The sequence below is a fragment of the Cherax quadricarinatus genome, chromosome 21, assembly GCF_038502225.1.
Source record: "Cherax quadricarinatus isolate ZL_2023a chromosome 21, ASM3850222v1, whole genome shotgun sequence".
Taxonomy (NCBI): Eukaryota; Metazoa; Arthropoda; class Malacostraca; order Decapoda; family Parastacidae; genus Cherax; species Cherax quadricarinatus.
Window position 1 is genome coordinate 20,893,591 of NC_091312.1, and position 71,630 is coordinate 20,965,220.

The 71,630-nt window shown below is 42.0% G+C and overlaps 1 protein-coding gene across 1 annotated transcript; it reads right to left on the reverse strand.

Moving 5' to 3' along the window:
- Nucleotides 1-1,413: 1,413 nt before the first annotated feature.
- On the reverse strand, nt 1,414-58,681 carry LOC128688997 (uncharacterized). Its single transcript, XM_070087287.1, has 32 exons — nt 58,552-58,681; nt 57,175-57,287; nt 50,116-50,344; nt 47,452-47,552; nt 47,234-47,347; nt 45,599-45,713; nt 45,381-45,502; nt 44,771-44,967; nt 44,567-44,678; nt 27,197-27,421; nt 26,823-26,918; nt 26,610-26,693; nt 13,713-13,832; nt 13,493-13,639; nt 13,226-13,394; nt 12,932-13,100; nt 10,197-10,447; nt 8,488-10,119; nt 8,136-8,375; nt 7,713-8,044; nt 7,548-7,631; nt 7,076-7,282; nt 6,837-6,990; nt 4,893-5,053; nt 4,385-4,492; nt 4,173-4,310; nt 3,927-4,091; nt 3,753-3,842; nt 3,511-3,667; nt 2,566-2,777; nt 1,839-2,004; nt 1,414-1,737 (listed from the first exon to the last, which is right to left on the reverse strand). The coding sequence occupies exons 2-32, from the start codon at nt 57,280-57,282 to the stop codon at nt 1,490-1,492; spliced, it is 6,453 nt and encodes a 2,150-aa protein (XP_069943388.1). The 5' UTR covers nt 57,283-57,287; nt 58,552-58,681; the 3' UTR covers nt 1,414-1,489.
- Nucleotides 58,682-71,630: the final 12,949 nt, after the last annotated feature.

Consider the following 71,630-nt stretch of genomic DNA (forward strand, 5'->3'; position numbering starts at 1 on the left):
CTTAAATGAAGCTCTAGCTATTTGCATTTCTATTTCTAACTTTACTTGTATATTGGACAGCTTACCGTGTACGTCCCCGATTTATATTTATTGTTTGTGTTTGATAAGGGCGCCTACAACCCCATCCGTTTATAGTCTGCTTTATTGTCCAACGAATCCGTTCGAAACCAGTCGAGGGTTCGGACCAGTCGATCTGATCTGATCAGTGGGTCACTTATTTAAAACGTACTGGTCGGTGATTTGGGCTAACACATGAAGGATCTACTTGAAATTATCTACCCGAGTAATATGTGATTTGATTGATACAAAAGTATAACTTGTGTGTTGAAGAACCGGTGATTTCTGGCAGCTCCTACAATGACGAACGGTCGAGCCTCAACCCTTTTTTATCAATCGCTATATCTAGCTTTTCTATTTTTTTTTTTCGTCTCCACCACAATAAATGGTATATTATCACTATAGTTGACTGGTGGAAATTTTGGAGGAAGGACGCTTTTTCTGTAGTAATAATTGCTTCTCGTTGTGTATATTGCGACCGCTGGTAACTACAGGTTATATGAAAATCACAGTATATGTCTGGTATTTCAAGAAAAAAGAAACTAATGAAAGTCACTCCACTAAGTACCATTATAATACTGGTTAGTTGCTATTCACTGGTATCACTAGATTATATGCGAGTACACTAGCAGGCCAGGAAGATTATTAAAACAGCTGACCACTAAAGTACTGAACCCACAATGGTCATTCGGTGGCGAGCTATAAAGAGAGTTGTCAGGTGAACTAATCAGATCTAGAAGAATATTCCTTTGTGAGGTAATGAATTTGAGGTATGAAAAATTACACAGGGAAAGAAAGCACACGAAAGCTTTGCTTGGATGAACTTTTTAAATTTATAGCCAAGAAGTGTCATAGCAGTAGGCATTCATCTGAAAATGCACGTCTGCTATAGTATATATAAAGCATATATATTTGGTAGTTTATATGCTTTATTGGTTGTGTGGGCAGTTAACGATCCTTGCCTGTTGCAGCTCTGATGCATCTTATTTAGCAGTCAGTACCAAACTACTCAGAGCATGCAATTTAGTGTTGCCAAAGTCAGTTTTCTTTAAAATATCTAGTTTAAATTTTGCAGGAAGGTTCCAACGTTCAAGTCCGTTCTTCCCAAGTTAAGGCTCCTCTTTCTAGTCGAGATTATAGTGTTAGCTGTTCAGGCTTTATTTATCCAATAGTCTGAGCAGCCTTTGCAGTTTCTTCTCCCTCCCTTAGCTGTACAGTAATTTATGTACAGCAGACATTTGGTGAATTTTTTTTATCCAATTCAAAGCTTTTAAATTCCCTTAATTAAAAACAAATTATAGCATCTGCTAATTATATCCACTTCCATAAAAAACAGGAATTCTTTAAAAGTATAAACTGAAAGCAATTTTATTTAAAGACTTACAAATTCTGTTTTCTTTTTCAATTTGAACATTAGTTTAAAACATGTAATCTATGGGCTATCCATGTGGATTTGGGGTGTTAGGAAGGGGTCGCAGAAGGCGTCGGCATCACAGTAGAGTTTTCTGGAAGGCAAAACAGAGCCTCTCATAATCAACTTTGTGAGAAGTGTCTGGTCTTTCCTTCCCAGTAGCACATAATGGTCCAAGAGTTGTGGAAACTTTTGGCCTGGGGTGCTCATGTACTGTGCCCACAACACTCTTGGTATACAATCTACATTGAATACGTTCAACTTCTCTCCTGGAAAGAAAAGAAACATTTAGGCCTAGAAAGCTTAAGAATCACCAACAAACTTGCTTGTCAAAAGAATGAAAGAAAAAAAAATATATATATATAATTACCTCTTAATTTGTATACTAGTGGGAATGCACTCTGTTGAATAGCCATTACTATTGTTGAGCCACTGGCATAACTTCCAGTGAAGAAAGATAGAAGATTTGCTTGGGCACTCAGTCTGTGTGTGTCTACACCAGCAACAGTTTTGGTACCCAAATCTACTGTGTAAAGCTGAAAGTTAAGGATGACAGTTTAAAACCAAAATACTTGCAAAGTTTAAGAAAAATTTAAACCACTAACTTTAGAAATTTAATTTTAATATTAAGGTACATTTAAGAGGGTGTAGGGTCTGAAAGCTAATGCATTTAGATATGATTCTGGCTTAAAAATATTGGGAAAAGGCTGAAGGCTATCTGAAACACTAGAATTCAGAGGGATTGATGTGCTACACATTTTATTAAACTCCTCACTTAGTAATTCATTGCTATCTTTGGAGCATAATCAATGGACCCATTAGACCCCATTATGTGCCTCTTATTATCATGCATTACACGAGTTTTTTGCATGACAACTACCTAACAAATCCCCCTCAACAGAAAACAATGACCAACCCCCCTGAAGAACTATCACCCCAACCATTATTTGCACTGTTAAAATTAAGGGAGGAAAGGTAAATTTGTTAGAAATACCTGGCCAAAAATCTGAATTCTTACTTTTAGATTTATTGATAAATGAAATTTAATCTCATCTTTTTGGTTTAATGACAATGAAGAAAATTTAAAATTTACAAACCTCCAGGTTCATCTGAGCCTCTATGCACATTTCTTTATGTACAGCCAGAACAATAAAAAACTTTCCCGCCTGGTAGATCACAAGAGCATCCATGATACGTGCTGGAAACTCCAACTCTTCACCAAACACTCCATCTACCATCACCTTCCCAGAGTATCGGGAAGCCCAGAACATAACAGCTTGGTTGTCTGATTCTGCAGTTGCGGTGACACCTGAGAAGATCTTGCATTATCCCAGTGTTTGAAGTTTTACAATTGCATAAATTATAATAACGGGGGAAAACTCTACCTGTAGGATTATACAGCACATGGGGGGGGGGGAGAATGGATGGTATTCAGGCTCTATTCAGGGAACTGGAGCACAGATCCGATTCCCTAGATCAAGAGACCCCTCACCAGCATCAAGGAACCTCCCTTGAGGGAAAAGTAATCAATGGATAGCGTTGATGTGCCAAGGATACGAGTGCTGCAAGTTATGTGTTATGCCAAAAACGCCTTTGTGTTGCACTTATGGCGACCTGAAGGCCTTCTTTGTTAAATGGACCCATTTCATTAATGCTTGTGGGACATTCCATAATGTTACCACTGAAGCAAACTACAAAAAGTATTTAGTAAATTTTGAATTTGGCATGTATTTTTAACTTATTTAAATTTTTTGCCTGTTTAAATAATCCTCCATTTTACAGATTTGGTTATTACTGCACAGTCACCTACGAGACACCAACTCGCTGGTTGCGAGCGTCAAGTTTATGCCCTGGGTCACTCCTAGGCAGGTGTTTACGACCAATGTAAGTGCTAGCACGCACTAATTTTCCCATAACCATAATGTTCACAAGGTAATGGTATCAATTAAAAAAAAAAAGCGACAGACTTTATACTTGACCCGAATTTTGTTTCAGCAGCCTTTAACTGCGCGAGTTTGAGGTTCAGGCAAATTTCAACTTACCCACATGACCATGCAAAACTTCTAACTGGGTAAAGTATCCTGTGGTAGAGTCCAGCCTGTAAGTGAAAGTGTCCACTTCTGTGTGTATGTACAGCATTACTTCTCCAGCCACCAAAGCTTTAGACACGCGCTCCCCGGCAATCAACTCTTGATGCACCTGCCACACACGAATAGTTTTAGAAGAAAACCATGTATTTAGAAATTATCACAAAGCATGATTTTTTTTTTTGTACAACTCATACCTGAACTGTCAATTTGTTAATCCTCCAGATGATGCTGTTACTTCTGGTACAGTTATTTCCTTTTGCTGACCCAGCCATGGCCAATAATACCTGCAAAACTCAATAAGTTACTTACATCTTTACTCAGCTTCCATAACATTAGGTTTGTTAGGAAGGGAAGAAAAAGTTACATACACTTTCATCATCAAAGACATCCAAGAAGAGCCACTGGTGAGCATATCCAGAGTTTGATATAGTCGTGGCTTGCACCAGGTCCAAAGAGATAGGATCGAACATGTACAATACAGAATCGCAAAGTCCACCCTCCCAGGTCATCACCACGCAGGTTGTATTAAAAGCCTGAGGAACAGATCTTAAATTAGTTTATCACAATACATTTAAAGATAACTATTGCAATAAATCCACGTCATTTTACTAAACCTGGAAAGATGTAGAAGAATGCCGGTTGTGTGGAATCTGCAGCTCACGAAGTATAGAGAAGTAGTCTCCTTCGTAGACTGAGGTCTGTAGCTGTTCGTGTAGAGCAGTGATAGGACCACATACACCCTCATACTCTTCCTGGAAGAGTTATTACGTTTATTATTATTCTCTTAATGCATGAAATAAAATGAATTTCACATTAAAATACTGACCCTCAGATCTTCGGTTGTATTGCTGTAGTGCGAAAGAACTTCTGTAGTTTCTTTGTACAGGTCCTTGACCATCAGGTTGTCAACAACACCAGCAACTACCAACCCTTCCTGTGTAAATTTATATAAATTTAGCATTTTGATTATTTTGTAGTGAAACCTCAGGTTTTCAGTACAGTGGAACCTCAAATATTGAACTTTCTTCGGTCCAGAAGGCTGTTCGAGTGCTTCTACCGAATGAATTTATTCCCATCAGGAATAATGGGAATTAGATTAGTCCATTTCAGACCCTCAAAAATGCACTTATAAAAGCACTAACAAAAATACACTATTTTAAAACTGATTGTATTAATGCCGGTAGAATTGCCGACATTCGGTAAAAGGACAAGTGCAACTAATGTGACGTTTTATTGTGGCAATGTTTCACTCCTTGAGAGCGAGACGTTGCCAGAGTAAAATGTCACATTAGCTGGACTTGTGTCCTTTACCTAATATTTTAAAACCACCTCACCTTCATGATGACACTGGCATTGAACATTATTCTGGCGGTAAAGTCTGCATCCTGGTCAACAAACCAGGCGTTGTTGTACAAGTCTGACAAGTTTACACCATTTATTATTCCTGACGTTTCTAGTCTCTCCACCGTTAATGGGCCATTAAAGATTAGCACGCCTGTGGGGGAAAAAAAAAAAAGGTAACAAGTACCCCACATTAATTAAACCTACCAAATGTACATCAGTTTGAAAAGGGTTAAGCTTCTCCCCTTACCCCAAATAAGCTTAATTATAAAAAACTATAGCCAGTTGTCTTGCTTTACCCTTTGCAACTGGCATACTACCACAAATGAAAATTCTAAAGAATACAGGTCTCCCTCAACATTCGCGAGGGTTAGGAGATCAAGAGCCTCGTGAATGTTGAAAAACCGTGAATGTTTGGTTCCCCAATATATTGTAGGGAAATATATTACAATATTGCTTCCTTAACTTGTTGAACCATGAATAATCATAAAATACATGAAAACGTCGTAAATTGTACTAAACATATACATGTTATGCTTTAATAACTTATGATATTTAATAACATGTTAATAACATGTATGTTATTAAATACCACAGACTCCACCACTGCGAGTCCCTACTACCCTCCCTCCGACCCCCGCAACTGGCAGCCAGCCCTCCCACCACTCAGTGTGGCGAGTGTTTTGTTTGTTCATTATTTGCTATTAAACTACAGAATAAATAATGTAAATCCATTCATGACTGCATATTGGAATGGCTATTAGGAAAGGTATTAGATGGTGACATGTGTTTACTCTTGAACACAGCAAAGAATTGGAACATTTCTGCTATTGAAAAAAAAAAAAAAACACTAATAACCATATAATTGAAGAAAGAAATTGTACAAAAATACGAGGGAGTGGTTGACATCGTTGGTGTGACTGTTTATGCTGGAGTGAACATTAGTCTCCCTGCTCTTTCCAAACATTTCACAATAATTCAGCGGTTGAGGCAGTGGTATTTAATAACTGTTATAAATAATAATAGTATATATTATTAATAACATGTATTATTATTAACATGCATGTTATTAAATACCATTGCCTCAATCACTGCCTCTACCACTCCAGTCACACTCAATCTACAAGCACCAAACAATGAATTATTGTGAAATGTTTGGAAGAGCAGGGAGACTAATGTTCACTCCAGTATAAACAGTCACACTGACGATGTGTCAACCACTCCCTCGTATTTTTGTACAATTTCCTTCAATTATATTATTTTATTATTATTATTATTATTATTATTATTATTATTATTATTAGCTGTAGCAGAAATATTTAATTCTTTGCAGTGTTAAAGAGTAAACACATGATGCCACCGTCTAATACCTGTCCGAATAGCCATTCCAATATGCAGTCATGAATGAGTTTATATTATTTATGCTGTAGTTTAATAGCAAATAATGAACAAACAAAACACTCGCCACACTGAGTGGTGGGAGGGCTGGCTGCCAGTTGCAGGGGTCGGAGGGAGGGTAGTAGGGACTCGCAGGTGGCGGGAAACTTAAATATGATTTGGCGGCTGGGAATTTGGTGGCTGGGAATTTGGCGGTTGGGAATTCGCGAATGTGTGAAGCCCGTGAAAGTTGAAAACGTGAATGTTGAGGGAGACCTGTAATTTTTATCTTTGAAAGTTCGGTAATGTTCAGATTTGAATTACTGAACATTTAACATTAGTTACAATGGGGTATGAGGAATTAGGTTTGATATAACAAGTACCAACCCACTTCCAAGGGCCATCAGATTAGAACTTCCTATACACAGGGTCAAGGTATTTAATTTTGAATTTAGTACCCGACTCCTGTTACTACTAGCATGGATAATTTAAACGTTACCTAGGGATTGTAATGGTAACTAGTCATTCAACGAATAATGAAAATTTAAAGTTTTGCCCACCTTCAATTTGAGAGTTGTCACCCAGCGAGACAGCTTGTTGGGAGAGCTTTACTCTGATACTGGCACCTGTTTTCTCTGTCACTCTTACCCGTCCCAACACTTCTACAGTGCCACCAAAGGTTATCAGCCCAGGCAAAGTTTGACCACCGACTGCCTAAGAAGATATTTTTTTATTTAGTGCTAGTAATATCTCAATTGTCAAAATTAATCAAGAAGGCTTCACACCTATGATAACTCACTTTCATAGTCTCCATAACTTCTTGGTAGAAGAACCAGGCGTTTACTTGCCCGCCCACAAAGATATCTGATGTAGTTGCATTTTTTAATGTCGTTTGATAAGGTATAGTTTGGTTTGTTGTGGTAGTTAAGTAGTCAGTATCTAGCTTCAAGTTGTTCAAAGTTTTTATTTTAATATTGCCATCCACAGACAGATCCTCCAGAAACACCTGTAAATGAGAAAATTTGCAGAATAACCTTCAAACATTACAAGTGCATGGATCAGAGCTCTACGCTAAGACTATGAATCGGAAAATTATACCAATGAAAGTTGTTCATAAGGCACGGGAGAAAATGAAGAGGGATATCTGTACTTTCAAACTCAGACATTGAAATTACAGCATTATTTAGATATTATCTATGAGTTATGGGGGAAATTAACAGGAAGAGATTATACACTGCATACAGCAGTGATGCCATTTTTGTAATACATACCAGGGAAGACACTATGGTCTGGTCTCCTGTCAAGTGTACCGCATTTTTAAGGAGTAAATGGTAGTCTACTCCTTCAATTGTGCCCTAAAGAAGAAGAAAAAGTGTTAAAAATCACAAGTTTATAAATATTTCATTACATTCTCAACATCTGAGAGTATCTTTTACCTCTATCATCAGTGTAGTAGCAGAGATAGTTGGGGCAGAGATACTTCCCGCCACTGACAGGCTCTTTAATGCAAAACTAGGAGAATTCCTCCGGACCACATGTGCCAAATAATGATCAAAATTCACAGAATTCAGGTACCAGACTTTAATGTTCTTGAAAGTGGTAAAGGATTCTGCCATGCTGCTCTTGAAGGTCTTAATGCCAGTCACTGTGAGAGGTATGTCCAGCTTTCTTATAGCATCCCTCAAGAGTTCATTCACATTCCTCAGATTCAGAGAATCTTCCAGCCTAAGGTGACTTATGTTGACCACGTTTGTGAAGAATAAATCCCCTGAAATAAAATGGAAAGTTTACAGGCTAGGAAATGTTAGCTATTACCAGAAGATGGCCCTTTCAGTTTGCATGTAGTTTAAAAGTCTTACCATTTAAAATGTAATTCCCACGTTGGAGTGTATTAGCCATCAACCTCTTGAGGTTTACATTGCAATAGAGTCCAACAAGGTTAACGTACTGCTCAGCTCGTATACTTGCGAAGTGGTATATACCAGTGATGACCTGATTCGTGTGCAAGGTGAAGAGCCTTGTGGCCAGGTCAAGCCCATTAGTGGTTTCAGCGTATATGTCGCCTTTAACAGTGAACCCATCATGGAAGGTCTTCCTGCCTGTATTTATAAGCATGTAGTGGCAATTTACTTAAATTTCAAGTTATTCACACGTATACCCAACTTTACAGCCATTCTGCAAATGTAAATTTTTACGGCTACATTTACTGACCTGTTATGATCTGCACAGTTGGAATGTTCTTGTACACAGCATCGGCAGCTATCCTCCTCAAATCAGCACCATTGACTAAGCCACCTACAGTCACGTTACCAAGCAGTACTAAGTTACTCCAGGCGATTGAACCACTCAGGAAGTTGTCAGAGTATAGACGAGCAGCATTTGCATTGATGATATTTATGTTCAACCCATTAGCACCCACTTTACCAGTTGTTGTAACAGACTGGTCGACATTAAGTGTCGAGAAAATAACATTCCCAGATACTGTACATGATACTTTATCTGTGACTATGTTGTCTTTCAACTGCTGAATGTCAAAACCATTCATGTAGACTGCAGATAGTGCACCAAGTATAGTCACTCTTCCCTCTATATTCAAAGTACCATTGAAACTGTCAGCAGAGTTCAGTTTTATTCTATTCTTTGCAAGCTCCGATAAATCTATAGTGTTAACCGTGGCTCCTTCCGACATTTCTATAGCATACGTTCTTACATAATCAAAAGTTGCAGACTTGAGCACCTGGACAGCACTGAAGTTTTGCATTCCAGTCTTCCTTAAGACTTTCAAAAAATCAACATCATTTATCTTTCCAGAAGCTTCTAGACCAGCAGCAGAGGTCCTCTTTGTAAATACTAGTTTTCCCTGAACCACCTGCCCCTCCTTGTCAAGGTAAACTGCAGCAGATGCCAGGTTGGCCAAGTCTACACCATCTACATTGCCAGTCACTGTCAAAGAATCGAAGTGAACGTCATTTTTGAATGCTAAATTTCCACCGAAAGTATTGTTGCCAGAAAGATTCACCAGGTCGTCAAACTTTTCGTTATTGAAGGAATTTTCGAAAGCCGAATCAGAAATAGTCAACGGATATGCAAATTTTTTCCTTCCCGAGATCACTGCCGAGCTTGCATCAGTATAGATTATATCTTCAGCAATATTAGCAAAGTCTATTCCATTCACCTTTCCACGGCAGTGTAGGGAGCTAATGTGCACTGGTTTCTTGAACTCTAAGTTAAACTTCCAATTTGTTAATTCAGAGAGAGAAATTCCCCGTGTTAATAAGTTTAAGTTAACTCCATCTATTATGGCAGTAGAGATGTCCAAGTTGCCCTTTATGTTTACACCTTTCATAAAGGTCTTCTTGCCAGTTATTTGTTGCTGCGAATTTAGAGTGACGAGTTGTGACACATCCAGGCCATCCACAGTAGCCCCATCATTCAATGTCACGGATCCGAATTGTAGACTAGAGAAACTCTTAGCACCGAAACTATGAGTGGAGTCTGTTCGCAAAGGAAAATGAGAAGGAAAACTAGCACCATTTATGTTACCATTCACAGTTAAAGCAGTTTTTGTCACTAAGGAAGGTACTGCAAGCAAACCAGTAATAGATGCAAAACTATTTTTGAATACAGTCTCAGACATGAATTCATCTACATTTATTCCCATCATCTCCTTGGCTTTCAGGCTTCCTACAGTTACTTCCCTAAGGAAGTATACGGATCCAAGCAGTGTTCCACCACTGATCTTCAAAGTCTTGTTAAACAGACGATCCAGGTCCATGCCACTTTCAGTCTTAATTACATTCACGTTATCTTTCACAGTCAAGCCCTTTGAGAACGTAGAATGACCTGAGAAAGGAAATTAGTATTAGAACAAGATTTTTAATTAGATTTGCATTGCATTAAACACTAGAACAGCATCTAACCTAGCACAGCTCTGCCAGAGAGACTTATCACATCTCTTGAGAAGTGCAGCCCATCTACGGTGCTTCCCTCTTGTACTGCGATGTTATTCACCACTAAAGTCGAGAAAGTAGCTCCTGCGATGGTTTGGTGGCCACTGGTCGTGACCAAGTCGATCACAGGTACATCATCCAAATGAGAAGTGTACAGTGTTCTCGTGTGTAGACCATTTGTGAAAACCTTCTTTCCAGTTATTTTCCTCGTGTCATTATGCCTGTAGAAAATGAATCTTTAAAGTTGGTAATATCTCTCCCTCCCTCCACTGCTCCGACTGTTAAACATAAGAAAGGAGGAACACTGCAGCAGGCCTGTTGGCTCATACTAGGCAGGTCTTTTACAATCCTTCCCCCCTAACAAAATATTTGCCCAACCCAATTTTCAATGCTACCCAAGAAATAAGTTTTGATGACTATTTACTCGTTACGCAAGTCTCACTCAAATCCAACCCCTCTCGGTGTATAACCTAAATTTGAAACTACCCAATGTTTTAGCTTTAATAACCCTACTAGGCAGACTTCCACTCATCAACTACCCATTTCCAAACCAATACTTTTCTATATTCTTTTGAAATCTAAACTTATCTAATTTGAATCCATTATTGCAGGTTCTTTAAGTGATATCCTCAAAACCTTATTTATACCCCCTTTGTTAATACCCAATCTTCCACTTATACACTTCAATCATGTCTCCCCCTCATTCTTCATCTTAAAAGTGAATGTAGTTTAAGTGTCTTCAATCGTTCTTCATACGGAAGATTTCTAATGCTATGTACGTGTATTTGGTCATTGTACACTGGATATTTTCTTTTCTTGCGAATTTATATCCATTCTGTAATAGGGAGACCAGAACTGAGCTGCGTAATCTAGGCGAGGCCTTACTAATTATGTATCAAGTAAAATAACCACTGGACTTGTTGCTTACACTTCTAGATATAAATCCTAGTAATCTGTGCTTTGTTACGTACACTTAGGCACTGCTGTCTTGGTCTAAGGTTGCTGCTTACCATAACCCCCCCCCCCCAAATCCTTTTTGCAATCTGTATGGCTAAGTTCTACATCATTTAACTAAGTATACTAGGGTTATGGACACTCCTGAGCTTCAGAACCTTGCATTTATCTACACTGAACTGCATCTGCCACTTTTCTGACCAGGAATTGAGTGTCTAAATCCCCCTGAAGTTCCCTGACATCAAAGTTTAAAATTATCCTACCTGTCTGTCATCAGCGAATTTGCTCATATCGCTAGTAATTTCCTCAAGGTCATCGATATATTATAAACGGGCCCAAGACTGATGCCTGTGGAATACCACTTGTTACAGATCCCCACTCAGATTTAACCCTGTTTAATTAAGCATACTCTGTCTCCTATTGGCGAGTCATGACTCGATCCATGACAGCACTTTTCCCCCAATGCCATGAGCTGTCACTTTCTTTAACAGTCTCTGGTGCAGTACTATCAAATGCCTTACCAAAATCTAAAACAATATCGAATTCTTTATCATGATCAATGGCCTCGAAAGCTTTACTGAAGAAGGTTAATAAATTAGGAAGGAACGGCCCCTTGTGAATCCATGCTGAGTATCATTAATCAAGCTATGCTTATCCAGATGGCATCTTAACTATAATTGACTAGTAATTTGCCTACAATTGAGGTTAGGCTTATTGAGCGGTAATTTGACGGTAACTACTTTCCCCCCCCCCCTGCTTTAACCCGTAAACGGTCCAAGCAGATGTACGTTCACATGTGTAGTGCTACGAAAGTAGATCTACGTTTTTTTTTACATATTTTCAAATGTTGAAAAAACGTATACTATATACGTTTGGACCGTTTACGGGTTAAAAATAGGAATTACATTAGCTATCTTCCACAGACACCACCTGTTTGAAGAGAAACATTAAAAATATTAGTCAATGGTTCACAAAGTTCCATTTTACACCAAGAACCCTCGAAAAAAGTTCATCAGGGCCCGGGGATTTATTTTGCTTTAACCGGTCTATCTGTGATAACCATTTCACTAGTGACTGATATGGCATAATTTATCTTCAGGCCCACTGTAAGAATTACTGGGATATTGTTAGTGTCTTCCCGAGTGAAAACAAGAGGGAAAATAATAGAGCATATTTCATTCTCCTTGTCAGCAAGATGCCCAGAGTTATTTTTAAGGGGACCTATCTTATCTCTAACTTTTGTTCTATATACCTGGAAAAAACTTTTTGGGTTAGTTTTCGAATCCCTAGCAACTTCAATTTCATAGTCCTGTTTAGGTTTCCTTATCCCCTTTTTAACGTCCCTCTTAATGTCAATATACGGATTCATAAGATGACTCGCCTCTTGATACGCTTATAAATTACTTTTCTCTGCCCTAAAAGATATTTGAGCCTATTATTCATCCATTTGGGGTCATTTCTATTCGATCTAATTTCCTTATATGGGATAATGTCCTTTGGGCAGCATGTATTGTGTTAAGAAAGCTGTCATACTGATAGCTCTCTTCGTTACCCCAGTCCACAGATAAGTGTTCTCTAAGCCCATTGTAATTTGCTAAACGAAAATCCGAGACCATTACTGAATTATCCCTTCTATCATACTTCCATTCAATGCTATAGGTAATTGATTTGTGATCGCTGTAATTTCTAAATTAACAAGGGTTTCCTTGTTTGCCAAAACCAAGTCAAGCAGGTTAACCAATTTAACTTACCTTATAATGCTTCCAAACTTGTTTTCTAGTGAAACAAGGGTGCCAGAGCCATCAAAAGCTTCTTTTATTTGAAGGTTATAAAGTGCCAGCGTGTCCAGATTCATGTCTCCGCCCTTCATAGTTTTCACTCCACTCACCATTCTAGACGAGCCAGAGGATGGAACCGCATCTGTTAAAGAAAACCAAAATTTTACTAGCCAATGTCCAGTTACGTTCTTTAGTAACTTTCAGCTATTTCAATTTCATTAGCCACAAGTAAATTGTTTCACAAGTTACAAAATTATAGTGGCTTGCCTTCTAATTTGGAACCTATAGTTGCGAGTTGTACAGACAGTTGGTCCATCATCTTGCTGTACTGAGTCAGAGACACTAGTTGGTCCCTGTAATAGTAGTAACTGATACCATCCACCTGTGTGCCATGCAGACCCATTGTCTGGGCCTCGAGCTGCGACGTGTTAAATGCCTGAAGAGTAATCTAATGTACAAAACTAGTTTTACGTAGAGACTAATTAACAAGCTAAATCAATTCCAAAAAACTGATTTAGGTCAAACTACACTAACCCCTATGACATCTATGCCGTTGATGAGAGTAACAGGTCCAGAGATTACTATGGGTCCAGTGCCGTTAGTAGCATTTCCACAGTCCACGTTATTCTCTATTGTTGCCTTTGCTGCAGCTATCACAGAAGTTTGTTGCTGGTGTTTTATCTGAAGAGAATATGATATTTCAAACATTGTGTAGCAAAGAAAGTAAACAAAAGTTACCCAAAATTAAACTCACCTCTAGATCTTTCATTGCGTTGTAGACCACTTCGTTTTGAAGGATTACAGGATCCAGCAGAGGAGATAATAGTGCCTCCACTTCCAGGATGATAACGCCATCACGTCCGTGCACTACTACCTGTAGTAAAGGAAAGCTATTTGGGGAATTTGTTAAAGCAGGTTTAGTCCTATTTATTTTTTAAAAACACTATTTAAGGATTTTTATGCTAATTTAGCAGCAATTTTCATTCTTGCCTGATTTAAAAATTAAAAATCATTAACTTAGTGAAATTTAACACTAAAGTTCTTAGAAGCTTTAAATTTTAACATTTACAGAGCAGCGACTACTGTATACAAGTTATTTATCAATAAAAACTTAAAAATTTACTAACACGTTAAGAGGCTATAGTATCAATGCTAAAATAACCGACGTTAGAAACCGTACAGGCACCTCGCCCATTACAAAAGTTATGCTGAAGGTGAAAACTCGGGTAATATTCTATCGAGTTTCACAGTCTGCAGCACCTCAAGGTGCTGCAGGCGATGGGTTCTCATCCATCAGTGTCTGAATGTTGGATGAGAACCAATATTTTTTGCTGAACACTACCGTGGTGCTAGCCTGCAGGGCCTACCACAAGAACGTGAATATTTCAAGTCACTGGAGCAAAAACCTATCTTAGCGTGGGTTCACTACAACAACCTTGCATCTGCATCTGCGTGGGACGGCAACAGGCCCGGGACATCTTTATGCTTTACTTAGCCAGTGAAGAGCATAATTGGAATTAGAGCAGAGCAAATAAAAAAACTATGCTGTGCTAGTTATCACATTATAATCATGGGGGAGTGCTAAACCCGTAGGCTTATACGGTGCCTGTAGGAGCAGGGCCGGATTAAGAAGTCTCCGGGCCCTAGGCTATTCAGATTGGCGGGGCCCCTTTGAGTTACGGGTAAGCGAAGCGACCCCTTCCAGCTTGGGGGTGGGGGGGGGGGTCGGTGTGAGCCTGTTTAAGGTCTAATTAAATACATTCTGGCTATTTAAATTAAATTTAATAGGGAAAGTACATCAAGACGACCAAAACCATTTACCAACAGCCATTTTAACTATCTTGTTAAATCATGCATTTTAAAGAGAATAAACTCAAGACAGCATTGTATTACTAGATTAGGCTATTAAAGTAGTGACATGTACCTATTATATTCAGCATAACCACTATTATTCCCTTTATAAATCACTGACCATTATTGTTATTGCATCATGCATAAGACTATCAAGAAAGTAAAGAATTTTTTATATTCACAGGCACTTCTTAAATAAACTTATTTCTGGATTTCGTATTGGCAAAATCATCAATTATATTCTGAAAATCAATATTTCTTGTTAGATCAGACTCAATGGTCAACAAGGCTAGGTTACACAATTTATCTTGGCTCATTGTTGAACGGAGCTGGTTTTTCACTCTTTTCAAAACAGAAAATGAACTTTCTCCTTCACAGTTAGTAGCTGGAAGTGTTAGGTAAAGGCGATACACTGTCAACATTAGGGAAGGTTTCTGAGATGCCTGCATTTCTTAAATGTTTCAAAGCAGCTGAGGGCGCACATTTTTCAGGTGGAGCTTTAATCTGATTCATATACCCAGAAAAATGAACTATTTCTTCAACAAATGTGTCCTGAACATCTGCTGAAAGTTGTTGTTGCAACTTTAATGCAGCTTCTCTCAATTCTGCATCTGGCATAGTAGTAATTTTGAACAGAAATCCAAACTTGTCATTGAGATTCTGCTAGATTTCTTTTTTCACCAATTTTGTAATCAGTGAATCCAGAATGACGAAGTATGTAGTTGTCTTACATTTCTGCCTTGGTAGCAACAATTTCATTGTCTGGCTCTTCAAAATTGAGTTTCCTCTTCCTTGACCGCTGATGATCAGCCCGGTAACTGTAGTCTTTCACCAGCAGTTTAGCTTTCTCTTCAAACATTTCAAAAGCATCATTGTGAAGTGAGCTTACAAATTCCACTAAGCCTGCATAGAGGTTAGCACAAGTAGCTATTTCAATTTCAATTTTCTGAAGTGTCTTGTTCGTGGCATTTAACCGTTCCAGTATACAGTCCCAAAGCACACAGTAAGGCCAATTCAAAATCTTCCAATTTTGATGCTAAGCTGGCTGCTTCGCTTCTTGTAGTTGCTGTCTGGTCTTCATCCTCTGCTATTTGGATCAAAGCAGAACGTATTTCAGCAAAGCTGTCTTTCAAAGCATGTGTTGCATCATGCTGCGCTGACCACCTTGTTGTTGATAATGATTTGATGACATCTCCATGAATGGTTGACTTGAGTATACTCCACCGATGCGTTGAAGCAGAGAAAAAATTAAAGATTGCTTGTAAAAGTCCAAAAAATGAAACTGCAGCGACAACACTCCGCAGCACATGACCCAACAAGATTAAGTCTGTGCTGAGCAGGGCACATTCAGCAAGTGGGTTGATTTGCTTGATACGGGCTTGCAATCCATTATATTTACCCGACGTGTTACTTGCATTGTCGTAGCTCTGGCCACGGCAACCCATAATAGAGAGAGATGTTCAAGCAGAGTATCCAGTACTACATTCATCATTCTCCATCATGGCCTGAAAGAAATGAATTTTATAAAGCGCTCTACAGGCTTACCACTGGAGTCGACAAAGCGAACAATGAATGTCAATTGATCTGTATGCGAAATATCTGGTGTTGAATCTACACTTATTGCAAAGTATTTTGAAGTTTTCACAGCTGCTATGATGTTATTGAGGACCTTCTTAGTCATCAGTTCAATAAATTCATTGCATATAGTAGATGGCATGTAAGATACAGTGCCTCTTCCTGCATTCCCAAGGCGTGACACATGATTTGCTAAGAATGGATCGAATTGTGCTAACAGTTCTATGATCCCTAGGAAATTGCCATAGTTTTCCGAACCAAAAACCTCATTTTCTCCACGGAAAGCAAGTCCTCTTAGAGCTAAGAATTTTACAAGAGCAACAACTCTTTCTAGAAATTTTCTCCAATAAGTGCGCTCTTTTTCAGTTTGATTTTCCAAATGAGAATCCAGTAAGCCTTTTCTATGTGCACGATATACACTGGCTAAAATAAAGCTCCTGTGAGTGGTGCTGTTTTCATGTTTCTCGAAACGCTTGGAATTTTTCCAGTCATTGAACCCTGTGTGAAGGTATTTTCTTTGGTAGAAAATAGCTTGTTAGGTAAGACACATATGCAACAGTTAGGTATCTTTATTATGAAACGTTTCGCCTACACAGTAGGCTTCTTCAGTCAAGTACAGAAAAGTTGATAGAAGCAGAAGATACTTGAAGACGATGTAATCAGTCCATCACCCTTAAAGTTTTGAGGTGGTCAGTCCCTCAGTCTGGAGAAGAGCATTGTTCCATAGTATGAAACAATATTGTTTCATACTATGGAACAATGCTCTTCTCCAGACTGAGGGACTGACCACCTCAAAACTTTAAGGGTGATGGACTGATTACATCGTCTTCAAGTATCTTCTGCTTCTATCAACTTTTCTGTACTTGACTGAAGAAGCCTACTGTGTAGGCGAAACGTTTCATAATAAAGATACCTAACTGTTGCATATGTGTCTTACCTAACAACCTGTCGGTATTTTATACCATTTTAATGTTCAGAAAATAGCTTGCATGCTGAACAGTACACTTTTCCTGAGCTTTCAGAGTATACCATCCATGATCTTTTCACAGTTTCTGAATTTGCAAGCTTCCTATAAAACAGATGACTTTAAACAACGACGACTTCCATCATCATAAATCCTTGCTGATTTCCTAAAGTCAATGTTCAGAGTTGGAAGTTTTCTGCAATGAAAGCATTATGTAGAGAATCTGGGATTACATTTGGCCATGAGGCGGGATCTTTTAAGACAAATCCTGTGGATGAAATGTCCGTTGAGACATTGAGAGGAGACAAAAGAAGGAGATGCTGGCTGAGAAATAATGGAGGGAGGGCTTCCTGTATGATCCGACGTATTTGCAGATTCAACTGTACTGGTAACGTCAGAAACTTTTTGTGAGCATATCTGATCTTTCTGCAGCTTCCTACATCTTTCTTTTTCTGTTCTTGAATTTTTTCTTTTCTGTGACCCCACTCGCATAAGAATGTCCAATATCACGTTCACGAGATGCCATAATGAGGATGTATCACTGTCTAATCGTGCAAATACAAATTTTTCATTATCAATTATTTTTTTAATTAAATTTTGTCAATTGGGGGGGGGATATGGCCCTTGTAGCCCCCTTTCCTCTGGCTGTGCATCTAAAAATTCAAAGCATTACCAGAAAGGAGTCATATACAGAACTTTTACCATAGATGAGGTTAGTGATTTGGGCTACGAATATTTTACTAATTCATCCTCCTTTATCTCCAATTTACTTAAACAGAAATCATACAGAGTACAAGAACAATGTACAATGGTATTTATATTACCATTTTCATAACTAAACTAATCATTATGTTTTGCATGATATATGGCCTACCACCATAGATAAGGACATGAGAATTAAAGAATGCAGGGACAATTTTCAGTTTCACCCAACCAACGATTTTCTGATGTGGCTTATGTGTTTCTGGGGAAATATGTAGTAAATTGATGTTCTACATCACTTCCGTCGCAACTTGAAAACTAAGCATTTGCGACGGAAGTGATGCAGAACATCAATCAATTGAGATCTGTTATTGAAATGATAAAGACTTAAAGACAGGACAAAGTGCTTTTAAAACCTACAAACTGAAGTCAGTTTGAGTTTTTAGGTTTTTCTTTATAGTATTTTTACCAAAAATGCGTCTTTACTGGTCCATGCATCTTTACTGGTCAAGTAACCCTATCAGGTACCTCCCTTAACATTTAGATGCGAAAACAAACATTTATCCATACACATCAATGTCTGTCAACAACACTTCAGTTAATTTGTCACAGTAAAAGTCTAGATAACGTGTAATTACTACAGAAAATTGGAGAGGAATCTCCCATACTCGCCCATTAGCGGGAAAACACAACTGTTCTGATGTAAACAAAGGCGTGATGATTATTATTATTATAATCAAAAAGAAGCGCTAAGCCACAAGGGCTATACAGCGCTGCAGGGTAGGGAAGGAAGCAAGGGAATTGGATGGCAGAAGGGAGGGGGGATGATCAGCAGGTTACAGAAAACAGCGGGGCAGGGGATAGTACGGGGGTAGAGGGTAGCAAGAGATTCAAGTAGAAAGGGCTGAAAGTATCAGAATTTGTGAAGTCAGTCAGTCGTTGTCAAAAAGTCAATGAGAGTGTCCGGATGAAAGGTGGGTCCATCAGCGAGAAGGGAAGGTAAAGAGAGAGCAGAGGGGCGAAGACGACGACAGAGGTAAATTCTGCGTGCTCGTTGATAAAGTGGTCAGTCCAACAGAATGTGGCTGACTGATAATGGAGCTTGGCAATTCTCAGAGAGGAGCAAGACGCCTCTCCATGAGATATCCATGAGTAAGACGAGTATGGCCAATGCGAAGACGGGAGAGAGTAGTCTCCCAACCTCGACACTGGTGATAAGAAGACGGCCAGTAACCTATACTCGGTTTAATAGACTGAAGTTTGTTGCCGAGCATAGTAGACCAACGTTGTTGCCAACGGGTGTGAAGGTGGGAAGATATTACAGCAAAATAGTCCGTACATGGAATACCTCTATAAGAAACTGGTAGGTCATGTACTGCTGACCGCGCAGCAGTGTCTGCCTGTTCATTGCCCTGTACGTCAACATGACCAGGGACCCAACAAAAAACAATATCTTTATGCTTGGTAAAGATGCGGCGTAGCCAAAGTTGGATACGGAGGACTAAGGGGTGAGGTGTATCAAATTTTTGTATAGCCTGTAAAGCACTAAGGGAGTCTGAGACAACCACAAATGATGACACAGGCATAGATGCAATACGGATAAGTGCTGTAAGGATGGCATATAATTCAGCAGTAAAAATACTAGCCGAAGATAGTAAATGCCCTTGTACGACGCTGTCCGGAAACACTGCTGCGAATCCTACGCCGTCAGAAGACTTAGAGCCATCTGTGTACACAGCAATGGCATGAGAATGAGAGTGAAAGTGGTCAAGAAAAAGAGAGCGGGAAGCGACCGTAGACAGTTGGGCTTTCGAGTAAGGGAGGGAGAAAGAACAGACTCGAACAGCTGGAACTTCCCAGGGGGGTAGGGAAAAGTGAGATGCTACATGTACATAGAAAGGTGGTAGTTGAAGAGAAGACAAGAGCGAATGAAGGCGAAGAGAGAAGGGACGGAGTAAGCAGGGGCGGCGAACAAATAAAGAATGTCTACTAATATCAGTGACCATTCTATAAATGGAAGGATTGCGGAGATCATGAGAGCGTACATAGTAGCGCAGGCAATGGGCATCACGGCGATCGGATAAGGATGGAACGTTCGCTTCTGCATAGAGGCTTTCGACAGGGGAAGAGCGAAAAGCACCAAGGCATAAACGTAATCCTTGGTGATGAATGGGGTTAAGGCTAGAGAGAGTAGCAGGAGATGCCGCTGAATAGATCTGGTCACCATAATCAAGTTTCGATAAAATAAGGGTGGAATGTAGGTGAAGGAGGGTTCGACGATCAGCTCCCCACGAAAGATGAGCAAGGGTTTTAAGAAGGTTCAGCCGGCTGTGACAAGTTGCCTTCAGAGAGGTAATGTGAGGTTTCCAGGATAACCTACGATCAAAGAGGAGGCCCAGAAACTTGACTATCACGTTCAGGGATACGGGAGCCATAGAGGTACAAAGGATGATCGGAGATGACAGAGCGTCTAGTGAAAGTGATTTGGTGGGTTTTAGTGCTGGAAAATTTAAACCCATGCGTGGTGGCCCAATTGGAAACACGGTCGACTGCATGCTGGAGAGAAACTGTAAGGAGGTGACAGTCAGCGCCTGCACAGGCAATAGCGAAGTCATCAACATAGAGTGATGACCAAATATTTGATGGAAGACTAGAGGCCAAATCATTAATAGCAAGGAGAAAAAGTGTTGTGCTCAAAACACATCCCTGGGGGACACCTTCAGCTTGGATAAAGTCCATGGAGAGCACATTATTAACCCGAACACGGAAATGCCTGTCAGTTAAAAAGTTCTTAAGGAAGGATGGTAGATTGCCTCCAAGGCCTAAGGAGTGGGCTTGGGCTAAAATATTATACCTCCAAGTTGTGTCATATGCCTTCTCAAGGTCAAAAAATATGGCAATAACTGAGTGGTTATTCGCAAAGGCATTACGAACATACGTATCCAAGCGCAGTAAGGGGTCTATGGTAGAACGTCCCTTACGAAAGCCATATTGACGAGTGGAGAGACTGTTGTGTGTCTCTAAATACCACACTAAACGTCTATTTACTAGACGTTCCATTACTTTGCAAACTGCACTGGTAAGAGCGATGGGACGATAGTGGGAGGTTTCATGTCCCGTAGTGCCTGGTTTGCGGAAAGGGAGAACAATGGCGGATTTCCACATCTGTGGAAGAACTCCTTGTGACCAAATAAGATTGTAAAGGCGTAATAGGACTGAAAGGGCTGACTGATGTAAATGTTGTAGCATACGAATATGAATGTCGTCGGGCCCAGCTGCCGATGATCGACAAGCTGAGAGTGTTGCCTCCAGTTCTTGAAGTGTAAAAGGCACATTATACTGTTCTTCTCTGAGAGAAGAAAAGTCCAAGGGTGCTAACTCTCTGGCAGACTTTGAGGAAAGAAATGAGGGGCATAGATGGAGTCCCTGAGAAATACGGACCAGATGATTGCCAATTTCATTGGCAACATCTAGTGGGTTTGCTATATCAACACCGGCAACCCGCAGAACAGGAGCCGGGTCAGGAGAATATTTACCACTCAGTTTTCGTACTTTTTTCCAGACTGCACTCATAGAGGAAGCAGAGGTGATGGTGGAGACAATCTCGCCAGCAAGTGCGTTTAGCGTCACGGATGACACGGCGAGCGATCGCACGCTTCTGTTTAAAATCAAGGAGTCGCTCTGTGGTTCTATTGTACCGGTACCTGCCCCATGCAGCGCGTTTCAAACGTACTGCACGAGCACAAGCAGGAGACCACCAAGGCACGCATTTCTGAGAATGCCTGCCCAAAGTTTGGGGTATAGAATGAGAAGCTGCGGTGAAAACGGAGGACGAGAAGAGGTGTAAAAGCTCATCGATGGAGGACGAAGAAGGAACCTCTTTAAAAACAGTCAGGTGTGAGTAAAGGTTCCAATTTGCCCGATTAAATTGCCAGCGTGGGGTGCGAAGAGGTGGCGAATATGAAGGGGAAGTAAGAATGATTGGGAAATGATCACTGTCATGTAAGTCCGGGAGAACAGACCAAGTGAAGTCTAATGCGGCGGAGGAAGAGCAAACTGAGAGATCGATGCAAGAGAGAGTACGAGTCCGAGGATCAAAATGGGTGCGAGTACCTGTATTTAAAACATGGAGGGGGTGGGTGGCAAGAAAAGCCTCTAACTGAATTCCACGGGAATCACAGTGAGACCCCCCCCAGAGGAAATGGTGGGCATTAAAATCACCAAGTAACAGAATCGGTGGGGGTAATGACGAAACAAGGAAGGCAAAATCCGGAATAGATAATGCCCGAGAAGGAGAGAGATATAAAGAACAGAGCGTATACCACCTATGTAAGTGGATACGGGCTGCTGTGTAATGCAGCGAAGTATGAACAAATAGCTGATGGTACGGAATATCAGTGCGGAGAAGAAGGGCACTTTCATTAAAGGTCCCATCAGGAAAAGGATCTGAAGAATACAATAAATTATAGCCTGAGATGTGAGAAATAACAGCAGAGTGTAATTTTGGTTCCTGTAAGCAAACACCAACAGGGGCAAACTGGGAGAGTAACATCTGAAGCTCACCCCGATTACCCGAGGCCGCGTATATTCCACTGTAAAAAGGCCATGATTGGCAATGATAAAGATACTTGAAATCCGCAGGTAAGGGTTCCTACGGACTAGAAGGGTTAGAAAAGTCCACATGCGGAGGCAGTGGAAAATGTTCAAGCAGCGAAGGAACGGTGCGCTGTGAAGAAAGGAGTTGCGCAGATGGAGCAGAGGAGAGAGAAAGAGCGGAAGGTGGATCAGTGTCCATTGATGGTTTGGTCTCTGCAATATATTCAGAGATTGCTTCAAGTGTTTCGGAATTCAGAGATGTCGTATGGGAGACAATATTGGGAATGGTAGGGGGAGGATTAGTAAAGATTGGAACTGTATTGGAGTGTACCAAGGTAGGGGGGGGGGGGGGGCGCTAAAGGGTGGAGGGAACTGGAGAAGCATGGCAGGGGACAGAAGAGACAGGAACCTGGGAGGTGGCAGAAGAGGAAGAAACTTGGGAGGGAACAGGGGAGGAAGGTACATTACGAGGAGGAGGGTGAACCTCTGCATTTGTAACTGAGCCAGTGAGAGGGGAAGAACTAGGGACAGAGACAGGGAGGGTAAAATGAGGAGGTGGAAGATGGGTAGGAGGTGTTACCGGACCTTTTTTTGACTTTTGAGAAGTAGAGGGACGATTGGGAAGAGGTGTCGTACGAGGTCTCGTCGATACTGAGGCTTGTAAGAGAGAACTCGAAGAAGCGAGATTAGACTGAGGCGTTGAAGTAGGGACGTCTGAGCCGAGGACAGCAAAAGGATTAGATACAGGAGTGATTATGGGAGAGGTAACCACAGAGGTGGGTGTAGAAGATGGGATACCAGAAGTGGGGGGACGCTTTGAAACACGGGAATAAGAAACACGTGGGAGTCTCCCTTGGAGGCGGAGATGAGAAACTGCCATGGCATAAGGGAGACCTTCTGTCTCTTTGAGGTAACGGATTTCCCGCTCGTTTAAATAGACCTGACAACGGCGAGAGTACGAAGGGTGAGCCTCATGACAGTTAAGGCAAGAGGGAGATCGATTGCAAGACGTATTAGAATGGTCATCGGCACCACAGACTGGGCATTCGGCGATAGATCTGCAATATTTCGCTGGATGGCCAAATCGCCAGCAATTTCTACACTGTTGTGGTGTAGGGATCACCTTTCGAACTTGTAACCGATGTCCTGCTATATAAACTGAGGATGGGAGTTCTCGGCTGTCAAAAGTTAAACGAGCCACATTGCTAGGGTATCGTCTCCGCCCACGGGCAGGAAGAACGTAAGTGTCTACCTTGAGGATTGGGAGATCTTGGAGTTCCAGCTGTTCTAGAATGTCGGTGCCACATGTCTGGAAATTTTGTTGAACTATGGTATGGGGCAGAATGACGGTACCACTACAAGAATTGAGGGAATGATGTTTTTTCAAGGGTGACAGGAACAGTATCTATATGGGAAAGACGAGAGAGCTCACGAGCCTGGGTAGCATTCTGTACGGTAATGATGCGCGTACCGCTCTTAAGAGCATGAAAAGAAATATCTTTACCAACATGGCGTAGGAGTGCCTTGCCAATACTATGGTCAGAAAGATAGGCAGTAGAGGAAGTTGGTCGTAAAGTGAAGAATTTAGTCCACTGTTCAGTCTGAAACTGAGCGTGGAAAGGTAGTGAAGGACGTGTCGATCGTTTCTGAGAAGAACGAGAAGGTGAAGGTGGAGAAGTATCATCAGCAGGTAATTGTCGTTGACGTTTAGGCGTGGGACCAGAGTTGGTCCGACGTGGAACGGGTCGGCGATTTGAAAATTGCCGCACCGTAGAGGGAGAGGCCGGAAGCATAGTCAGAGGAGAGCGAAGGTCTGATAAATCGAAGGAGTCAGTCGAGGCCTTAGTACCTGAAGCGGGTGAGGAAACAGCACCGGCAATAGGTACAGAGGCATGAGGAATGTCTGAAGAGTGGTCCAAAGACGAGGCGGGGTCAGAACGGGGTGCGGTATCAAGAAGGGGCCCGGGGGGGTACCAGGTTCATGGACTAGGGCTGCCATGGTTAGGTTACTTCTTTCTTTTTGTTTTTAAGAAAAAAAAAGAAAGAAAAGAAAATAAAAATAAAAAAAAGAAAAAAAAAGGGGGGACCGGGGAGGGATAGGTCCTAGGAGGAATGAAAGGGCCAGAAATCTCCCTCCGCGCCCAAGAGGACCTCAGCACCGCAAGTAGCGCAGATGCAGCATGGAACCCGTGCCATACCCTACCCATCATGCTAGTAAACTAACAATCCGGGATAGCAACCTCACATCTGCCGAGCTACCTCGGTGGACAAAAGAGAGGGCGGCCGGATATCCGCCACAAAGCATACCTCCTTCGGCCACCACCCCCGGAATCCGAAAGGTGGCTTCCAGATACACTCGTCGCCCGAAAGACACCCAAAGCTACTCCGGGATACCGGAGAGGGATCGGGACATCCCCAGGCGATCCAGATTCCACGGCAAACTACGCCACCGCTAAGAACCTCAACGGAATGGGATGGACCCCGGTATCCTTTCTCCTACCCAGGAACTAGCGCGCCTGTGGGAGAAATCCCAAAGGACAAAAAGAGGAAGGGCAAAAGGGAGGAGTGGGGAGGAGGAGGAAAGGAAAAAGGGGAGGATGGGGAGGATGGGATAGGGGAGGGGAGATTGGGGGGTAATTAGGTTCGGTCTGAGGAAGAAGACCGATAGGTCTAATTCCTCAGACCAAGAGCCTCTTCACCACGCCAAGGAGCCCCCCTTGAAGAGGTCGATGTACCGTAGATGACCTCCGTCAGGCCCATACAGTAAGACAAGACCTCCACTTTATCTCGTAGATTTCTGGCCAGTGTCTGGGGAGAATTGTGAGCGAGTTTGATCTGTGGGCCTGGTGTGCAACACGCAGTGCATGCCCAGTAAGTACCAGTGTCTCAAGGCAGTCTGGAAGCTAGTGTCCGTGTCTGCATACATACCCTCTTGGATATAGGAATTTCTGAGGTGCAAGCAGGTCACTAATAACGACTGAATATTGCAGGAATTAAGGCTCCTGGTTGCATGTGGTTTCTGAGGGGAAGTCCAAAGGGGCTAAGGCTAAGCTTAGGGAAGTTGAAGATCAGGATATATGCTGCAACACCAAGTAAGTTAGTCCTTCATACGTGCATACAGGCGAGTTTTCTTGCAACATCAATCATGTGTGAAAATCTGTCCTATAAGCCACTTGTGAGGCTGAGGTACCCACCTCAGAGCTCTGTCAACAGTTTGCCAGGGTAGGCGACTCACTTGGAGGCAGTCCACACAAATTTTCACACCTTGGACTGCGGGGCCCCCAAATGCGCGGGGCCCTAGGCAAATGCCTAGTTTGCCTATGCGGTAATCCAGCCCTGTTTAGGAGGGGTGGGGATGGAAAGTATTCAGTTTCAATTCAGGGAACAAGAGCACAGATCAAATTCCTTAGATCACGAGCCCCTCACTAGCATCAAGGAACCTTGAGGGAAGTTATCAAATGAACGAATATTGTATGGAGCACTGCAGTGAACAACGAGTCCTCACTCTCCACCAGTATTTTCAGAAAAAGCTAAACTGCAAAATATTGCTTTTGTCACTTGCTTAAAAAAAAAAAAAAAAAACCCAGCCTAAATCAGACAAACCTTCCTTACAAATTATGTTTCAGCCGGGTGCATTAATAGCAACCCTTTAAGCCGGGTCACCATCTGGAAAAGACCGGGGCCGGGACAAGACCGGCGAACCTTCAACAACAATCTTTACCCAATTCATTATACTAATGTTTACCATCGCCAGTCAGCTTCAACATTCATTAATTTCAGTCATACCAAATTGTTACAGTATTTCAAGGATGAATATAGAAAATTATTCCGGTAAATTATGTTTGCCTCGCTGTCTAGTATCTACAAGTTAAAATTAACACTGCCCGAAATGTTATGCATAAAGGTTTCTGTATAGTTTATAGATGTAACTGAACTGCTAGTTTCCATTGTTTACATTCTCACCTGAACAGGTTCATCACCTGATCCTTTGATCTGGTAGCAGTGTTTCCAGGTGGGTACACTGGCGTCCAGAGTTCTCGTGTAGCCCTGGAAAAAACAGGGTTCATAGCTTTTTTTTTTTTTTTTTTTTTTAAATTATAATCAAAAGGAAGCTCTAAATCTACTAGGGTCATACAGCTTAAATTATTTAAACGCTGACAAATTCGGGACACCTACCACCTGCATGGCGCGAGCAGTGCCATTCCATACATAGGCGACTAAGCGAGTGTCTTCCCCTGTAAGGAGGATTACTTCGTCTCTACACGACGGTACCTGCAATTAACATTTCAGTTTACTGGAATCAAGTACTAGACCTTAGTTAAGCTTCAATGTTGCTAAGAATATGCTGCCATATTATAATAAAAAAGAAGCTCTAAGCCACAAGGGCTATACAGCGCTGCATATGCTGCCATAAAGTTAAGCTAATTCAAATTTACTGCCAACAGGGTTGAGTAAAGGGAAGTTTCATCAAGAGGTTTTAGTTAATCCCATTTTTATTCTTAATGGATGATTAGTGGTGATAATTACGTAATATTACAGTATAGACTTACGTGCAGTGGAAAAAATGTTTTAAACTCTTGAAGATCACCAGAAGGAAAAATGTCTTGCAAGACCTCGTAGTGGGCGCCCCTCAGCAGGTAGAGTTTAGCAAGGGAGGTGGTCACAACCAGCAGGAAGTGCTCCAGACCCCAGCCGAAGGTCGTCCACGAAATAATATCCTCCGAGGAAGTTACCGTCTGTATCAACCTCATGTGAAACTGGTGCCAGGGGTCGTCCTGCACGTGCAGAATTGACAAATTAGTTTTGACGAAAAATCCCCAATTATAACCGAGGGGGAAGCGCTAAACCCGTAGGATTATACAGCGCCTGTGGGGGGGGGGGTGAAAGGTATTCAGGATTAATTCAGGGAACTGGAGCACAGAGCCAGTTCCCTAGATCAAAAATCCCTCATCAGCATCAATGAACCTTCCTCGAGGAGGAAAAAAATCCCTCAACTACCTGACCTTGCAATGTTTAAGACACTGGGGGGGAAAGGAAGGTGCTAAATTTATGCTTATGAGCTATCAGGAATTTGTTCCCTGTATCCCATTACCTTAACCCACGCAAAAGGAATAATTTACAGTAAGTTTCCAAGACTGCTAAAGATAAAAACCAACAGCCTACAGTTCAGCAGCTTCAGAGGAATACCATGAGGAATAACCAGAGGAACAGACTATCAGGGTGAAGCTCTTTATTCAAGTTATTTGATCTACCTCTCGAGTTTAGTTTTCTTTACAGTGACAACTATTCTAAAAAATTATGAAACTAAAGATTTTCAAGGGCCAAACTTTTTTAGGCGATGTCCATGGATTTGAGACTAACTGAAGATTTTCAGGATATTTATTTAAAACCGATACTGATAAAGGTAAAGCTGAAGCTATGGTTGCACAAATCGCAGCAAAGTAAAAAAAAATTTTTGGAGCACATGGCAGTCTCGAATTTTGGTAATATTGTAATTAGATTTAGGTGTCAGATAAACCCAACTATAATAAAAGCAATACACAAATAACCCGCACTACCAACACCTCTTCCTGCCTATATATAGCCGTCCTGCTCCACCTCTGTTAGTAGGTTATAAATGACCATAATTTTTAAAGGGGTGGACCGGTAAGCCAGCGGAAGGCCTCGGTCAGATGACCAAAAGCTCCAAAGGCGGGTCATCATCTGACTAAGACCCGCGTCAGGAAACATTTGTCCTGTTTCCTGACGAACCTTACCTAACCTAACCTCTGTTAGTGTGACTTTGTCAATGGTCCAAGTCGGACCGAAACGTCGTCGTAAGCTTCTCTCTTATGTGCGGGTTATTTGTGTATCGTTCCAGTCACGGTATTGTGCCTTTTTTTGTTATTTATAATAAAAGCAACTTCGTATAAGAAAAATATGGTAAGATAAGATTTCGTTCGGATTTTTAACCCCGGAGGGTTAGCCACCCAGGATAACCCAAGAAAGTCAGTGCGTCATCGAGGACTAACTTATTTCCATTGGGGTCCTTAATCTTGTCCCCCAGGATGCGACCCACACCAGTCGACTAACACCCAGGTACCTATTTGCTGCTAGGTGAACAGGACAACAGGTGTAAGGAAACGTGTCGAAATGTTTCCACCCGCCGGGAATCGAACCCGGGCCCTCCGTGTGTGAAGCGGGAGTTTTAGCCACCAGGCCACAGGTGGTTTAGGTTTAATAAGTCATATGGCTTTTTTTTTTTTTTTTAACTTATATTTATTAGTACTCTAGAAGGGCAATTTTTATTTACATTAAAAAATTTTCACCTACAAAACTCTAGAATTATCTACCTTTTAAGAGATTAAGTTTAACCCAAGTAGGAAGATGCAACTACAGAGTTAAGAGGCAATCATCCTTTTATCAAGTTTTGGTGAGAATCATTGGTTGATCATTCTAATAGCCTCTAACTTACCCAATTGGCGGAAAATGCAAGTTACACTAGCTATTAGTACAAGTTTCACCTCTCTGGATTAAATTACTTATAATTAATGAACTATCTTTTCTCATTCCGGAATATAAAGAAGTGTTTAATAATAAATCAATTAGCTCTTATACTGTAGTTATAATTTATATATAAATTAACCTGCAACACGTGGAGTGACTATGCATGAACTGCACCCACGATAGCATCGCTCTGAAGTAGCCAAATCAACAGCCACGAGTGCTTTAACTGACGTTACTGACAAAACAGAACGTCCACAGTACTTTGTAGCATCTATAGACTAATTACATATTCAAGTTTATTCTCTATATTAGTATTATTATTATTATTATAATAATAAAGAAGCACTAAGCCACAAGGGCTATACAGCGCTGCAGGGTAGGGAAGGAAGCGAGGGTATTGGGCGGCAGAAGGGGGGAGGGATGATCAGTAGGTTACAGATAACAGCGGGGCAGTGGATAGTGCGGGGGTAGAGGGTAGCAAGAGATTGAGGTAGAAAGGGCTGAAGGCATCAGAGTTTGTGAAGTCAGTCAGTTGTCAAAAAGTCAATGAGAGAGTCCGAATGAAAGGTGGGTCCATCAGCGAGAAGGGAAGGTAAAGAGCAGCGGAGCGAAGACGACGACGGAGGTAAATTCTGCGTGCTCGTTGATAAAGTGGGCAGTCCAACAGAATGTGGCTGACTGATAATGGAGCCTGGCATTTCTCACAGAGGAGAAGGGCGCCTCTCCACGAGATATCCACGAGTAAGATGAGTATGGCCAATGTGAAGACGGGAGAGAGCAGTCTCTCAACCTCAACACTGGTGATAAGAAGACGGCCAGTAACCTATACTCTGTTTAATAGATTGAAGTTTGTTACTGAGCATAGTAGACCAACGTTGTTGCCAACGGGTGTGAAGGTGGGTAGCTATTGCAGCAAAATAGTCCGTAAATGGAATACCTCTACGAAACTGGTAGGTCATGTACTGCTGACCGCACAGCAGTGTGTGCCTGTTCATTACCATGTACGTCAACATGACCAGGGACCCAACAAAAAACAATATCTTTATGCTTGGTAAAGATGTGGCATAGCCAAAGTTGGATACGGAGGACTAAGGGATGAGGTGTCAAATTTCTGTATAGCCTGTAAAGCACTAAGGGAGTCTTAGACAACCACAAATGACACGGGGCATAGATGCAATACGGATAAGTGCTGCAAGAATGGCATACAATTCTGCAGTAAAAATACTAATCGAAGATAGTAAATGCCCTCATACGATGCTGTCTGGAAAAACTGCTGCAAATCCTATGCTGTCAGAAGACTTAGAGCCATCTGTGTACACAGCAATGACATGAGAATGAGAGTGGAAGTGGTCAAGAAAAAGAGCGGGAAGTGACCGTAGACAGTTGGGCTTTCGAGCAAGGGAGAGAGAAAGAACGGACTAACAGCTGGAACTACCCAGGGGGGTAGGGAAAAGTGAGATGCTACATTAACATAGAAAGGTGGTAATTGAAGAGAAGACAAGAGCGAATGAAGGTGAAGAGAGAAGGGATGGAGTAAACAGGGGCGGCGAACAAATAAAGAATGCCTACTAATATCAGTGACCATTCTATAAATGGAAGGATTGCGGAGATCATGAGAGCGTATATAGTAGCGAAGGCAATGGGCATCACGCGATCGGATAAGGATGGAATGTTCACTTCTGCATAGAGGCTCTCAACAGAGGAAGAGTGAAAAGCACCAAGGCATAAACGTAATCCTTGGTGATGAATGGGGTTAAGGCTAGAGAGTAGCAGGAGAGGCCGCTGAATAGATCTGGTCACCATAATCAAGTTTCGATAAAATGAGGGTGGAATGTAGGCGAAGGAGAGTTCGATGATCAGCTCCCCATGAAAGACGAGCAAGGGTTTTAAGAAGGTTCAGCCGGCTGTGACAAGTTGCCTTCAGAGAGGTAATGCGAGGTTTCCAGGATAATCTACGGTCAAAGAGGCCCAGAAACCTGACAGTATCACGTTCAGGGATACGGGAGCCATAGAGGTACAAAGGATGATCGGAGATGACAGAGCGTCTAGTGAAAGTAATTTGGAGAGTTTTGGTGCTGGAAAATTTAAACCCATGTGTGGTGGCCCGATTGGAAACACCATCAACCGCATGCTGGAGAGAGTGTAATAAGGTGACAGTCAGCGCCTGCACAAGCAATAGCAAAGTCATCAACAGAGAGAGGACCAAATATTTGATGGAAGACTAGAGGCCAAATCATTTATAGCAAGGAGAAAAAGTGTTGTGCTCAGAACACATCCCTGGGGGACACTTTCAGCTTGGATAAAGTCCGGGGAGAGCACATTATTAACCCGAACACGGAAATGCCTGCCAGTTAAAGAGTTCTTAAGGAAGGATGGTAGATTGCCTCGGAGGCCTAAGGAGTGGGCTTGGGCCAAAATATTATACCTCCAAGTTGTGTCATGTGCCTTCTCAAGGTCAAAAAATATGGTAATAACCGAGTGGTTATTCGCAAATGCATTACGAACACGTGTATCCGAGCGTAGTAAGGGGTCTATGGTAGAACGGCCCTTACGAAAGCCATGTTGATGAGTGGAGAGAGTGTTGTGCGTGTCTAAATACCACACTAAATGTATTTACCAGGCTCTCCATCACTTTGCAAACTGCACTGGTAAGAGCAATGGGACGATAGTGGGAGGCTTTATGTCCCGTAGTGCCTGGTTTGAGGAAAGGGAGAACAATGAAGCGTGCGAGCGATCGCACGCTTCTGCTTAAAATCAAGAAGTCTCTCCATGGTTCTATTGTACCGGTACCTACCCCATGCAGCGCATTTCAAACGTACTGCACGAGCACAAGCAGACCACCACCAAGGCACGCATTTCTGAGAATGTCTGCCCGAAGTTTGGGGTATAGAATGAGAAGCTGCGGTTAAAATGGAGGACGAGAAGAGGTGTAAAAGCTCATCAGTGGAGGACTAAGAAGGAACCTCACTAAAAACAGTTGCGAGTAAAGGTTCCAATTTACCTGATCAAATTGCCAGCGTGGGATATGAAGAGGTGGTGAATATGAAGGGGAAGTAAGTATGATTGGGAAATGATTGCCGTCATGTAAATCCGGGAGAACAGACCAGGTGAAGTCTAATGCGGCAGAGGAAGAGCAGACAGATCGATGCAAGAGAGTCCGAGGATCAAAATGGGTGCAAGTAACTGTATTTAAAACATGGAGAGGGTGGGTAGCACGAAAAGCCTCTAACAATGCCACGGGAATCACAGAGACCCCCCCCTCCCAGAGGGAATGATGGGCATTAAAATCGCCAAGTAACAGAAGCGGTGGCGGTAATGACGAAACAAGAAAGACAATATTCGAAATAGATAATGCCAGAGAAGGAGATATATATAAAGAACAGCGTATACCACCTATGCAAGTGGATACGGGCTGCTGTGTAATGCAGCGAAGTATGAACAAATAGCTGATGGTACGGAACATCAGTGTGTAGAAGAATGGCACTTTCATTAAAGGTCCCATCAGGAAAAGGATCTGAAGAATACAATAAATTATAGCCCGAGATGGGATAGATAACATCAGTGTAATTTTAGTCCCTGTAAGCAAACACCAACAGGGGAAAACTGGGAGAGTAACTCACCCCGATTACCCCTGAGGCCGCGTATATTCCACTGTAAATAGGCCATGATTGGCAATGATAAAGATATCTGAAATCTGCAGGTAAGGGTTCCTACAGACTAGAGGGGTTAGGAAAGTCCACATGCGGAGGCAGCAGAAAACGTTCAAGCAGCGAAGGAATGGTGCGCTGTGAAGAAAAGTTGCGCAGATGGAGGGGAGGAGAAACAAGGAACAGAGGGTGGATCAGTGTCCATTGATGGTTTGGTCTCCGCAATATATTCAGAGATTGCTTCAAGTGTTTCGGAATTCAGACGTCGTATGGGAGACAATATTGGAGATGGTAGGGGGAGGATGAGTAAAGATTGGAACTGTAATGGACTGTACCAGGTAGAGGGGGGGGGAAAGGGTGGAGGGAACTGGAGAAGCGTGGAAGGGGACAGAAGAGGCAGAAACCTGGAAGGTGGCAGAAGAGGAAGAAACTTGGGAGGGAACAGGGGAGGAAGGTACAGTACGAGGAGGGTGAACCTCTACACTTGTAACAGAGCCAGTGAGAGGGAAAGAACCAGGTACAGAGACAGGGAAGGTAAAATGAAAAGGTGGAAGAAGGGAAGGAGGGGTTGAAGGACCTTTTTTTGACTTCTGAGAAGTAGAGGGACGATTGGGAGGTGTCGTACGAGATCTCGTCGATACCGAGGCTTGAGGGAGAACACTAAGAAGCGAGAACAGACTGAGGCGTTGAAGTAGGGACATCCGAGCCTAGGACAGAAAAAGAATTACATACAGGAGTGACTATGGGAGAGGTAACCACAGAGGAGGCTGCAGAAGATGGGACCCCAGAAGTGGGGGGGACGTTTTGAAACACGGGAATAAGAAACACAAGGTAGTCTCCCTTGGAGGCGGAGATGAGAAACTGCCATGGCATAAGGGAGACCTGCCTCTTTTAGGTAACCGATTTCCCGCTCATTTAAGTAGACTTGGCAACGGCGAGGGTACAGAGGGCGAGCCTCATGACAATTAAGGCAAGAGGGAGGTCGATTGCAAGACGTATTATAATGGTCATCGGCACCACAGACTGGGCATTAGGCTATAGATCTGCAATATTTCGCTGGATGGCCAAATCGCCAGCAATTTCTACACTGTTGTGGTGTAGGGATCACCTTTCGAACTTGTAACCGATGTCCTGCTACAAACCGAGGATGGGAGTCGATTGCTGTTAAAAGTTAAACGAGCCACATTGCTAGGGTATTGTCTCCGCCCACGGGCAGGAAGAACGTAAGTGTCTACCTTGAGGATTGGGAGATCTTGGAGTTCCAGCTGTTCTAGAATGTCGGTGCCACATGTCTGGAAATTTTGTTGAACTATGGTATGGGGCAGAATAACGGTACCACTACAAGAATTGAGGGAATGATGTTTTTCAAGGGTGACAGGAACAGTATCTATATGGGAAAGACGAGAGAGCTCACGAGCCTGGGTAGCATTCTGTACGGTAATGATGCGCGTACCGCTCTTAAGAGCATGAAAAGAAATATCTTTACCAACATGGCGTAGGAGTGCCTTGCCAATACTATGGTCAGAAAGATAGGCAGTAGAGGAAGTTGGTCGTAAAGTGAAGAATTTAGTCCACTGTTCAGTCTGAAACTGAGCGTGGAAAGGTAGTGAAGGACGTGTCGATCGTTTCTGAGAAGAACGAGAAGGTGAAGGTGGAGAAGTATCGTCAGCAGGTAATTGTCGTTGACGTTTAGGCGTGGGACCAGAGTTGGTCCGACGTGGAACGGGTCGGCGATTTGAAAATTGCCGCACCATAGAGGGAGAGGCCGGAAGCATAGTCAGAGGAGAGCGAAGGTCTGATAAATCGAAGGAGTCAGTCGAGGCCTCAGTATCTGAAGCGGGTGAGGAAACAGCACCGGCAATAGGTACAGAGGCATGAGGAATGTCTGAAGAGTGGTCCAAAGACGAGGCGGGGTCAGAACGGGGTGCGGTATCAAGAAGGGGCCCAGGGGTACCAGGTTCATGGACTAGGGCTGCCATGGTTAGGTTACTTCTTTCTTTTTGTTTTTAAGAAAAAAAAAGAAAGAAAAGAAAATAAAAATAAAAAAAAGAAAAAAAAAGGGGGGACCGGGGAGGGATAGTTCCTAGGAGGAATGAAAGGGCCAGAAATCTCCCTCCGCGCCCAAGAGGACTCGACACCGCTAGTAGCGCAGATGCAGCATGGAACCCGTGCCATACCCTACCCTTCATGCCAGTAAACCAGCAATCTGGGATAGCAACCTCACATCTGCCGAGCTACCTCGGTGGACAAAAGAGAGGGCGGCCGGATATCCGCCACAAAGCATACCTCCTTCAGCCACCACCCCCGGAATCCGAAAGGTGGCTTCCAGAGATACACCCGTCGCCCAAAAGACACCCAAAGCTACTCCGGGATACCGGAGAGGGATCGGGACATCCCTAGGCAATCCAGATTCCACGGCAAACTACGCCACCGCCAAGAAACCTCAACAGAATGGGATGGACCCCGGTGTCCTTTCCCCTACCTAGGAACTAGCGCGCCTGTGGGAGAAATCACGAAGGCTAAAAAGAGGAAGGGCAAAAGGGAGGGGTGAGGAGGAGGAGGAGGAATGGAAAAAAGGGGAGGATGGGGAGGATGGGATAGGGGAGGGGAGAATGGGGTATTATTATTATTATTATTATAATTAAAAAAGAAGCGCTAAGCCACAAGGGCTATACAGCGCTGCAGGGTAGGGAAGGAAGCAAGGGAATTGGATGGCAGAAGGGAGGGGGGATGATCAGCAGGTTACAGAAAACAGCGGGGCAGGGGATAGTACGGGGGTAGAGGGTAGCAAGAGATTGAAGTAGAAAGGGCTGAAAGTATCAGAATTTGTGAAGTCAGTCGTTGTCAAAAAGTCAATGAGAGAGTCCGGATGAAAGGTGGGTCCATCAGCGAGAAGGGAAGGTAAAGAGAGAGCAGCGGGGCGAAGACGACGACAGAGGTAAATTCTGCGTGCTCGTTGATAAAGTGGGCAGTCCAACAGAATGTGGCTGACTGATAATGGAGCTTGGCAATTCTCTCAGAGAGGAGCAAGACGCCTCTCCATGAGATATCCACGAGTAAGACGAGTATGGCCAATGCGAAGACGGGAGAGAGTAGTCTCCCAACCTCGACACTGGCGATAAGAAGACGGCCAGTAACCTATACTCGGTTTAATAGACTGAAGTTTGTTGCCGAGCATAGTAGACCAACGTTGTTGCCAACGGGTGTGAAGGTGGGAAGATATTACAGCAAAATAGTCCGTACATGGAATACCTCTATAAGAAACTGGTAGGTCATGTACTGCTGACCGCGCAGCAGTGTCTGCCTGTTCATTGCCCTGTACGTCAACATGACCAGGGACCCAACAAAAAACAATATCTTTATGCTTGGTAAAGATGCGGCGTAGCCAAAGTTGGATACGGAGGACTAAGGGGTGAGGTGTATCAAATTTTTGTATAGCTTGTAAAGCACTAAGGGAGTCTGAGACAACCACAAATGATGACACAGGCATAGATGCAATACGGATAAGTGCTGTAAGGATGGCATATAATTCAGCAGTAAAAATACTAGCCGAAGATAGTAAATGCCCTTGTACGACGCTGTCCGGAAACACTGCTGCGAATCCTACGCCGTCAGAAGACTTAGAGCCATCTGTGTACACAGCAATGGCATGAGAATGAGAGTGAAAGTGGTCAAGAAAAAGAGCGGGAAGCGACCGTAGACAGTTGGGCTTTCGAGCAAGGGAGAGAGAAAGAACAAACTCGAACAGCTGGAACTTCCCAGGGGGGTAGGGAAAAGTGAGATGCTACATGTACATAGAAAGGTGGTAGTTGAAGAGAAGACAAGAGCGAATGAAGGCGAAGAGAGAAGGGACGGAGTAAGCAGGGGCGGCGAACAAATAAAGAATGTCTACTAATATCAGTGACCATTCTATAAATGAAATGATTGCGGAGATCATGAGAGCGTACATAGTAGCGCAGGCAATGGGCATCACGGCGATCAGATAAGGATGGAACGTTCACTTCTGCATAGAGGCTTTCGACAGGGGAAGAGCGAAAAGCACCAAGGCATAAACGTAATCCTTGGTGATGAATGGGGTTAAGGCTAGAGAGAGTAGCAGGAGATGCCGCTGAATAGATCTGGTCACCATAATCAAGTTTCGATAAAATAAGGGTGGAATGTAGGTGAAGGAGGGTTCGACGATCAGCTCCCCACGAAAGATGAGCAAGGGTTTTAAGAAGGTTCAGCCGGCTGTGACAAGTTGCCTTCAGAGAGGTAATGTGAGGTTTCCAGGATAACCTACGATCAAAGAGGAGGCCCAGAAATTTGACTATCACGTTCAGGGATACGGGAGCCATAGAGGTACAAAGGATGATCGGAGATGACAGAGCGTCTAGTGAAAGTGATTTGGTGGGTTTTAGTGCTGGAAAATTTAAACCCATGTGTGGTGGCCCAATTGGAAACACGGTCGACTGCATGTTGGAGAGAAACTGTAAGGAGGTGACAGTCAGCGCCTGCACAGGCAATAGCGAAGTCATCAACATAGAGTGATGACCAAATATTTGATGGAAGACTAGAGGCCAAATCATTAATAGCAAGGAGAAAAAGTGTTGTGCTCAGAACACATCCCTGGGGGACACCTTCAGCTTGGATAAAGTCTGGGGAGAGCACATTATTAACCCGGACACGGAAATGCCTGTCAGTTAAAAAGTTCTTAAGGAAGGATGGTAGATTGCCTCGAAGGCCTAAGGAGTGGGCTTGGGCTAAAATATTATACCTCCAAGTTGTGTCATATGCCTTCTCAAGGTCAAAAAATATGGCAATAACCGAGTGGTTATTTGCAAAGGCATTACGAACATACGTATTCAAGCGCAGTAAGGGGTCTATGGTAGAACGTCCCTTACGAAAGCCATATTGACGAGTGGAGAGACTGTTGTGTGTCTCTAAATACCACACTAAACGTCTATTTACTAGACGTTCCATTACTTTGCAAACTGCACTGGTAAGAGCAATGGGACGATAGTGGGAGGTTTCATGTCCCGTAGTGCCTGGTTTGCGGAAAGGGAGAACAATGGCGGATTTCCACAGCTGTGGAAGAACTTGTGACCAAATAAGATTGTAAAGGCGTAATAGGACTGCAAGGGCTGACTGATGTAGATGTTGTAGCATACGAATATGAATGTCGTCGGGCCCAGCTGCCGATGATCGACAAGCTGAGAGTGTTGCCTCCAGTTCTTGAAGTGTAAAAGGCACATTATACTGTTCTTCTCTGAGAGAAGAAAAGTCCAAGGGTGCTAACTCTCTGGCAGGCTTTGAGGAAAGAAATGAGGGGCATAGATGGAGTCCCTGAGAAATACGGACCAGACGATTGCCAATTTCATTGGCAACATCTAGTGGGTTTGCTATATCAACACCGGCAACCCGCAGAACAGGAGCCGGGTCAGGAGAATATTTACCACTCAGTTTTCGTACTTTTTTCCAGACTGCACTCAGAGGAAGCAGAGGTGATGGTGGAGACAATCTCGCCAGCAAGTGCGTTTAGCGTCACGGATGACACGGCGAGCGATCGCACGCTTCTGTTTAAAATCAAGGAGTCGCTCTGTGGTTCTATTGTACCGGTACCTGCCCCATGCAGCGCGTTTCAAACGTACTGCACGAGCACAAGCAGGAGACCACCAAGGCACGCATTTCTGAGAATGCCTGCCCGAAGTTTGGGGTATAGAACGAGAAGCTGCGGTGAAAACGGAGGACGAGAAGAGGTGTAAAAGCTCATCGATGGAGGACGAAGAAGGAACCTCTTTAAAAACAGTTAAGTGTGAGTAAAGGTTCCAATTTGCCCGATTAAATTGCCAGCGTGGGGTGCGAAGAGGTGGCGAATATGAAGGGGAAGTAAGAATGATTGGGAAATGATCACTGTCATGTAAGTCCGGGAGAACAGACCAAGTGAAGTCTAATGCGGCGGAGGAAGAGCAGATTGAGAGATAGATGCAAGAGAGAGTATGAGTCCGAGGATCAAAATGGGTGCGAGTACCTGTATTTAAAACATGGAGGGGGTGGGTGGCAAGAAAAGCCTCTAACTGAATTCCACGGGAATCACAGTGAGACCCCCCCCCCCCCCCCAGAGGAAATGGTGGGCAGCTCTGTTCTTTATATCTCTCTCCTTCTCGGGCATTATCTATTCCGGATTTTGCCTTCCCTGTTTCGTCATTACCGCCACCGATTCTGTTACTTGGTGATTTTAAAGGTCCCATCAGGAAAAGGATCTGAAGAATACAATAAATTATAGCCTGAGATGTGAGAAATAACAGCAGAGTGTAATTTTGGTTCCTGTAAGCAAACACCAACAGGGGCAAACTGGGAGAGTAACATCTGAAGCTCACCCCAATTACCCCTGAGGCCGCGTATATTCCACTGTAAATAGGTCATGATTGGCAATGATAAAGATACTTGAAATCCGCAGGTAAGGGTTCCTACGGACTAGAAGGGTTAGAAAAATCCACATGCGGAGGCAGTGGAAAATGTTCAAGCAGCGAAGGAACGGTGCGCTGTGAAGAAAGGAGTTGCGCAGATGGAGCAGAGGAGAGAGAAAGAGCGGAAGGTGGATCAGTGTCCATTGATGGTTTGGTCTCTGCAATATATTCAGAGATTGCTTCAAGTGTTTCGGAATTCAGAAATGTCGTATGGGAGACAATATTGGGAATGGTAGGGGGAGGATGAGTAAAGATTGGAACTGTATTGGACTGTACCAAGGTAGGGGGGGGGGGCGAAAGGGTGGAGGGAACTGGAGAAGCGTGGCAGGGGACAGAGGAGGCAGGAACCTGGGAGGTGGCAGAAGAGGAAGAAACTTGGGAGGGAACAGGGGAGGAAGGTACATTACGAGGAGGAGGGTGAACCTCTGCACTTGTAACTGAGCCAGTGAGAGGGGAAGAACTAGGGACAGAGACAGGGAGGGTAAAATGAGGAGGTGGAAGATGGGTAGGAGGTGTTACCGGACCTTTTTTTGACTTTTGAGAAGTAGAGGGACGATTGGGAGGAGGTGTCGTACGAGGTCTCGTCGATACTGAGGCTTGTGAGAGAGAACTTGAAGCGAGATTAGACTGAGGCGTTGAAGTAGGGACGTCTGAGCCGAGGACAGCAAAAGGATTAGATACAGGAGTGATTATGGGAGAGGTAACCACAGAGGTGGGTGTAGAAGATGGGATACCAGAAGTGGGGGGACGTTTTGAAACACGGGAATAAGAAACACGTGGGAGTCTCCCTTGGAGGCGGAGATGAGAAACTGCCATGGCATAAGGGAGACCTTCTGTCTCTGAGGTAACGGATTTCCCGCTCGTTTAAATAGACCTGACAACGGCGAGAGTACGAAGGGCGAGCCTCATGACAGTTAAGGCAAGAGGGAGATCGATTGCAAGATGTATTAGAATGGTCATCGGCACCACAGACTGGGCATTCGGCGATAGATCTGCAATATTTCGCTGGATGGCCAAATCGCCAGCAATTTCTACACTGTTGTGGTGTAGGGATCACCTTTCGAACTTGTAACCGATGTCCTGCTATATAAACTGAGGATGGGAGTTCTCGGCTGTCAAAAGTTAAACGAGCCACATTGCTAGGGTATCGTCTCCGCCCACGGGCAGGAAGAACGTAAGTGTCTACCTTGAGGATTGGGAGATCTTGGAGTTCCAGCTGTTCTAGAATGTCAGTGCCACATGTCTGGAAATTTCGTTGAACTATGGTATGGGGGCAGAATGACGGTACCACTACAAGAATTGAGGGAATGATGTTTTTCAAGAGTGACAGGAACAGTATCGATATGGGAAAGACGAGAGAGCTCATGAGCCTGGGTAGCATTCTGTACGGTAATGATGCGCGTACCGCTCTTAAGAGCATGAAAAGAAATATCTTTACCAACATGGCGTAGGAGTGCCTTGCCAATACTATGGTCAGAAAGATAGGCAGTAGAGGAAGTTGGTCGTAAAGTGAAGAATTTAGTCCACTGTTCAGTCTGAAACTGAGCGTGGAAAGGTAGTGAAGGACGTGTCGATCGTTTCTGAGAAGAACGAGAAGGTGGAGAAGTATCATCAGCAGGTAATTGTCGTTGGCGTTTAGGCGTGGGACCAGAGTTGGTCCGACGTGGAACGGGTCGGCGATTTGAAAATTGCCGCACAGTAGAGGGAGAGGCCGGAAGCATAGTCAGAGGAGAGCGAAGGTCTGATAAATCGAAGGAGTCAGTCGAGGCCTCAGTACCTGAAGCGGGTGAGGAAACAGCACCGGCAATAGGTACAGAGGCATGAGGAATGTCTGAAGAGTGGTCCAAAGACGAGGCGGGGTCAGAACGGGGTGCGGTATCAAGAAGGGGCCCGGGGGTACCAGGTTCATGGACTAGGGCTGCCATGGTTAGGTTACTTCTTTCTTTTTGTTTTTAAGAAAAAGAAAAAAATTAAAAATAAAAAAAAAGAAAAAAAAAAAGGGGGGACCGGGGAGGGATAGGTCCTAGCAGGAATGAAAGGGCCAGAAATCTCCCTCCGCGCCCAAGAGGACCTCAGCACCGCAAGTAGCGCAGATGCAGCATGGAACCCGTGCCATACCCTACCCATCATGCTAGTAAACTAACAGTCCGGGATAGCAACCTCACATCTGCCGAGCTACCTCGGTAGACAAAAGAGGGCGGCCGGATATCCGCCACAAAGCATACCTCCTTCGGCCACCACCCCCGGAATCCGAAAGGTGGCTTCCAGAGATACACTCGTCGCCCGAAAGACACCCAAAGCTACTCCGGGATACCAGAGAGGGATCGGGACATCCCCAGGCGATCCAGATTCCACGGCAAACTACGCCACCGCTAAGAACCTCAACGGAATGGGATGGACCCCGGTATCCTTTCTCCTACCCAGGAACTAGCGCGCCTGTGGGAGAAATCCCAAAGGACAAAAAGAGGAAGGGCAAAAGGGAGGAGTGGGGAGGAGGAGGAGGAAAGGAAAAAGGGGAGGATGGGGAGGATGGGATAGGGGAGGGGAGATTGGGGGGTAATTAGGTTCGGTCTGAGGAAGAAGACCGATAGGTCTAATTCCTCAGACCAAGAGCCTCTTCACCACGCCAAGGAGCCCCCCCTTGAAGAGGTGCTAGGGTATTGTCTCCACCCGTGGGCAGGAAGAACATAAGTGTCTACCCTGAGGATTGGGAGATCTTGGAGTTCCAGCTGTTCAAGAATGTCATTGCCACATGTCTGGAAATTTTGTTGAACTATGGTATGGGGCAGAATGGCTGTACCACCACAAGAATTGAGGGAATGATGTTTTTCAATAGTGACAGGAACAGTATCAATATGGGAAAGAAGAGAAATATCATGAGCTTGGGTAGCATACTGTACAGTGATGATGCATGTACCGCTCTTAAGAGCATGAAAAGAATTATCTTTACCAACATGGCACAGAAGTGCCTTGCCAATACTATGGTCGGAAAGATAGGCAATAGAGGAAGTTAGTCGTAAAGTGAAGAATTTAGTCCATTGTGCATTCTGAAACCGAGTGTGGAAAGGGAGTGCAGGACGTGTCAATCTTTTCTGAGAAGAACGAGAAGGTGGAGAAGTATCATCAGCAGGCAATTGTTGTTGGCGTTTAGGCGTAGGACCAGAGTTGGTCCGACGTGGAACGGGCCAGAGATTCGAAAATTGCCGCACCGTAGAGGGAGAGGCCGGAAGCATAGTCAAAGGAGAGCGGAGGTCAGAAATCGAAGGAGTCAGTCGAGACCTTGGTACCTGAAGCGGGTGAGGAAACAGCACCAGCAATAGGTACAGAGGTATTAGGAGTGTCTGAAGAGTGGCCCAAAGATGAGGCGGATTCAGAACGGGGTGCGGTATCAAGAAGGGGCCTGGGGGCAGCAGGTTCATGGACTAGGGCTTCCATGGTTAGGTTACTTTCCCGTTAGCTTTAAAAAAAAAGCAAAAAAAAAAAAAAAAAAGGGGGGGGGACTGGGGGAGGGAGAGTTCCTGGGAGGAATGAGGGGTCCAGAAATCTCCCTCCGCACCCAAGAGGACCTCAGCACCACAAGTAGTGCTGATGCAGCATGGAATCTGCCATACCCTACCCATCACGCCAGTAAACTAGCAATCCGGGATAGCAACCTCACATCTGCCGAGCTACCTCGGTGGACAAAAGAGAGGGCGGCCGGATATCCACCACAAAGCATACCTCCTTTGGCCACCACCCCTGGAATCCGAAAGGCAGCCTCTAGAGATACACCCATCGCCCGAAAGATACCCAAAGCCACTCCCCGGGAGACCGGAAAGGGATTGGGACATCCCCAGGCGATCCAGATTCCACGGCAAACTACACCACCGCCAAGAACCTCAACGGAATGGGATGGACCCCAGTACCCTTTTCCCTACCCAGGAACTGGCGTACCTGTGGAGAGAGAGAGAGAGAGAGAGAGAGAGAGAGAGAGAGAGAGAGAGAGGGTAAAAGGGAGGGGTGGTGAGGAGGAGCAAAAGAAAAAGGGAGGATGGGATAAGGGAGGGGGGATTGAGGGGTAATTAGGTTCAGTCTGAGGAAGGAGACCAACAGGTCTAATTCCTCAGACCAATAGCCTCTTCACCACGCCAAGGAGCCCCCCCCCTTGAAGAGGTTTTAAGATTAAGATTAGTATTTCTGGGTTTATAGTCAGTGGGTGAGTGGAGTGCAACAGACAAGTGAAGTAGCAGTAGCAGCAACAATAGACACAGTAAGAGGCATTCTTCAGCTTCCCCAGCACTAACTTAGGCCCAAAGCTGGGGTGTGGCAGCTACCACACCCTTCGAGCCCAGTGTGGGCAGGCTATGTGGCAGCCCAAGGTGCCCTTCTCCCTCCGAGCCCCGTGGTGGCGGGGAATGGGGCTTGGCCTGGGGACAGCTGGTCCCATTATAATCGTGGGGGAGCGCTAAAACCGTAGGATTATACAGCGCATGTGGGGGGGGGGTGGAAAGTATTCAGGCTCAATTCAAGGAACTGGAGTACAGATCCAATTCCCTACATCAAAAGCCCCTCACCAATGTCAAGGAACTTCCCTTGAGGGAACAGCTGGTCCCAGAAGATGAGGTGGTGCTTTTACCTCCTCCCACGACTGGGAACCAAGGCCGGGCCACCTCTTGAAAAAGGCCCGGGCTGGGCTATTATACCGGCGAATCTACAAGTATAGATGTACTGGGATCACACAACTACCAGGAAGCTTAAGGGTGTCAACACTGGACATCCTGCACCTATAATCAACCGTCTCCCTCCCATTATTACCCCATCCTCGATAAACCCAGAAACCTGCCAGGCAAAGAGAAGAGCATCGAGTGCTGGTAAGGGAAGGTCATGTATACCTGGAAACTATAGAAAAAGAACCCACAGTACTTCAGTACGAGTGAGGAGGGGGCGAGTCCCACTGTCATAGGTTTCTCCGCAAATTCGAAGTTTCATTTATAAATTAAATACAATCTCAACTATACCCCTCATCTTAGGATACTGGGAATTTTTTTTTTTAAACAGCCACCAGCTCTAGTAATATCTCGGAAGTGGTGGTGTTCTGAGAGCCCTGCTGAAAGGATCACAGTGAACCATTTCCAGATTCCTTACAGGTATGTTAAGATAACTATAGAAAGCCCACCTCAAATAGTTAACTTGAAAAATTATAAAGATATTGTCTAAAGTTAGAGTAACTAGCTTATCCGATGGATTCATTACGACTCCGCTAACAGCCTCCCACCTCTCCCACCCCGTAAAAAAGGCTACTTTTCCTTCGTAAAATAGTTGTTACATCATGAGCATGGTTGAAACTTTCAAAAATCACCTTTAGTTCATGCAGGAGAAGGTTGGTTTCCTGAAGTACCCCTACCACTAGTCTGCCGCCTGCTGACCAAGTTTTCATTGCACTGCCGTGAGCGTGCCATGACTGGGCCAACCTGCAATAACAATACATCATATCACCTGCACCCGGGAGCACGAGATACTACCTACTTGCTTCATCACACTCAGCAAAGTTTCATTTACAAACCCGACAGATATAGTGTTCTCTGTGGGGCTGACGCTTATCTCTCTGTACTCTTGCTTGTGTTGGCTGGCGTCGAACATTATTAGGAACCTTGAAGTTTTTAGGGTGCCAAGGAAATTTACCATAACCTCACCATATCCTAGGTGAGTCGCCTTTTGCCCTCTGACAAGCGAGGTCATGGGTTGCACGCCCTCGGAATCCTAGGGAGGAAAATTCAGATTAAAGTTATGGAAAGGTACATTTTACTGTGAAAAGAAAATTAAATCTTCACACCTTTTACAACACGAAACCGTAATAACTCTGGCTTAAGTTATAAGACTCCTGCCATGGGTTCGAACTCCATCCGTCGAGAGATTTGTTGTAATCTTAAACCATACCACGGATGGGATTTGAACCCGTGGTCAGAGTCGCGAAACTCCAGACCGTCGCGTTTTGAATGACCGCGGGTTCAGACCGCACCCGTGGTACGGTTTGTTTGCGGTCTTGTCATTACGATTTCGCGAGTTAAATTTAACAAAAAAAAAAAATTGTGCTTAATCTTCATCCTGATTTTTTTAAAAGTGCCACAGTCACTACAGTGACATCTGTCTACACAAGGAGAAAAAATACTTACTAGTTTGAAGAAATGTATAGTGTTGTCTTTCTCTGTAATTAAAACCTGTTGTAATACTTTAGCGTCATTATCCAGTTGGTACTGGAGTCCCACCGCTGCATTCAGCTCCAGAGGTTGCCAGCCTGACGAGTGGTAATGTTTATTAATAGGCTTCAAAGGATTTACGAGGTACTTTAAGAAAATGCCAAACTTAAGACTAAAATTTAGGAAGACCTTACTTGCTGTTTGGCAGGCTACTAGGGCCGTCTCGTTGCCACATTGGACACAGGTATCTCCCAGGTGACCTGCCGACTGCTCACACAGACATCCTCCAGGGTAACAACATGCGCAGTTCTGAAGGTTATAAACCAGTTTCAGTTTTCAGGCATTAATTACGGTAATTTGCGTAGCAATTTCAGTGAATTTTTTTTTTAAAAGACCACAGGCCGGAAGGTCATTCATTTAAACACCAACTAAAATGCAAACCTTAAATCCCAAGGGCTGTATATTTAACTCGTTAAAAAAGTAAGTCAGTCAGGAGGATGCAAGGATGTAGCTGGAAGTTAAGCAGAAGAATAAACTAGTCAACCCTAGACTGACGGGGGAATGAGAGGAACAGAGACCTAACAGCCAAAGGAAATTGGAAAAGGGAAGGATTAGGCAAGACAGGAGGGCGGCAGGGTTACCCAGTCAACATTAGCAGAAATAAACACGAGTAAACTATTAGGGGGAGGCTAGACCCTAAATTTTCAAACCGACTGGGTGCCCGCCCCCCCCTCCCCCCCACACACAGGACGTGGAATAGTTTGGGAAGCGATGTAGTGGAGGCAGGATCCATTCATAGCTTTAAGCAGAGGTATGATAAAGCTCATGGTGCAGGGAGAGTGAAGAGGCGGGGTCAGGAGCTATGACTCGACCCCTGCAACCACAACTGCGCGAGTACACAAATTATGGCAGTTCCTGCTCTTGAAATACCTGACTAAACTGCACAAACCGAAGTAAAAAAAAAATTATGCAACTTTTAGGTGGTTTGCTTTTCCTGCCGCCACGTTAGTGTCGAAATATTAGCAGAAATCTTCTTACCGATTCTACGTAATATCAATGAAGTGTGAATATTTTGTCTCGCTAAATCGCAATGACACTATTGCAAACAAACCAGAGTACGGGTAGGGACTGAGCTCGCGGCAATCGAGTCTTAAAACTTCAGACCAGCAGGTTAGCCACTGAGCAAGCTGGCTACAGCAAGAGTGATCCAACTAGGTATATTTAAACAGTGGCCAGATGGCCCATGGCTAACGAGCTGGTCAAGTTTTCCGACTCGCTTGCCGAGAGTTCAATCCCCACCCGTACTCTGGTTTGTTTGCAATCGTGTCATTGCGATTTAGCGAGACAAAATATTCACACTTCATTGATATTACGTAGGATCGGCAAGAAGATTTCTGCTAATGTTTCGACACTAACGTGGCGGTAGGTTGAGAAAAATCGAACCACCTAATTCTATTCAAGGAATTAAAGCTTTGTTCTAATTCCTTGAATAGATATTGTTTACAGGTCCAGGGACCGTATAAAATATAAATTGATCAACAGTCAGTCATTACATCTTTCAATGACATTATTACGACTAAGCCACTCAAGCACTGTTACCACGGTATGTTGATCTAGCATCTGGAAGTTCCATGTCTTTCCAACTCTCGGGACAGACTGGGAAAGTTACAGAAATTTATTGCTATAAAACTGAAGGTACTGAGTGGGGCTACATTTATCAGGATTTTGAACTACCCTAGGCGGTGCAAACTTCACAGGTTTTGCCTAGGGATTTTTATTTCAACTTTCGAAAATACGACACTGACTTAAGAAATTTAAAATCTGCTCACCATAGATTTATCTACGTCACACGGGCACCCTGACCTAGTGCGTGTCCAGGGGCTGTGGACCTGCACTGCTATCAATTCCCCAGCATGGGCTACCAGGCCCCTACCCACACCACTCTGAAAAGTAAGAAATTATACGAAAATCTAACTGCAAATATTTATGGCTAAAGGGCTTACTTTCATAAACCATTTTATTCCATTCTCTGAAAGTTGGTACTGACCCGACAGATAGCCGGCAGGTTATCCAGGCCAAGAGGAAAAACCTGCGTTATTTCATGGGTGCCGAGGCTGCCGACCTCACTGACAGACTTCACCGTCAACACTAGAAAAAAATCTTAAGCTGAACAAGAAAAATTTAGGTCGCAGTGCGATTAAAATTTCATACCACAACTGTATCTCCGCTTCAGTGCACGTTGGCAGCTGCTCATCGTGACGAGGACCCGCTTTAGAGCTTTACTTTTAACTCCATCCTAGCAAGAGTCCAGACATGGAACACATACATTGTGCAAATCAGATTAAACTTAGTTGCTATTAAATACTTAGAATCAATGCACAATTGTAGTTTTGTGCACCATCATAAACAGTACTGTTATATACAGGAGACAAATTAGTCTCATTTCTCTGCGCAGCTAAAGGAGCTGCAAAGGAAAAAAAAATCCTATTACATAATGTAATAATTTTAAGAGTTAAACTTATGGATCACTCAGCGCTGTGGGTAAAGTTGGAGGAAAAAACTGGTCCCCCCAAGGAAAACTAAAGGGCCTAGGAGTAAAAAAAAAAGGCGCGATGGAAAGTATTAATGGGGGTAAGGGTTAGTGTGAATGCAAGATCACAAGATAGGGGGTAATGGGCAAGTTTCCGTTAAAAAATAAGTCTCTAAGGTGACACCTTGACTGAAGTCTGAGTGTTGGGCAGTGTAGACGTTGGCAGTGAATCCTGCGTGCCAGCTGATAGAAAGGACATTCTGGGAGGATATGGTGTAGTAAGTGACGTGGCAGGCCTTTGTGGTGCTAGTCTTTTCTCCACGTGTTATCAGCGTCACAAGCACGAGTGCGTGATTTTCCTAACCCGAGAACACTGAAAACATCGCCACAATCCCAGTGGTGGTCTGGGAGAATGTTACAATCTAACTGACCAGCGGTGTTGCCAGCGGCTGCGTAGTTGAAAGCACTGAAAGATAGTCAAAGGTACATACCTGAGCAAATATCGAAATTTCGAACCGCTGACCGAGCGACTGTGCTTTTTCAATACCTTGAACAGTTTCCAGGACGCAGCGGATGATAGGAAGAGTAATTTCTAAATAGCTTTAACCCACTAGAACTTTAAACCACGAATGAAGAGGCTGACATGGTCGCAGTAGAGTAAGAATTGTACAAGCTGCTGTGAAAATACTAGCGTATTAGTCGAGGGCATTCTTTCTGGAACAAATGTCCAATGACATTTAGCATCAATGTACATGGCTATAGCACGAGATTGAGTGTTTAACAGAGTAAGGTTGTATGCAAATGTTAGCTTTAGGGCATGGAAGCGGGGAGTAGGCGGTTTAACCGAATGAAAATTCCCAGGGGAGAGAAAAGGCAAGGTGTGGGGGTGGATGTAGAGCTAACGCAATTGTAGAGCTGTCAAAGCGCGAATTCGTAGAGGAAACTAATAAATGGAGGCTGCAGTTACATTAAAGTAGCCTTAATACTGTTGTACGTGGAAGGACAGCAAAGGTCATGGAAGATTACAATTGACAGTGGGTATTGTGGCGATCTTGCAAAGGCGTGACGTATGCCTCTACACAAGTTTTGGACTTGGGAAGATCGAAAATACATGGAACCATCCATAATGAAAAGAATAGAGTAACGGGATAGGCTGAGGGCTAGGGTCTAATTTAGGTAAACGCCGATGGTAGACTAAAAAAGGGTTTGTTTATCAGCTCCAAGAAAAGACGAGCTAATATTTCTCGATTGATTTATCCCGGGATGGAAGCTTAAAAATGGTGAGATTCGTGGGCCTTTAATACAGTAAATAGTTTCCAGTACTGGAAACTAATTAGGAGAGCGAGAAGTATCTTATGCTGGTAGACACTTCTTGCTCTTAGACCTAGAGGATTGGCGTGGAATATCAAGAGATTCCCCACACAGTCCAACAAGACAACCTGTGTATTAAAAGACAGGGCTAATTTAGAGGCGCAAGGGAGTGACCAGCTATCTAAACGGCAGTCATAATACAAAAAAGGTGCCAGTGCACAGTTGATTGGTTGGCCCTAGACAAAGATTAGCCTGTTTAGCCAAGAGGCCAAAAACCTGCTTAACTTTATCCCACTGTCAAAATTTACCGTTTCAGGACCTCTGCTCCCACGGCGTCCTGGACTATCTGGTGGGGTGGGGGTGGGGGGGAGGGTAACGAAGATATCACGAGGCCATGCAAGACTAACGCAGATAGCAGCAACAAGTTTTTCATGTCAAGGCCTTTCTGCAGAAGGTGATGCCACTACAGGCGATAACAGCCAATCCACCTGGTAAAGCCAAACCAGGTTGATTGGTGGGTGGTGTTGGAAGGAGCAGGTATCAAATTTATTTACCAATATTCTAGGTACCAGTTAGTGGTTGGGAACCTACATACCTCCGTTAACCAGAGCCTTCTTTTATGTAGGATGTACCAGCATGGAATGAACAAAAACTACGAAAATCATCTAAGTAATCTTAATAAATACAAATTAAAGTCACTGTACCTTAGTATACCTTAAAAAACTTTAACACTTCTATAGTCAAGTCACATTAAATACGTGAAAATTCTTAATCTAAGTTAACGTTATTATAAATTAAATTTAAGTCTCGCCAAAATCTTGTCACAGCTGTGATTTAGGGAAGATGACCAGTGGTTAAATATTCACTTACTCTCCCTCTCAACTATGGTGTTGTAGGTGTAGGAGTGCCAGTAGCCTGGTGCCAGGGAAGGTACTGCAGCAGTGACGTGCTGAGAAGGGTGTGCAGAGGACACAGTGACGTGACGACGTGATCTGCTTAATCTCTGCAAATTAATCTGGTGTTCGCTTAAATGTTCCTCGTACTTCCGTTCTATGTAGGCTTGTAGAGCCTCCAGACGAGTTTGGAATTCGTAGTCAAGCTGTAGGGAGAGTGATAAAGTTTACCAAAGTTTAAGTTAGACAATCATGGGCATTAGCTGGAGTTAGTAAACCCATTCGTGTCCTTTAGTGGAATTCCACGCTAGCCACAGTATCGGGAACGTACACAGCAGGTTAGAAATTAAACTGATGTGGAGAGTACTTCAGGATAATCTACACTACAATTAATTCACTATAGACTAAATTCAACTAATGATCAGTCAGGCATGTGGGCCACGCCTTAAAACTACTACGGAAATGATAAAATATTGCAGGAACTAAAAAAGGCAAGATCAAGCAGGACGAGATCATAAGTTACTGGGAAGGAAGTAACACCCTGTAGGAAAGGCAGACAATCCTGGCCTAGGCCAAGACCGAGACGAGAGAAAGTAAGAGGTGACGGGCATGTTAAGTGTGTTTACTATAATAAAAATGAATACAGACAGGAGCTAGGCGTTAGCAATAGATCGTTATCTATTGTTTTAAAGTTTCGTCTACGCAGTAGGATTCTGCAGTCAAGAGAATAACCTGGAGAAAGCAGCAGTGGCGAGGAAAAGATGTGATCAATCAACCCATGAGAAATAGTTTTTTTTTGGGGGGGGGAGGGGGTCAGTCCCTCAGCCTGGAAGAGTCTAGTTCCATATCCTGGAACTATGCGACGTTGGATCACAAGAATGAAGTCTTGCATACTACCGAGGCGAGGCAGTAAACGCTCTTCAGGTGAGATGGCTCCAGAGTATGGAGGTGAACTCTGCTCTAGGCTGAAGGACTGACCACCTAACTCTCACGAGCTGATTGATCACATGTTTACCTTGCCACTTCTACCGTCTCCAATTTATTCCTCTATTTGACCACAGAAGCCTGCCGTGTAGGCGAAAATTTACAGTAATGATAAACGTTACACAAGTTTTGTATTCTGTGTAGAGAAAGTATTTCATGCATATCTTTTGTATCCCTGATTTAATTGCTGCAGTAATCCACTGGTAACATTAAAGCTTAACTAGGTTCTTGATATTGCACTTGCCAAAACGAGTCCTTGATAACCGGTTGCTGGGTTCAGACCAGGATGTACGAGGCAGTACACACCTTCACTGATAATTGGGACTTCACAAGAGGAAAGAGTACAGCATTTAATGACTAGGGTTCCAGAGCTTTAACCTCGCACTAGACCTAGTACCACCACTTTTTTCAAGTACCTACTTTCCCTGTGCAAGTTAATGAACAAGTACCTCATTTGCATCTCTCAGGAGTAAATATCTGGTGCCTTGGGTTTTTGGTCACGTCAGGACAGGATGCCAATCAACTTCTGCTTGCTAGTAAGTTCCCGAATGTTTTATTACCTCTGACTACATTACACATTCATATAACTGACTAGTCTAAATCCAAGCCACTATTAAAAGTGTAGAACAAGTTTTGAGTAGGTGTGCCAGTGTCGTCTTTCACCAATGTGCTCCGGGAGCTGCAACTAATCAAGGTTCCTAGGCAAAAGGCACAACTGACCATGTGTCCTTTCCCGATTCTTTCACAAGACTGGCGGCCCAGGGGACAAACTCAGCCTAGCCAACACTGGATGGTTCATCCTGGGTCACAGGACACTTGCTATACTGAGGGAGAGTTATTTAGTAGCTAGTGTCAGTATAGTTTAATTTACAAATTGGGTCTAGACTTCTTGCAGGTGACTACCTGGGTCTGCAGATAACTGACATGACAATTGGAAGAGTCATTAACCTCTTCCCCCTTCTGTCGTCCCAGGCACCAGAGGGGTACAACTTGCATAACACCCGCCCCCCTCCTCCCTCGGTCACATGGGAATCAAGGGGTAGGGGAGAGGAAGATTACTTTCACAACTAATATAGGGGGGTTATTCATTTCTCGCCAAGCTTCTGGCGAGGGTGGACGTTTGCTACACCTCTGACCGGTGCAAGTGCTAGCCAGGCTGTCACAATGGTGGTTGGGGTGCGCCGCAGAATTAACACTTGGCATAGAATTACCGAGAGGTACAATTAATCAAGATTCGGCGTTGACGTTGTTGCCTCTGATTATTCGAGAGACATGGGATTGAGGATTGCGACCTTTATGGTGTAGCCTTAAATGGAAGCTACGGAATGTTAGTGTATGAGGATCTACTCGATCATTATCAGGATGTTGCTATCAAGGTTAATGAGGACATCCTGGTAAAGATGGTCGATGTTTCGCGTCAATTTACGTATGTTAAGTTACGTAATGTGCCTTTCGAGGCGAATGAAGCTGACCAACGTAGTGTGTTTGGAAAGTGAAACTATACACGTAGCTCAAGGCAAGTGGACGGCAGTGGCTTATGAGGGTTATCCAGAAGGCAGTTTTAGCCTGAAGATGACTGAGGCAACCAATACCTTCGTATGTGTTCTTAGAGGAATTCAGGACACATACTTTTAACTTACGCTGGACAACATAGAACTTTTAGACTGTGTGGTGGTTATGATCACATAGCGGCTGAATGCGCGAGGCGGAGGACTGACCAGGGAATGACATTTCGAGGAGAGGATCTGAGGTGACTGATCAGAACCGCCAGGATGGACGTAGGCGTGGTCGGTTGTGAGTGAGGAAGTGGAGGAAAGGCAACGTGAGGTGGAGCATGAAGGTGCTGTGAAGCAATTGAGTGCGTCTGCAGAGGGTGTGACGCACAAGGCGGACAAGGACGTAACAAATGTAGAAATTGACGTAGTGCTCGAGACAGTTTTGCAGGAGATGTTCCCTAAATCGGAGAAAACCTTGACAGGAAAAGATGGGAGAACAGGTACCAGGCCAAGGAGAGGATTCGTAGGTTTTACGTGGGCGAGGGGAAGCGTATAAATCAACTGAAGTATGGATTAACAAATTATTTGGAAAGTAGAATAGGATACTATCATGAGCAAGGAGTGGTGGGAGGGGTATTCCAAACAGAGGCAATGGATGATCTGAAGAGAAGGCTAAGAGGTGCAGGAGGAGAGATTTCATGCGGTGAGGGTGCAGGCGGGAGTGGAGGAAGTGCTTTCGGGGGAAAAACCATCAGCATGTGTTGCGGAGACAACAACAGAGGACAGCCACCACGATAGCGGATTTGGAAGTGCACTCTGAGGTGAAAGGTTTTAGGGAGGAGCAGGTGTTAAAAAAAAAAACAATGGAGGGGATGAGTATGTTCGCAGACGAGTGGTATGGGCAATATTGGAAAAGTAAAGGGGTAAATAGGGAGGATCTTGATGGAGTGTGGTGTAGAGCCCGTAGCTCTGGGGAGAAAGGACAGGGAAGTTTTGGGTGGCGATATTGAAGAGGAGATATGGAGAGGGCTTGTAGACATGCGCAGGGGCAAAGCACTAGGTACTGATGGACTACCAGGCGAATTTTACTTAAAAAATTGGGATCTTTCAAGTGGTTTTTTATTAACTCTGTTCAATAGAATGAAAGATGGGGGAGAATTGGGCGAGATGCAAGTACAGGGGTCGTTGTGCTTGTGCCTAAGGGTAAGGTGCAGAGTACACTTAAGGATTACAGGGGAATAGGTTAAAATGTGTAGAGGGAAGAGTAGTTTCAAGAGGTCAACTAGGCTTACCGGGACAGTAGATGGTAATGGGGCACGGAATACTAAAGGGGTTTGTCAAGAGTTTTGAGGGAACACAGGAAGGAGGGGGTATTGTGGCAATTGATTGGCAGGGTGCTTATAAGGTGGAAAGGGAGGGTTTAAGACAGATCCTTAGCAAACAAGGTTTTGCGGACGAGATTGTGGGGTGGGTTGAAACGTTGTATAAGGGGGCAAAAGCGAGAATTCAAATCAATGGACGTGTGGGAGGTGTAGTGAACATGGATAGGGGCTTGAGGCAGGGTTGCCCACTATCACAGTTATTATTTGCATGTGTGCTAGATCCATTTTATAGGTTGGTAGAGATCAGTGTGTGTAGGGGGGGGTAGAGGGAGGGCTTGATTAGGCATGTGGTAGGTTACGTGGATGACACGACACTCCTAGTCTGGAAGGGAACAAGGTTGAGAGAGCTGGTTTGCATGTTTGGAGGGGCGACAGGTATGACGGTAAACGTTGAGAAAACAAAGATCATGGGGGCGGGGGGCGTGGAGAGTTGATTGGGACTGATGTGGTGAGAAGGCAGGAAGGGCAGTTATTAATATGTGGCATTTTGTATGGGGCGACCATATGGGAGGCTAGGGAGGCGAATTCGTAGAGAATGGTGGGACACATGGAACGTCCGTTGGGGATGTTACGGCCTTCTCACTTATTATTGCAACGGGCGATTGTTATTAATGTATTGCTGTACAGTAAGGTATGGTATGTAGCAGCAGTTTTTCCGTTGCCGAGAGCTGATATTACTCATATCCTTGGAAGTGTTTTCAGGTTCTTATGGGGCTCAGGATGTGAATGGATGAAGAGGGAGGTGGTGACTTTGCCGGCGAGGAAGGGAGGTTTAGGTTTGTTGGACCTGGGGAGGAGGGTGAAATGCATTTTTATCAGGTGGGAGTGGAAAAGACTTGGGGGGACAGGGGGGGACAGGGGGGGCCACACATGCAAAGGTTGCATGACATTTTGAGGGGAATGTATGGAGGGGGGGGGAGAATGGAGGGAGTGAAATTTTGTTGGGCACTTTTGTGGGCGCGTGAGCCAGAGAAATTACAGGCGAGGGATTTATATCTAATATTGAGGGTAGAGGAGCCGGCCCCAGTTGAGGGGCTGTTCCCGATGTATGCATGGGGCCCTGTATGGAGTCTGTTCGGTAAACTAGAGCTAGGGCCCAGGGTACGAGAGATAATGTTCAAATTTTTACACAGGATTCTGCCTACTGGATCAGTCCTCAGAAATAGACGTGTCGTAGAGGAGGCTCGGTGTGGGTTATGTGGGAGTTGGAGAGCCACCACATGGTATACTTTTGCGATTATTTGGGGAGTGTGAGGGAATGGCTGGGGAAAGTGGTCAGGAGGATAGGAGGAACTGGGGTGTCTGTGTTGAGAGCACTAAGCCTTGATATAGGGGGGGGAGAATGTAGCACGGGGAGTCTCTTGTATAATGGTGGATTTCGTGTACATATCGTGGGGAATGAGAGGGATGGGTAACGGGGAGGTGAGAAAAAAAGTTTTAGCGAGGACTTTTTGTAGGACAAGGAATAGGAATCGGGAACTTTATGGGAGAAGATGGGAGGGAGATTTCACTGAGGGTTACAGGCCTATCACTGTGGGGGAGTTGCTAGTGTTGTGAGGGGGGGAGGGGAAGTGGGTTCAGATTGTCGTGTAGAGTGTTCGATAAAAGGGAAGGTAACAAACGGGCTTGCCAAACGAAAGATGTTGGAGGAAGAAGGTTTGGCGTGCATGTGTGTGGTGAGGGAGAGGTGCAAGTGAGAATGATTGCTTGTAATTGGGATGTGCATGGGAGTGCTAACCAAGTTCAGGCGTTCTTTGTGTTAATTAATATTTGTCAATTAATGCCTTCTGAAGAAGGGCCTTTGTAGTAATATATATTAGAAGTCTGGGAACGCTGCATGGGACAGCAAACAAAATAGGATTTGCCTCCCATTGTACAACAACTCAGGTATGGTATCAATGGTTCTTACGGTTCTGTTATGGTACGTACAACACATTGTGGTCTTAGCATATGCAACAATGTGGGGATGTCCAGTGGGGTAGGTATAGATGGGAGAGGCGGTGGGAGGGAGTAATATCATTGAGATCATGTGGAGAGGGATAACATTAATATGTATGGCGAGGGCTTGCAATTAATTATTCTTCCTGTGAGGTTAGGCACTCAAAATGATTCCCGTTTGTTTAGGATGTGGACGGATCTTGTTACTGTAATTTGACTACAGGAAATTCTTTATAACCAATGTTAGAAATCAAACTATTACATATTTACATAATGTACTTATTGCATTTGCAGTTTGTTTTGTAAGCCATGAGGCAGTTATAACCTTCACCATTTTAAGATTTAGGAATAAATGTACCATTGTAGTGTATGCTTCATATTCTTACGTGTTGTAAGATTCATACTTTTGGATAGCATTATAGAGGTGTTAGGGTTACCTTAATTTATTGTGCACTCTTGGTTCTAATTTTGTGCTGTACTTCTCAGATAGAGGGGGGTTCTGTCTAGGGTAGGGGGGGGGTTAGTCTGCAAGGTTACGGTATGAAACATACTGTACTCTTTTGAGTTAGTACCTTATGACGTTAAGTCATAGTAAAGAATATCTGGTTTTACTATTGATGTAGTTAGTACGGAAGTATGTATCAATACTCTCCCTAATTTGGTTATTGTTTGTGTTTTCATTAGATACTATTTGTTGCATAATGTATAATTTTTATATTTTTATGCGGTATTATATGGTTATGGAAAGTTTATTACATCTGTTAACGGATAAGGCCTGGTTTTTTTATGTGCTGTGATGTACTTTTTAAATAAAATATAAAAAAAAATATAGGGGGTTATTATAATCATGGGAAGCGCTAAACCCGTAGGATTATACAGCACCTGTGGGGGTGGAAGGTATTCAGGCTTAATTCAGGGAACTAGAGTATATATCCAATTCCCTAGAACAAGAGCCCCTCACCAGTGTCAAGGAACCTCCCTAGGGGGGGGGTATTCAAAAGTTCACACACCATTACAAATGGAAAATTCAGTTAGAGAAAAATAGTGTCAAATGACAGTTATCAGGATAAAAAGCTTTCATGAATGATCCGTAAGTCAGAAGTTTAGAGGAAAGAAGAAAACCATAACCTGGTAGATACCCAGTTACTGCACAATATAAAAATACAATTCTTTAAATAAAAGTTACAAAACTACGGAAACTTAAAGGGAAACTTCACATTTAATTCTGTATCCTACCTCTTCTATAGATAAGCTGTCGATGGAGACTTTCGAGGAGTCTATGTCATGGTAGGGAAGGGCAGACGCTGCCGCCGCCCACACCACCGCCCACACCGCCCATAACATCACGCCTGTTAAGATCAACACCTTTGGTTTCTGAAGCAGCAGTATCGTATCCATTATTGACTGCTCTAAAGTTTCAATTAGTCTACTGCCAAGGCAATAGGTATTACAATCCAGTAAGATAATTACATTAAAATACTCAAACTATGGAAAGACTAAGTATAACGTAGCCAAGTGGCACAGACATTTTAATGCGTAGTTTTACCTACACGAGCTACTTTATGAGGCCTCGTGCTGCAAGTGTGTACAGGCCTGGTCACTGATCGGCCGCAGGGGGCGTTGACCCCCGCAAGCCCCCTCCAGGTAAACTCAATTAAAAGAACGCATTTAGTCTATACACAGACTATGCATACAAGAATAGTTAGATTTACCTAAGATTTATATAAATTTGAAGAGTGGAATATTTAATCATCAGAAATCAATTATACGAAGGATGGGCGATAATGGTACAGTATTTATTGAGCACACTGCCATACTTTCGGTAGAAGTCAAATCCTGCCGTAACTAAAGTATCCTAGCAACAACGATTGGAAAGTTCATCAAAGGCAGGCAATATGTGTCAGTCTAAATAGCTGAACATGATTCCTCAAACTTCAGTCCTGCCAATAATCATGCTAACTTGCAGATAATGAGATAGAGGAAGAAATGGTCGTAACTTGACAAAATTATCTTGTTAACCTCTCCCAGTGTTACTGATCATAAAAGATCCGACCGTAAATAACGAACACTAGTTCCCTCAATGAAAAAAAAACTAACATTTTTAATCCATTCAAAATTACTACAAAATTTATTATAAGCGCTGAGAGGGGGAACTATTTGTCATTGGGAACGATAAACCAGTAGAGATTATACAACGCCTGTAAGGTTGGGGGATATATGAAAGGCATTCAGGCTTAATTCAGGGAATTGGAGCACAGATCCAATTACCTAGATCAAGAGCTCCTCGCCTGCTTCAAGGAACCTCCCTCGATGGCAACTAAGTGTTAAGAAAGTAACCAATTTGAGTTTATTCCTGGGACGAATGGAGTTCGTCCCTACAGACTCAAATTTGATTCCCATTTAGAAAATTTAATTGGTAAAAAAGTCCGAACGTTTTGCTCTATAAGCTTACGCAAAGATGTTAACTATACAGATATTGATGAAATATACAAGTGAGAAGCACCCGGGGATCTAGAGAGGCTCAAGTGTTAGCATTTGTCTAATTATTGGGATTAGGGACGATAAAAGTAATCAAAAATACTTCAAATGTACTAAATTATCGTGTGAACAAACCTCTGTTGATCGCTTATAATGGAACTAAAACAGATTATCCAGCGGTTTAAAATTCCACAACCCCCACCAGACCACTGCTCATAAAACTGAAGCAACCTCCCACTCCCTGACAACCTCAGGTAGCTATGGACAATTCTGCCAATCACTGATTTGGAAAACTGTTAGACGTGAAGGTTGCCAGGCATCTCGTCTGCCATCTATTGCTGAAATCATTTACTGACGTGCAGAAAACGGATTGGGATCCAGGTACACTAAAGAAACCCACTACTGCTACTACTACTACAAATACTACTACTACCACTGCTATTACTGCTGCTACTATTATTATTATCACTGCTACTACTACTGCTACCACTGCAGTTGCTGCTGCTGCTGCTACTACTACTACTACTACTGTTCCCACGACTCCTCCTACTACTACTACTATTGCTCTTACCACTACCATTACTGTTCCTACTACTACTACTACTACCACTACTACTGCTACTACATCCACCACCACCATTAGCATGGACCAGTACGCTTTGTAGTGATTATACTCTTTCACCTCACTTTGTTATACACCAGCCTTGTCCTTGTACTGCGTCTGTTTGCTTGATAAAGCTTCTGGATAGCAAAACACTGCCGCAGTTCAGTGTCTCATTGTTTGAATGTGTGTTCTTTTACCTAAAAAACCTAAAAGCAACGACCTCAATGCGCGTCAAACAGAGATTATCCTATCAGTCACCCAGCTACGTCAAACATCTTGTTATAACTATTGCTTAATGGTAGTGTTATATCAACGAGATGTCATAAATAGACATGTATGTTTAGTTCAGGGTATTAATTAATGGAAACTTTCCGCTGGACATTGAGGCATAAATGCAGCATTACGCGAAAATTTATTAACAACGTGTCGCACACAGTGGGCTTTATCAAGTCACAAACAGATCTACTTGATGATATGATAATAATATATTGACCAGGAATGAAGTCATGACACTGATCCTTTCCAGATGGTGACCCGTCAATGACCCCGAGGGAGTTTCGGAGTCTGTACAAGTGATATCCCATTTAAGAGTCCTGGAAGGGGCAGCCCTATCACAAAGGTACAGTGAATCTTCTTTGGGTAAACTGGAGTACTGTTTACAGTTCCATGGCAGGAGGGAGTAGCAGAGGTGCTGGTGAAAGTCAGGGTAAAATCTCTGGTATCTTAGGATTGGTGTTCTCGCTGGTATGAGGCTCTCATGGTTGATCAGGCCCTGATCCACCATGAGGCCTGGTCACAGACCGGGCCGCAGGGGTGTTGATCCCCGGAACTCTTTCAAGGTAAACTCCAAGTATCAAAAACTCTGTTTCGTTTGAACCATTCCTGGCACTCGGGCCGCAGCCCGACCACCTGAGTTATAAGATAATATTAAGACTGCCCGAAATGTTCCGCATAACCAGGTGACTTCTGTAAAGTATGCCAACAATGTCAACTAATTCTATATCATTTATACGGTGGTTATCTACTGCAGTCGACTCATTTTCATTTTACTGAGTGTTTTGGCGTGGTGCTCAACGTCATTTTTTTAACTATTGTTAATTTTCCTCAAATGTTATTTCCTTTTAATTCAGCTAATTTAGTCCTGGTTAGGTTAGACTAGACAAGTGTACATAAACCTAGAAAAAATGTATATTTAACTACTGCTAAATAAATTATATAAACCACTCGTGATACATCTGGCAGCGAGGTAGCCCAGTGAAAATAGGGATATATAAATTCTGAATATTTATCCTTGTTTCTATGGACTGCGGCAACCGGCTGCAGTCTACATATATTCAACTTAATATACTTGGCGTGTGAGCACTGAGAGCAACATTGCATAACACGTGGAGGGATATATATATCTTAGTATTTACAGTACAGTGGACCCCCGGTTAACGATATTTTTTCACTACAGAAGTATGTTCAGGTGCCAGTACTGACTGAATTTGTTCCCATAAGAAATATTGTGAAGTAGATTAGTCCATTTCAGACCCCCAAACATACACGTACAGACGCACTTACATAAATACACTTACATAATTGGTCGCATTCGGAGGTAATCGTTATGCGGGGGTCCACTGTATACCGAGTTTATTTTTATTCTCATTAACCCCTTTTGTGGGATTTAAGCATTTTTTAATGACAGAAAACAGGCTGTATGCAGCCTTAATGACCTCACCATCCAAGCCTACAGTAATGTATCTCCACGAGCGGAAACATTATCTACTGAACATTTAACATAACGATATCTCTCCTTGGTGCTGGTGAAGAGCTGTTAATTAAACCAAGGAACTGAAACTACCCTCTTCTTCATGTGACCAAAATCAATTACCTCCCTTTCCTCGGGTGCTGCATCACCCTTGCGAGTTGAGCGCTTCTCCCTTGATATAATGATAAAACGAAATAATTAGAAAATAAAATGAGAAATAATATGCAATAAATATTCCACTGCGTAGAAAACATCTCTTAGTTATCATGCCAGACATTTACAATAAATATGAAAAATCAGTTCACTTGATGTACAACATTAACCAGAGAAGAGCTCGTACAGCAGCTGTCAGCAGCCAGCTGTCAGCAGCCAGCTGTCAGCAGCCAGATGTCAGCCTCAGCCACCTCAAGTTTTTGCATCAGTTTACTAAAGGTCACAGAACGGGTGGAATTAATGTTAATGTTGATGTAGACACACCCATATGTCATACCCACCATGTGTCATACCCACCATGTGTCATACCCACCATGTGTCATACCCACCATGTATCATACCCACCATATATCATACCCACCATGTGTCATACCCACCATGTGTCATACCCACCATGTATCATACCCACCATGTGTCATACCCATGTATCATACCCACCATGTGTCATACCCACCATGTGTCATACCCACCATGTATCATACCCACCATGTGTCATACCCACCATGTATCATACCCACCATGTGTCATACCCATGTATCATACCCACCATGTATCATACCCACCATATGTCATACCCACCATGTGTCATACCCACCATGTATCATACCCACCATGTGTCATACCCACCATGTGTCATACCCACCATGTGTCATACCCACCATGTATCATACCCACCATGTGTCATACCCATATGTCATACCCACCATGTGTCATACGCACCATGTGTCATACCCACCATGTGTCATACCCACCATGTGTCATAGCCACCATGTGTCATAGCCACCATGTATCATACCCACTATGTGTCATACCCACCATGTGTCATACCCACTATGTATCATACCCACCATGTGTCATACCCACCATGTATCATACCCACCATGTATCATACCCACCATGTGTCATACCCACCATGTGTCATACCCACCATGTATCATACCCACCATGTATCATACCCACCATGTGTCATACCCACCATGTGTCATACCCACCATGTGTCATTCCCACCATGTGTCATACCCACCATGTATCATACCTACTGTGTCATACCCATGTGTCATACCCACCATGTGTCATACGCACCATGTGTCATACCCACCATGTGTCATACCCATGTGTCATACCCACCATGTGTCATACCCACCATGTGTCATACCCACTATGTATCATACCCACCATGTGTCATACCCACCATGTATCATACCCACCATGTGTCATACCCACCATGTGTCATACCCACCATGTGTCATACCCACCATGTATCATACCCACCATGTGTCATACCCACCATGTGTCATACCCACCATGTGTCATACCCACTATGTATCATACCCACCATGTGTCATACCCACCATGTGTCATACCCACCATGTGTCATACCCACCATGTGTCATACCCACCATGTGTCATACCCACTATGTATCATACCCACCATGTATCATACCCACCATGTGTCATACCCACCATGTGTCATACCCACCATGTATCATACCCACCATGTGTCATACCCACTATGTATCATACCCACCATGTATCATACCCACCATGTGTCATACCCACCATGTATCATACCCACCATGTGTCATACCCACCATGTGTCATACCCACCATGTATCATACCCACCATGTGTCATACCCACCATGTGTCATACCCACCATGTGTCATACCCACCATGTGTCATACCCACCATGTGTCATACCCACCATGTGTCATACCCACCATGTGTCATACCCACCATGTGTCATACCCACCATGTGTCATACCCACCATGTGTCATACCCACGCATGTCTTGCTTTCTCCATTATTAATCATATTGAACATAAAGTGGAGATATTTAACCTACGAGTGAGCTTAACAACGAGGCTGACTGCGGTACCGTACGGGTTTTTCGTACCTGCCAGAAATACCGTACAGAAATTTCGTACCATTACTTCATTTCTCCCACGCACCGTATTAATAAATAAATGTATTTTCAAAACTGAGTGAAATAAACAATTATACTTCCTTTCTCTTTTGTTGATAGATGACCACAAGGCCATATTAGTCTTCTATATAAAGGGATATTAATTTGACAGTGGTATTCCATAGGCTTATCTTTCTCCTCCTCGATGTACTCAAGGTATAGTGTGAGGCACTCGTTAAATCCTAAGGCAGCAAAATCTAAAAATATGCAAGTGTATGTACGTGCGTCATGTCATGTATGTGCATATATATGTGCACTTATGTATGAATACGCATGTATGCTTTTTCATATGTATGGGTGAGGCAGCAGAGGTCGAGCCAACAACTCTTTGACTCTCAGTCTTTGATGTGACGCTCAATAGGCATGTTGGGTAAGACAGCTTACCTGTGAACAACTTACGCAAGTCTGAATATGTGGGTGTGAATCTCTGTCTGTCTCTCTCTCAGCTGTGACTGCCATCCCGCCTACACTCCAGTTCTCTGACAAGTAATATCCTAATGACTCTTTGTGGGGATCAGTCTTCTTTTCTCAGTGATTAATTTGCGAATAAAAATTATGTGACGGACTTTTCAGTTATAACTACAAAGCGAATTTGCGTGCTCACATGTAACTGCACAATAACGGTGGCTCGTGGCCTGGTGGCAAAAGGTCTCGCTTCACACGGTGAGTGTCCGGGTTCGATTCCCGGCGAGGGTAGAAACATTGGGCATGTTTCCTTACATCGGTTGTTTATGTTCACCCATCAGTAAAATGGGTACCTGGGTGTTAGTTGACTGGTGTGGGTCGCATCCTGGGACAAAACTGACCTAATTTGCCCAAAATGCTCTGCATAACAAAGGGCTTTCTGTACAGTAGTATGTCATTGATGTCAGCTATGGTCTGTATACCTTGTACATGTACTTGTACAAATAAAGATACTATTATTATTATTATTATTATTATTATTATTATTAACACAAATGTTCTTTAAATATTGAATATAAACTTGCTGTTACCATGAGCACAGAGACAGTTATCTCTGAACACAGAATTCTCGTAACATGATTTCATTTTGTTTCTTGTTAATTGAGTTAAGTTTCCTCTAGTGAATCATGTTAATGAATCAGGATAAATGAAATGGGTTGACCAGATAACGTTGTTGGGACAGAACTGAAGAACATGTCAGTGAAGAACGTGTGGGTGGGGTGAAGAACGTGTGGGTGGAGTGAAGAACATGTGGGTGGGGTGAAGAACGTGTGGGTGGGGTGAAGAACGTGTGGCGGGGTGAAGAACATGTGGGTGGGGTGAAGAACGTGTGGGTGGGGTGAAGAACGTGTGGGTGGGGTGAAGAACGTGTGGGTGGGGAGAAGAACGTGTGGGTGGGGTGAAGAACATGTGGGTGGAGTGAACGACGTGTGGGTGGAGTGAACGACGTGTAGGCGGAGTGAACGACCTGTGGGTGGAGTGAACGACGTGTGGGTGGAGTGAACGAAATGTAGGTTGTATGAACTAGTGAACTTTACAGGTAACCTGAATGGAGGAGAGGCATATATATGTACCATGATTGAATTAAAGAGAGATGGAACAAGACCACAGGAAGATTATTACTTCTTGAAGATTATTACTTCTTGAAGAGTATTACTTCTTGAAGATTATTGCTTCTTGAAGATTATTACTTCTTGAAGATTATTATTTCTTGAAGATTATTACTTCTTGAAGATTATTACTTCTTGAAGATTATTACAACTTGAAGATTATTACTTCTTGAAGACTATTTCTTCTTGAAGAATATTATTTCTTGAAGATTATTACTTCTTGAAGATTATTACTTCTTGAAGATTATTACTTCTTGAAGATTATTACTTCTTGAAGATTATTACTTCTTGAAGATTATTGCTTCTTGAAGATTATTACCTCTTGAAGATTATTACTTCTTGAAGATTATTACTTCTTGAAGATTATTGCTTCTTGAAGATTATTACCTCTTGAAGATTATTACTTCTTGAAGATTATTACTTCTTGAAGATTATTATTTCTTGAAGATTATTACTTCTTGAAGATTATTACTTCTTGAAGATTATTACAACTTGAAGATTATTACTTCTTGAAGATTATTTCTTCTTGAAGATTATTATTTCTTGAAGATTATTACTTCTTGAAGATTATTACTTCTTGAAGATTATTACTTCTTGAAGATTATTACTTCTTGAAGATTATTACTTCTTGAAGATTATTACTTCTTGAAGATTATTGCTTCTTGAAGATTATTACCTCTTGAAGATTATTACTTCTTGAAGATTATTACTTCTTGAAGATTATTGCTTCTTGAAGATTATTACCTCTTGAAGATTATTACTTCTTGAAGATTATTACTTCTTGAAGATTATTATTTCTTGAAGATTATTACTTCTTGAAGATTATTACTTCTTGAAGATTATTACAACTTGAAGATTATTACTTCTTGAAGATTATTTCTTCTTGAAGATTATTATTTCTTGAAGATTATTACTTCTTGAAGATTATTACTTCTTGAAGATTATTACTTCTTGAAGATTATTACTTCTTGAAGATTATTACTTCTTGAAGATTATTACTTCTTGAAGATTATTGCTTCTTGAAGATTATTACCTCTTGAAGATTATTACTTCTTGAAGATTATTACTTCTTGAAGATTATTGCTTCTTGAAGATTATTACCTCTTGAAGATTATTACTTCTTGAAGATTATTACTTCTTGAAGATTATTATTTCTTGAAGATTATTACTTCTTGAAGATTATTACTTCTTGAAGATTATTACTTCTTGAAGATTATTGCTTCTTGAAGATTATTACTTCCTGAAGATTATTACAACTTGAAGATTATTACTTCTTGAAGATTATTATTTCTTGAAGATTATTACTTCTTGAAGATTATTACTTCTTGAAGATTATTACTTCTTGAAGATTATTACAACTTGAAGATTATTACTTCTTGAAGATTATTACAACTTGAAGATTATTACTTCTTGAAGATTATTACTTCTTGAAGATTATTATTTTTTGAAGATTATTACTTCTTGAAGATTATTACAACTTGAAGATTATTACTTCTTGAAGATTATTACTTCTTGAAGATTATTACTTCTTGAAGATTATTACAACTTGAAGATTATTACTTCTTGAAGATTATTACTTCTTGAAGATTATTATTTTTTGAAGATTATTACTTCTTGAAGATTATTACTTCTTGAAGATTATTACTTCTTGAAGATTATTACTTCTTGAAGATTATTGCTTCTTGAAGATTATTACTTCTTGAAGATTATTACTTCTTGAAGATTATTACTTCTTGAAGATTATTACAACTTGAAGATTATTACTTCTTGAAGATTATTATTTCTTGAAGATTATTACTTCTTGAAGATTATTACTTCTTGAAGATTATTACTTCTTGAAGATTATTACTTCTTGAAGATTATTGCTTCTTGAAGATTATTACTTATTGAAGATTATTACTTCTTGAAGATTATTACTTCTTGAAGATTATTACTTCTTGAAGATTATTACTTCTTGAAGATTATTACAACTTGAAGATTATTACTTCTTGAAGATTATTATTTCTTGAAGATTATTACTTCTTGAAGATTATTACTTCTTGAAGAATATTACTTCTTGAAGATTATTACTTCTTGAAGATTATTACTTCTTGAAGATTATTGCTTCTTGAAGATTATTACCTCTTGAAGATTATTACTTCTTGAAGATTATTACTTCTTGAAGATTATTGCTTCTTGAAGATTATTACCTCTTGAAGATTATTACTTCTTGAAGATTATTACTTCTTGAAGATTATTATTTCTTGAAGATTATTACTTCTTGAAGATTATTACTTCTTGAAGATTATTACTTCTTGAAGATTATTTCTTCTTGAAGATTATTATTTCTTGAAGATTATTACTTCTTGAAGATTATTACTTCTTGAAGATTATTACTTCTTGAAGATTATTACTTCTTGAAGATTATTACTTCTTGAAGATTATTACTTCTTGAAGATTATTGCTTCTTGAAGATTATTACCTCTTGAAGATTATTACTTCTTGAAGATTATTACTTCTTGAAGATTATTGCTTCTTGAAGATTATTACCTCTTGAAGATTATTACTTCTTGAAGATTATTACTTCTTGAAGATTATTATTTCTTGAAGATTATTACTTCTTGAAGATTATTACTTCTTAAAGATTATTACTTCTTGAAGATTATTGCTTCTTGAAGATTATTACTTCTTGAAGATTATTACAACTTGAAGATTATTACTTCTTGAAGATTATTATTTCTTGAAGATTATTACTTCTTGAAGATTATTACTTCTTGAAGATTATTACTTCTTGAAGATTATTACTTCTTGAAGATTATTACTTCTTGAAGATTATTACAACTTGAAGATTATTACTTCTTGAAGATTATTACTTCTTGAAGATTATTATTTTTTGAAGATTATTACTTCTTGAAGATTATTACAACTTGAAGATTATTACTTCTTGAAGATTATTACTTCTTGAAGATTATTACTTCTTGAAGATTATTACAACTTGAAGATTATTACTTCTTGAAGATTATTACTTCTTGAAGATTATTATTTTTTGAAGATTATTACTTCTTGAAGATTATTACTTCTTGAAGATTATTACTTCTTGAAGATTATTACTTCTTGAAGATTATTGCTTCTTGAAGATTATTACTTCTTGAAGATTATTACTTCTTGAAGATTATTACTTCTTGAAGATTATTACAACTTGAAGATTATTACTTCTTGAAGATTATTACTTCTTGAAGATTATTACTTCTTGAAGATTATTACTTCTTGAAGATTATTACTTCTTGAAGATTATTACAACTTGAAGATTATTACTTCTTGAAGATTATTACTTCTTGAAGATTATTATTTCTTGAAGATTATTACTTCTTGAAGATTATTACTTCTTGAAGATTATTACTTCTTGAAGATTATTACAACTTGAAGATTATTACTTCTTGAAGATTATTACTTCTTGAAGATTATTACTTCTTGAACATTATTACAACTTGAAGATTATTACAACTTGAAGATTATTACTTCTTGAAGATTATTACTTCTTGAAGATTATTACTTCTTGAAGATTATTACAACTTAAAGATTATTATTTCTTGAAGATTATTACTTCTTGAACATTATTACAACTTAAAGATTATTATTTCTTGAAGATTATTACTTCTTGAAGATTATTACTTCTTGAAGATTATTACAACTTGAAGATTATTACAACTTGAAGATTATTACTTCTTGAAGATTATTACTTCTTGAAGATTATTAATTCTTGAAGATTATTACTTCTTGAAGATTATTACTTCTTGAAGGTTATTACTTCTTGAAGATTATTACTTCTTGAAGATTATTGCTTCTTGAAGATTATTACTTCTTGAAGATTATTACTTCTTGAAGATTATTACTTCTTGAAGATTATTACTTCTTGAAGATTATTACTTCTTGAAGATTATTACAACTTGAAGATTATTACAACTTGAAGATTATTACTTCTTGAAGATTATTACTTCTTGAAGATTATTACTTCTTGAAGATTATTACTTCTTGAAGATTATTACTTCTTGAAGATTATTACTTCTTGAAGATTATTACTTCTTGAAGATTATTACTTCTTGAAGATTATTACAACTTGAAGATTATTACAACTTGAAGATTATTACAACTTGAAGATTATTAGTTCTTGAAGTTTATTACTTCTTGAAGATTATTACAACTTGAAGATTATTACAACTTGAAGATTATTACAACTTGAAGATTATTACTTCTTGAAGATTATTACTTCTTGAAGATTATTACAACTTGAAGATTATTACAACTTGAAGATTATTACAACTTGAAGATTATTACAACTTGAAGATTATTACTTCTTGAAGATTATTACTTCTTGAAGATTATTACTTCTTGAAGATTATTGCTTCTTGAAGATTATTACTTCTTGAAGATTATTACTTCTTGAAGATTATTACTTCTTGAAGATTATTACTTCTTGAAGATTATTACTTCTTGAAGATTATTACTTCTTGAAGATTATTACTTCTTGAAGATTATTACTTCTTGAAGATTATTACTTCTTGAAGATTATTACTTCTTGAAGATTATTACTTCTTGAAGATTATTACTTCTTGAAGATTATTACTTCTTGAAGATTATTACTTCTTGACCATTATTACTTCTTGAAGATTATTGCTTCTTGAAGATTATTACTTCTTGAGGATTATTACAACTTGAAGATTATTACAACTTGAAGATTATTACTTCTTGAGGATTATTACTTCTTGAAGATTATTACTTCTTGAAGATTATTACAACTTGAAGATTATTTCAACTTGAAGATTATTACTTCTTGAAGATTATTACTTCTTGAAGATTATTATTTCTTGAAGATTATTACTTCTTGAAGATTATTGCAACTTGAAGATTATTACTTCTTGAAGATTATTACAACTTGAAGATTATTACAACTTGAAGATTATTACTTCTTGAAGATTATTACTTCTTGAAAATTATTACAAGTTGAAGATTATTTCTTCTTGAAGATTATTACTTCTTGAAGATTATTACAACTTGAAGATTATTACTTCTTGAAGATTATTACTTCTTGAAGATTATTACTTCTTGAAGATTATTACTTCTTGATGATTATTACAACTTGAAGATTATTACTTCTTGAAGGTATTCCAAACAAAACCTTCAAGAAGTTACCTGGATTTTTATTTTCTCTCGTTCGTCTCTTTTTCCTCCTTCGAAGTTTCATTTATATTTCACTCATAATGCGAGAATGCGTCATCCGATCGGTTTCAACTTTCAACGCTGGTGCACGGTAACTAGGTAACATTCGCAGACAAACTTAATTGTGCAATTTCTCCGAGTTATGAATCAATCTGCATTTTTTTTATCGGGGAGGGGATGGGGGAGAGCGCTAAATTCATGGGGTGAGGCATTCAAGTTCGATCCAAGGAAGGGAAGGGAAGTATATTTCCTTGGATCAAGAGCCCTTCAACGGCGTCAAGGAACCACCTTGACGGGGAAACAATCTATAGATTTATGCAATAGTTGTATTATTCACTCCATTACCATCCTGGAGGAGGTAGTTGGTGTAGATTTCTTTCATGGAAGGTAGTCACCCCATACATATCCTATGGGAGGTAATTACCCCCATACCCATTCTGTGGGCGGTAGTCACTTTGGTAGTCACTCGTTAGCCAGTGGACAAGCTGGTCCACTGGCTAACGCGACGGTCTGGAATTTTGTGACTCTCTGATTACGGGTTCTAACCCCACCCATGGTATGGTTTGTTTGCAATCGTGTCATTACGATTTCGTGAGTCATGATAAAACTGTATGTCATGTAAAGATAGATGTTTATGTATGTTGCATAGAGAAAGACATACCCATAAACGGTATTAGAGACAGAAACACTTGTACTCTGAGTAAGAGATAGAAGTGTAATACACTTGTACATTTATTAAGAGATGTATACTGTTGTATGTTGCAAATGATGTAGATTCACTTATTTTCTATAGAAGAGTTAGATGTACATGTGTAAATTGTAACGAGATAAATTCATTTGCATATTGGACACGATTGCTTTAAATTATTAATATACAAACTCGCTATTATTTAATGCTCTCGCTAGCAGATGTCAGTAGTATTAACCCGAGAGTGGGCGTGATGCTGTATGAGTGTGGGTTAGTGAAAAGGAAAAGGGATGTGTGGGCAGGGAAAAAAGTGTGTTAAATGTGTAAATGCAGGACTGGGTGTATGTGGGAGTATGTGGGAAGGAGGGAGGTTAAATGTATGTATGTATGTGAGAGTGCTGGGGAGCGTGGCGGGCAGTGAAAGGATTGGAGGGATAAATGTGTATATGCTGAACTCGGTGTGACAGTGTTGGTAGCCCTCTTAAAGCGCCTATTTGGACATTTTCTAGCTTATCCCGTTTGTGTTTAGGTGTGAATACCACATAGAGTCCGCATATTCTCATTAGGTCAAAACATTCTTTTTTTTTAGCATTTCTTTATCCATACATTTAAAATCTATTTTCTAATTTGTTTGTGCAACAAACGAGTTTCTCAAAATATTTACGTGTTCTTCCTGTAACACAGTTTGATAATAACAACTTCTATATCCCTCTGTTGATGAGTAGGACTTCTGTGCAGCACTTAGTGTCTTAAATGATGGAACTTTTCTAGTGCACAACATGCTTCATCAGTCGAAGTCAGAGGTGATTACAACAATGGAAACTGTGGAAGCGGAGAGGTAATTTGAGGTGATCAGTCCCTCAACCTAAATCAGAGGCATAGACATGAGACCAGAGACTGGAACAAGAGTGAGGTGCAGCAACTTGGAGATGAGATGATAAGTTAGCTGGGGACACAAGTACAAGTAGGTTGTGTTAAACCTTGCTAGCAAGAGTTGCTAAAGTTGATCCCTGTACAGTATTTTGGTACATGGATTACTGTTATTATTGTTTTATTGTTAATTATTATTACCAAGAGTTTCAAACCAGGGTTCGGGTGGAGTTAGAATCAATGGCGAGTTTCCCAATGCTAATTTAAAATTATATGCAGTCTCATTTATTTCCAAACTAATATTAGCTCTAACTGTAATTTCTTTAGTTATTATCACGTGCTCTTCTTTACTGA

What these genes read in the sequence shown, in the direction of transcription:
- LOC128688997 (XM_070087287.1), bottom strand. Translation starts at nt 57,282, where the DNA reads ATGTTATGGGCGGTGTGGGCGGTGGTGTGGGCGGCGGCAGCGTCTGCC. An exon ending in CTGCTCGCGCCATGCAGGTG is followed by an intron (nt 26,694 to 26,822) that starts GTAGGTGTCCCG and finishes TGTTTTTTCCAG; the next exon opens with GGCTACACGAGAACTCTGGA. An exon ending in AGGCTCAGATGAACCTGGAG is followed by an intron (nt 2,005 to 2,565) that starts GTTTGTAAATTT and finishes CTTAACTTTCAG; the next exon opens with CTTTACACAGTAGATTTGGG.